The sequence below is a fragment of the Lycium barbarum genome, chromosome 7 (assembly GCF_019175385.1).
Source record: "Lycium barbarum isolate Lr01 chromosome 7, ASM1917538v2, whole genome shotgun sequence".
Lineage (NCBI taxonomy): Eukaryota > Viridiplantae > Streptophyta > Magnoliopsida > Solanales > Solanaceae > Lycium > Lycium barbarum.
Window position 1 is genome coordinate 39939089 of NC_083343.1, and position 72089 is coordinate 40011177.

Below are 72089 nucleotides of genomic sequence, written 5' to 3' on the forward strand. Positions count from 1 at the left end.
GTAACTTTGATGTGTGTGGGCAGCCGTGAGTGTGTGTGTGTGTGTTGCTAGATGGCCGTGAGCCATGAATTGTGGAGGACAAGATGAATTTGATTTCGTTTAAGTTGTTAGTTGCGTCGTTGTGGCCTTTATAACGTAAATGAATGATTAATGAATTGAATTGGTATTGGAAAATGATTTCGGAACATTATCGGAAAGTATATACCCTTGGTATATTTGTGTATATCATTGCGTATCTATGATGCCAAAGACTTGAAATATGACTTATGGTTGATGTTAATGAATTCGGAATGAAACGACGCAAGTTCGAACGTTCGTTGTAAGTTATGATGTTTTGAAAGAAATATGGAAAGTAATGAATTTTGGGAAACTTTGTATATGATTTGGAATATGTTTGGGATGTGATTGCATAATCTTGAATGAGTGAATGAATACAATAATATGGATGTAGATTTGGAATTTTGAAGTTTGAATGAAAGATTGTCAACTTGTGTAGTAAGGTAGAATTTTGAAGTTAGAATGGTTTGAATATGGTTTATATGGTTTGATGATGTTTGGGTTGTTGTTGTTGATGTATTTTGAGCCGAGCTAAGTCTCGGGGGTGTTAGATTTATAGGGGAAGTGCTGCCGAAATTTCGGTAGACAAAAATGAAGTTAATGGCATTTTTAAGCCTAAGAATCTCAATTGGTAACTTTGACCATTTGCAGATTTCAGACGAAGCGGGACTTGACTTTTGGGAGAGCATACGACGTCTGTAAGGTATGTAAAGCTTCCCACTTCTTCGTTTGGCATGTCTTAGTATGCTAGGTGAATATTGGAACTTCCGGAGCATTTCTGCTCCTCGAAACCCGATCCACAGAAAAGTTACTATTCATTCAATTCAATTGAAGCCTAAGGGCTCTATTTTGGCTAGAATGCCACCAATCGTCCGAAACCTATCGAAATGTGGTCGGGTAACTTGGAACTGATTATGTATGAACTTTTGGCCCCTAAATGTTCGTAAATTATGTTCGCCACCTCAATTCGACTCGAGGTGGGCCCGCTAACCCCGAGACGCCCTATTTGTCTTATTGGGCTGTCCTTTTGAATAAAGTTTGATATGATACTTTCGGTTTTGGAACTTCCTCCTACGAGATATGTTTTGAATATTATGATATGCTAAGTTACGTTTTGAGCCATACGTAATATTTTGGAAACGTTTTGTGAAATGAAACTTTGTATCGACTAAGTATTCGATTATTTTGTACTATGAAATGACTTATGAGACTACTAAGTTTTGAAAGGCTATTTTGAAATATGAATTGCATTTGTTTGCTCACGACTCCGCTCGTGCCTTATTATGACTTCGTTCACCGGTTCCCCGGCCGGTTATGATTCGTGCGCCTTACAATAATTCGGCCGTATGCTGTGTTACGGTTCCCGAGGCTTCGCCATAGGGCCGGGTTCCGTTTGGAGTTATGCTGTGATATGGCTCGTGATGCGATACGCTCACCTATGTTTGTGTTTGTGTTCGGAGATACGGAGATTTGAAACCTTCTGGTGTTATGCTGTGTGTGGCGCCAGCGTCGGAGTGGCGACCACGTTCCTAAGCGTTTGCATGATTTCGTTTGCATTATGTATACGTATATGATTTTGATACGGATTTTGACATCCCGATTTGTACTCCACTTTGTTATCTGATTTGCTTTCAGTTTTGATCCATATTTCTGTACTCCGTGCTTTACATACTCAGTACATATTTCATACTACAGACATTGGTGATCCTCCACTGTAGGCTTCACGTTCTGCTATTTTGGAGTACTCCTTCTGATCCGGAGTCCACTTTTGGTACAGACTTCTTTTACCATGTATATGCTCTGTATATTTGACGATTTGGGTACGGCGGGGCCCTGTCTCGCCATATGTCTTTGTTTTGAGTTCGTAGAGGCCTGTAGTCATATATGTGGGGCGAGGGTCCTATATATGTTTGTTTGATTTTGTTCTATGGTCTTAAAGCGGTCTGTTTGTTTTGATGGCCCTAAATGGCCCTTATGCTTATATTTGCACTTCTGACCGGCGATGTCTATTCCGCCGCTCCGTTTGGATTTGATATGACATTTTGATTTGTGCGACCGCTTAAGACATATTTGATAAAGATTCCGTTTGATATGACTTTTATGAATTTTTGGAATATGCTCGGATTTGGTAAATGAATGTGCGGTTTGGTCTGGGTACCCAGATAGGGTGCCAGTCGCGGCCCACGGGGCTGGGTCGTGACACTTTATATACTCAGTACATATTTCGTACTAACCCCCTTTCTTTGAGGGCTGCGTTTCATGCCACGCAGGTACACACAGATGAGTATAAGACATTGCTAGAAGATGTTCCAGCGGGATTGGCGAGCTCCATTTCCTTCCGGAGTGTTGCCGAGTCAGAGTATATATGTTATGATTCCTGATTGATGTTAGAGACTTTGCAGACAGAGTCACGTATGTGGGTCGTCAGTCTTGTAAGCGGCTCTGCAAGCCGATATACCATTTTGCATTATGTTACAAATTCCATATGATTACAGATTTTACTAGACTTGAGAACGACGAAAAGAATGTTTCTGAAAGCCTTTACTATATATTTCATTTTTATTTGATTTAAGAGCCCAAAGAGATTATGTGTGTAATAAGAGTCAGCGGGTTCGCTCGGCCCTAAATAAGGGTCGGGTGCCCATCATGCCCTATCAAGATTAGGGTGTGACATCTTTCTCCACGACTATCTTCTTAATATCCTTGAAATTCTCCTTGCTCTAGGTTCCGAATTCCTATTTATGTCTATACTATACCATTGAAAGTTGATATTCAACACCATCCATTCCCACGACTCGTCCTTTCATTGTTTTAGCTCATTTGTCCCGTAATTCTCCTTAACTACTCATTTGCATCGCAACTATGCATCATAGTCCTTCTAGTGTTCTGTCAGCTCTTGTTCTTAACATGAAATCCTCACAAAGTACACCCTTTCCTTTCTACTTTCGTCGAGTCTTCATCTTCCTCTATGATACTACAACTTGTGCACACACATATAGATATATAACTAAAAAAAAAATCGGTTTTCTTCATGATCGCATCTTTGCATCTTTCACATAACTATTGTCTTATAATTTCAATTTGTTTTCCCTTGGGCAAGCCTACTGATTCACTAACCTTCTCCTTGTTGTCGGCTGCCACATAATTCCCTTTAACCATTTCATTGACACCTTCTCCTTCCTTTAGTCCTCATAGTTTCTTTTACTTGTACAATGCCTATTTCCATTAGTCATCCTTTACTCTTAGGTTAGGAAACTTTGGAGTGTTTCGTTACGAGTGTGAATCCCTTTTAACACTGAAAATCTCTTTTTTGCCCTAACTTCTCCTTCCATTTAAGTCTATACCGTACCATCCCGTCACTATTCTATCCACTGTTAGTCCTTCCACCGGTTTAGCTCATTTACTCGCAATTCTTTCTAACTATATGTTCGTGTTGCAGCCGTACATCAAGTTTTCCTAGTGTCCTGCTACTTCTTGCTCTTAGCACGGGATTCTTACAATTTACACTCTCTCTATGCTTCATTCATCGAGCCTTTATCCGTCTTTCTGACACTACGGCTGAGTTGTCTTCCATACACGTTCCTTAAACTTCATTCTACTCTCTCTATGACCGAATCTCTCGGCCTTTACCGGAATTCTTGTCCCATGTCATTAATTTTCTAATCATTTGTGTCGTCCCATCATCCTCGTTCTTATCTCGATGATTGAACGGTTTCTTACAGCTAAATCATTAAAGCATCCTGTGTACCCCGGGGTTAAAGATTTCCAGTTACTTTACTCCTAAATGCTCTCCTCCTTTCCTCATATTATAACATTGACCCTAAAGTTCATAGAATATCCTTTTAGAGTTGCAGATCCATTTTATTTCCAAATCATCTTTTAGGAGGGCTTCCTCCCTCTCCAAGGTGATTATGTCTCTTGACCATGCCTTTAGTTCCTCGATTGCTTCTCAAGAACTAGGAATCCCTTAACATTGTTACCGACCTGCTTATTCTTCCTCACTTCCCCTTCCTCTTCGTAGTTACTTCCCCTCAGTCCTACTTACCAGTATTTGTTCTCCTAATTCTGTACATTCATTTCCTGTCCATGCTATCATACCCTATTCCTTTCACACACCTACTCCCAAATTTTATCCAAATAGTCCCTTGCTTTGCCTGTCATCTCTCTTAGAAGCTTCACTCACCCTCATTTCTCACTTCTCTCTTCTTTTCTCAAGACATTCTAATCTCTTCTCTTCCTATATATACTCACTTTCTTCCTTTCCCCGATGTTATTACATTAGGACCTTTCAACTCTAACCCGCAGTAAGAATATCATTAACTTACCTTGTAACATTCGTACCATTTTTACCACTTGAACTTCGTTACCTTATTCGATTAATGCCTTCCATAGACTGCAACATCGGTTGCTGGGATACACATACCTGTTGGTACAACCACATATGAGATATCATACCCATACGTATATATTTTCTAACGCCTTGCTCACAAGTACATCCGAATACTTTTCAAACCTATCCTAATCCTAAAACTGTGATGCGCCTTCCTTCTTTTTGCCGATCTAGTCCGCCTAATAATTCACGCTCTTTTAGAGCACCCAACCACTCCGTATACTCCAATTCCCCCTTAGGCTATTCTAATTGCCCATCTGCCTCTTATGTCTGACTTCGTAGGATTTTTAGTACACTTCCCAGGGGGTCACCCATCCTAGTATTTCTCTCACCCTAGTACTCTTAACCTTGAAACTCTAATGAAATTCGATGCGTTAATGCTGGTTTGGTCGCACGCACCTTACTGCATAACCTTCATCGCATCATCCAAGGCAAGTTGAATCTAAAACATTCTCGGAATTCATCTCCCTCCGGAATAGAAAAGACCTCTTATTCTTCTGACTACACAAATATTATTTTGCTCGATATTCACCTTTCATCTGTGTGTATGACCACCTTTCGTCCCAAATTTCTAAATTCCAATGGTGGCGAAAACACCTTGATCGTCGTTACTTATAAATACTTGGTCATCGGTCCCTTTAGGATTTCCGCTCGCCGCTATTTAGTAATAATCTACAGCAAATGCACATACATAGAAAATTCCAATAAAGTCTCATATACCTAAATGCCCTACAGCCTCCTGTTTATAAGTGTGGCCGGCTTCACACCAATAAACAGGACTCTACCGGACACGGTGTGTAGACAATCCCTAGGATGAACTGCTCTGATACCACTTTTGTCACGACCCAAACCGATGGGCCATGACTAGTGCCCGAACTGGAAACCCATATACGAACCTGCTAGATATGATCAAACCGAAACTGAAAATAATATGGCAATCTGTAAAAGCACACTGTAAACTCATCATATCATACATCAAAAGAACCTGTCTATTTAGGAGCCACAGCTAACCAAACATAACAAAATACGCAAGCCAATAAGGTTGCCACTATGCACGAGAATAGCCAACATGAACTACATATGCATCGCTGATCAAACCGTATATACGCAACCCACACATGTCTATAGACCTCTAAGAGTACAACAAATCCTATGTCAAAGGATCTGTACCAAGACAACTCGAGCTCCGGAACACTAGAGCTCTCCCAACAGCTGAGCTGAAGTCATAAACCGGAGGATCACCAAACTGAGTGTTTGTACCTGCGGGCATGAAACGCAGCCCCAGAAGAAGGGGTCAGTACGAATAGTGTACTGAATATGTAAGGCATGAAATCAACATGTACATAAAATCTTGGAAAACATTTGAAACATGTCCATGAATGGGCAAAATAAATGCATCGGTACAGCTATGTCAAAGAAACACGTATATATATATAAATGCCACAACATAGTCCACATCGTAACATAGGCCACAGCGTCACCCCCAGTCAACTGTGCCATAGATATACACATCAAAACAAAGGCCACAGCATCACCCCTTGTCAACTGTGCCATACATATACACATCACAACAAAGGCCACAGCGTCACCCCCTGTCAACTCTGCCATACATATACACATCACAACAAAGGCCACAACGTCACCCCCTGTCAACTGTGCCATACATATTCACATCACAATAAAGGCCACAACGTCACCCCCTGTCAATTGTGTCATACATATACACATCACAACAAAGGCCACAGCGTCACCCCCTGTCAACTGTGCCATATATATACATGACAAAGGTCACAGCGTCACCCCGTGTCAACTGTGCCTTATATATACATAACAAAGGTCACAGCGTCACCCCCTATCAACTCTGCCTTATATAGGTACATGAAGAATGGAAATGAGTGCAGTGCATAATAAAAATGAAATAGAACTCTGTAATGTCACAAAATAGCCATATACATATATTATACACATGGCATGATTAGGAGTTCAAATAAAAACTATCGCTCTATCCCATCTTGAAGGAACAATTTATAAGGTGAGATCAACAACAATGAAATAAATCGAGAAAATCATGAAATAGCTTAACATTTTCCCATCATCGTTGAAATCATATTTGAGACCTTTAAGCATAAAATCATCCTCAACATAATCCTCATAAAACATTCACATTTTTAACATCATAAGAAGCTTGAAGAGTCATAAACTTCTAGCTTTTGAAATCAAGGAGGTTATGGAATCATACCATAGGAATCATGCCTTTGATAGAAAGGGATGAGCCTTAACATACCTTTCGGTCGCTTTAGTCGTTCAACGTTCATCCTTCCAAGCTCGTAAATCTACATATAAACCATTCATACTATTATTAGGCTCAATGTCATATGCTCATCTTAAGCCTTCAATTTAATTCCGTTTAGAGTCTGCCGAAATTCGGGCCTGTTTATATGCCTAGCCCGAAATCACAATCCAATAACCACCACCAACAACAAAAATACCAACATCACAACAATATTATCAACACCAATAGGCTCCATAAAACATCTCACACGATGTTTTCCAAATTTCTCAACTAACAATAATAATATCCACAATACCATAATCAAAGAATTATATTCGATTGAATCTCAAATTAATTCAAAATCTCCTTTCAAATTCATTCCATAGCCATCATCTTCACTTTAATAATTTGCAACTTCTATAATATGGTTCTCTTCTTTTATAGGACTTGCTAAACCTTCAAATCAACTTAATCATGAAAAATAGGATGGAAAACATACCTTACACTAGAAGAACTTCACCCCACTCAACTTCTTCCAAGACCAAATTTATCACAACATTAAGTGGAGACAAGAACAACCTTCTCCATGACTTAGCTTGGGGCTTTGGAGTTTAATCCTCTTTTATGATAGTATAGAATATTTTGGAATGGTGGAGAGCCTTCAGGAATATTCTTGTAGTGGAGAGAGAAGTGTGGAAAATTCTAGAGAGGTGTGGAAAGGTTAGGGGAGTTCTAGAGGATTATGGAGTTAAAGAAAAATGACTAAAATGAAGAGTAGAGGCCCTTTTATAGGTGCCAAATTTGGATTGGGCCGGGTCAAAACATAAGTGGGCTTTTAAGTGGATTTTGCGGATTCCCGTCCAGGTTCGGGTTCCTTTGATTGTTCGTTTTAAAATGGCCATAACTCCCTGCTCCGATGTCGGATTGACGAACGGTTTGTTGCGTTGGAAACTAGACTCGATGAACTTCATTTTAGGATTTTGAAACACCTTAAAACTCCTCATATACTTGGTGGTTGACCCCTCCAAATTTGACCCTAAATTCTGTCCAGAATTCTGCCAACTTGTTTTCCAAATATTCGACAAACTTATTTTCTTCGCTTTGCTTGGTCCCGGAATCTTCTAAAACTCTCCATACATGAAATTTATCATTAATCATACTTGATAATGGTCATGTTCTTTGGTTTCAAGGTTGTCCTTCCCGGTTACGACTTACGAGATCATAATTCATCCTTTACTTCATTGTTACGAACTTCCCATGGCTTGTACCTTCCGAAACTTCATGGAACGTCTCCGATACTCCATTAATATGGTGAAGTACGTGGCATGCTCATGCTTTGAGAATGCGAGGTGTAACACTTCCAAAACTCCCCATACATGATATTTATCATTAATCATACTTGATAATGGTCATGTCCTTTGGTTTCAAGGTTGTCCTTTCCGGTTACGACTTACGAGATCGTAATTCATCCTTTACTTCATTGTTACGTATTTCCTATGGTTTTTTCCTTCCAAACCTTCATGGGACGTCTCTGATACTCCATTAATACGGTGAAGTATGTGGCATGCTCTCTGAAAGTGCGAGGTGTAACATCCTTCCCCCCTTAGAAATATTCGTCCTCGAATGTTGTAGCTTGCGAGCTTATGATGCTATCATTAATTTCTTGAAATGGTTCTCCTCCTTTAGTTCCTGATCTCCATGCTCTTATACTATGGGCTCATTAGTCCTTTTTCATATTCTCCCAGTTCTTTGTCGAACTCATTCATTAGTTTCATATCCTCATGTTCTTATGGATGTACCCAGTGGTCGACTGATATCTAGCTACCGTCCTGGGACCTGTTGCCATTAAGATGGTCTTAACTCATGATTGCTACGGCTCCCTGCCAATCTGTGAGCACTCTTAATTGTTGTACTCTTTTGCCTTGCTCCTTATTTCTCTACTAGTAGACAAATTATCTAGTTCAGATATGGCACCTTTCCTTGCTTGCTTCTTTGGTGCTATTTTAGATTGTCCCTTATTATACTAGTCGCCTTATATACATACCATATCATCTCCTTTTAATTCATTGGTCGAACCCCTCTTAACTCCTTACAATATCATCATATTCATATTTGAACTTTTTCTCTAATTTTCTCTCTTCAGTTTTTGCATAATTAAAAAATAAACTCATGAACATGGAACTAAGATAAAATCCTACTAAATCATAATTTCCTCCCAATACGAGTATGCTTCCCTCCTTAAGTCCTTGGCTCTCTTATACCGGTGACTAATTGAGACTTAAACTAACCTCCATTCTTCTTCGGCTCTTTATTGTCGTCCTTGCACTATTCTGTTAGCCATTTCATCATGGCGATTGTTTATATAGTTCTATGTCATACACTCTCACAATTGACATAACCAGCGGCTTGGAATTTCACGACTTAAGAGGTACTCCCTAATCTCAAGCAGTGCTGCTGTCTTGCTATCCATGGGCACACTATCTTCCTTTCCTTTGAAGATTATTGAACTTCCTATAAATAGTCCTCTTTTAAAGCTTTCATTTCTTCTAGTGCTACAAGTTCTTTTTTTTGTAATCCCGATTGTCCCTTATACTTATCCCTAGTCACATGCGGCCTTCCTCACTCCTTCTGCTACCCCATTGGAGCACTTTACTGCATATCTAAATGTACCTAAAATTTCTTCGGCGCGAGTGATTCGAGTCATAGTCCGGAATACAACGTATCGCGTTGACAAAACTTATTCTCTTTGATTCGCCAAATCCTCATCATCTTGTCATACCTCCTTTTTTACATTTGTCTCATAATATACTTGCATTTAGTCCATTCTCACTTTTCTTTAGCGCATTCTTGATATATTGGTTTATCTCGAATTTTTGGCTCCTTCAAGCCAGTACATTTCCCTCTTTTGAACTTGGGAATATTGTAGCTCAACTTAGAACTGAATTTGTTCTTCCCCCCTTTTAAAGGATGTTCTCATATACCAGTAGCCTTCGAATATTAACCGTCCTTGATAGTCATCTGGCCAACCTTAGCGATCCTTCAACTCCTCTATTCCATATAATGCCGGAGTTCTTTTCATCGCATGGTTTAACTTATTTTCCTTTTTGCTAGTTGAGTTCTTATATCAAATCAAAATGCTTATACATATCGGATACAATTCAGATGCCTTCTTTATTGTCTTTTCACTTCTACCTTTCATGACTAGTAATCCTCTAGGCTAATGAATTAATGGGGACATCGAAATTCATTAGGCCCCTTATGGAGTGTCCGACTATACCACGCTCTTTTAGCCCTAGTCTTTCTCCTTGAGATTCTCCTTGCTCTGGGTTCCCAATTCCGATTTATATCTATACTATACCATTAAAAGTTGATATTCCACACCATCCATTCCCGCGACTCATCCTTTCATTAGCTTAGCTCATTTTGTCCCGTAATTCTTCTTAGCTACTTGTTTGCATCACAGCTATGCATTATAGTCCTTCTAGTGTTCTGTTGGTTCTTGTTCTTATCATGAAATCCTCACAAGGTACACCCTTTCCTTTCTTCTTTCGTCAAGTCTTCATCTTCCTTTGTGACACTACAACTTGTACACACACTCTCACACACACACACAGATATATATATATATATATATATATAATTTTCTCGGTTTTCTTCATGATCGCATCTTTGCATCTTTCACCATTGTCTTATAATTTAAATTTGTTTTCCTTTGGGCAAGTCTACTGACTCATTAACCTTCTCCTTGTTGTCGGCGGCCACATAATTCCGTTTAACCATTTCATTACACCTCCTCCTCTGTTTTAGTCCTCATAGTTTCTTTTGTTCTCTTTTTCTCGTAAAACGCCTGTTTCCATTAATCATCCTTTACTCTTAGGTTAGGAAACTTTGGAGTGTTTTGTTACGAGTGTGAATCCCTTTTGATGCTGAAAATCTCTTCTTGAGGTACTTTCTTCCCTTAAATAGGCGTACCAATCATGGGTTCACTCCATTCTCCTAGTTAAATCTCAGGAGTTTAAAATTTCCTCATCTCTCTCATAGGACCTGTTTATTTCTTCTCAGGGATGCACATGTGTCCATTATTTACAACCTTCTTAGTGCTGGTTATAAGGATGTCTAGGTTGGTTCCAGGGTCCTCACGTTCATCCCTTGTCATGTGCAACCTTACTCTATCTCCCGTTGATTTATTTAAATTTGATCCTATCGTCTGCCTTCCTGCTTTCATCTTAACCTTTTCCTCAAATATATTACCTGATCCTCAATGGGTATACGTTTTCCTTGTCCAAGTTTCTCTCCCCTTCATAATATCATAACCCTCCTTTTTCCTAATGCTCATGCTTACATATTTGGTCGCGTTACCGCTATCCGATTTTAATTCCCAAGAAAACCCAATCCTGATTTTTTTCCCATAGCCCTTGCTACCTCAATTTTGACATACAGCACAATCAATACTTTTAACATGTCGTAACATCAATCATAAGGGTGTACATAATACTCGATGTAGCCACTCGTGACTTATCTTTTTCTCGCTTTTCAACACCTTCTCTTGCGAGATCTCCCGTTGCCATTTGATTTTGTCCTGAATCTGTGACTTTAATACATCTCCCCTCTCTTTTTACCCAGCTAGCGAGAGAATTCTAATTGTAAAGTTCATAGGATCCTAATTTCTCTCGGGCTATTCTGGTTTCTCATATTCTTTTATTTTCCCATGTCTAAATTTGTAGGTCTTCCTAGCATATCTTTCTATGTCCTGACTGTGAGCCCTGGCGATATAACTTTACTTGAAATCTTTACTCGTACTTGTACCCTGTCTCTTTGTCTAAAATAATCAACCTCGCATCCTTTACTTTCTTGTAGCAACTGAATCAATCTTTGCGTTATTTTATCTTCACTTGTACACCTACTCTCTTCTCTCGTTCCACATAACTTGACATCACACCTAATTTCTCTATCATCAATAACCTTCACAACACCCTTCCGAAAAAAAATTGAGGTAAAGCCTTCTTAGAAGTTATATAAACAATCCAGAAAACGATCATAATTATAAACCAACTGACCTAACCATTTCTCATTCTTGAGTTCAAGGTCATTATTAATACCCGAAGTAACTCGGCCATAATGATTCTCAGAATAGTATCAACTATCAAATACTCAGAATCCCCTTGAAGTCGAATGACTGGTGACTTCTAAATCCCAATGTAAACTCACTTCATATAGGAAAGTTCAATAAAACGAGTCTGAGTGTCTATCATCAACCCATCCTGATCTTATGTACATATATATATATATAAACTTCTAGAGTAAAACTTTCCCCTACTAGTTAACTTTCTTTCCCTTATCAATATCTCTTCATTATCTCTTACTCACCAATCTATAAATCATAATAGTGTATTTGAATTCTTAGTGCCAACTTTCCCTATATCTTTAATAAATCTCAATTCTCCGAAATCTCGAATGCAACTCATTCCAGTTCCTTTAAGCACTAATCATTTTTCCCCTCCAGGGTTCTTCCCTTAAATTAAAATCATTCTAAAACTTCCCTTCGAAAGCGTCTCATAATGGTTCATTCAATCATGACTTACCAAACATCCAATTGTCATATTTTCCCTCCATTCTTTCTCTCTAACATAGACATTCAAACAATTCAATTTGTAAAAATTTCGGCAGAGTTTCCTCTATACTTCTTACTGCCTCATTCCTGCACACAGCCCAAAAAACACATCCAATGCCTCACAGGGCGATCATAAATACTCGTAACATCTAGCTCGAGCTCTTATATCAAAGTCTATCAATATCAATAAGGCAGGAAACATACCTTTCGGAGTAACAACTTCAATTCTCATCAATTACCTCATAGCGGCATAATCAACTGCTTATCCATAATCAAAACATTTAGGGTTAGAATCATAGACATGACATCTTATAATTTAGCTCTACGGCACGATCTAAGATGAGAAAGAAAGGTCAATCATTCCTAAATGCCCCGCAGCCTCCTGTTTATAAGTGTGGTGCGCTTCACACCCATAAACAAGACTCTACTGGACACGGCTCGTAGACACTCCCTAGGACGAACTACTCTGATACCACTTTTGTCACGACCCAACCAGAGGGCCACGACGGGCACCCGGAGCTAACACATCGAGCACCTCCAAACATACATCTCATAAACATTCTGGGTGGACCATAAAGATAGCTCATGGATATCATAATCTGTAAGGACATATATCACAACATAACGGCACATCTCTATATAATCTTCAATAATTAGGTCCATCATCACCAGCCAACAAGGTTACTAAAATGTTATACAATGATATGAACCGGTAGGGTTATGAAACGTCTAACTGTACACACATTTCTACGAGCCTCTAAATAGAATACAATCGACCATAAGGACCAACACCAATAGACTGCAGCTCCGAAGCAAATGGAGCGCTCCTGAGATTCCGCTGATGAAGCTCCTATGGGTCAAATTCGTCTACCTGCGGGCATGAACGCATCGTCCACAAGAAAGGACGTCAGTATGAACAGTGTGCTGAGTATGTAAGGCATGAATAATATCATAATAAGCAATATGGAACATAACAGGAGATAAAGAGATAACCTGTACATTTGATTGCCTCATAAGGCGGATACCACGCATGCTTAGCTTTCTTTTAAAAAAAACACTCCTCATATATATAATAGTGTTGCGGAACGTGCAGCCCAATCCATATATCATATCATTATATATATATATATATATATAACCTGTACATTTGATTGCCTCATAAGGCAGATACCACGCATGCTTAGCTTTCTTTTAAAAAAAACACTCCTCATATATATAATAGTGCTGCGGAACGTGCAGCCTAATCCATATATCATATATATATATATATATATATATATATATATATATATATATTGCCGCGGAACGAACGGCCCCATCAATATATCCATATATCCCGCGTCCGGGCATCCTGCGTCCTGGACGATATCATAATATACCAACTGATCAGGTGGTTATGCGTATATAACGCCTCACCTTTCCCCATATCCCCAATATATATGTATATATGTATATGTATATGTATATGTATATTTATATGTATATATATATCATATAAGTAGCATGCATGAGAGCCCAAATAAAAGCTACAACTTTATCGAAGTGACATAAGATTAGTAACCTCCGATTTATATTACGGAATAGTCATTATCGCGATATCTCACCTTGAAGGAACAATTATCATAAGGTGAGATCAACAACAATGAATAAAATCATGAAATAAGCTCAATAATCTCATAATAGCATCAAGACTGAAAACTTTGGAATCTCCAGAAATGGAATCATCATCATCATCATTATCATCACAGAAAACATCTATCTTTAGTATCATAAGAACTTGAGAATTATGAAATTCTAGCTTTTGGGGAATAAGGCCGTTATGGAAAACATATGTATGTTCATAAGATAGGAATCATGCCTTTAGAAAGAAAGGGACTAACCTAACATACCTTTTTGGTCTCCTACTACTTAACGCTTATCCTGCCAAGCTCGTAAATCTACATTCAAGAGAATTCATACCACTATTAGGCTTATCGTCATATGCTTATCTTAGGTCTTCAAATTAATTCCTTTTAAAATCTGTCGAAATTCGGGCAACATCTCCCCTGTTTATACCCCTAGCCCGAAATCACAATACCAACAAAACAACAACAATAGCAATAGTAATATCAACAACATCATTATCAACACCAATATACTCCATAAAACATCTCACACGATGTTTTTCCCAATTTCTCAACCAACCATAACAATATCCACAATACCATAATCAAAGAATTATATTCAATTTAATCTCAAATTAATCCAAAATCTCCTTTCAAATTCATTCCATAGTCATCATCTTCACTTTAATACTTTGCAACTTCTCTACTATGGTTCTCTTCTTTTATAGGACTTGCTAAACCTTCAAATCAACTTAATCATGAAAGATAGGATGGAAAACATACCTTACCCTAGAAGAACTTCAGCCCACTCAACTTCTTCCAAGACCAAATTCACCACAACATTAAGTAGAGACAAGAATAATCCTTCTTCATGACTTAGCTTGTGGTTTTAGAGTTTAATCCTCTTTTGTGATGGTATAGAATGTTTTGGAATGGAGGAAAGCCTTCAAGAATACTCTTATAGTGGAGAGAGAAGTGTGGAAAATTCTAGAGACGTGTGGAGATGTTAGGAGAGTTCTAGGAGGTTATGGAGTTGAAGAAAAATGACTAAAATGAAGTGTAGAGGCCCTTTTATAGGGGCCAAATTCGGATTGGGCCGGGTCAAAACATAAGTGGGCTTTAAGTGGATTTTCCGGATTCCCGCCTAGGTTCGGGTTCCACTGACTGTCCGTTTTAAAATGGTCATAACTCCCTGCTCCGATGTCACATTGACGAACGGTTTGTTGCGTTGGAAACTAGACTCGATGAACTTCATTTTAGGCTTTTGAAACACCTTAAAACTCCTCATATACTTGGAGATATACCCCTCCAAAGTTGACCGAAAATTATATCCAGAATTCTGCCAACTTTTTTCAAAATTTTCGACAAATTTATTTTCTTTGATTTGCTTGATCCCGGAATCTTTCAAAACTCCCCATACATGATATTTATCATTTATTATACTTGACAATGGCCATGTCCTTTGGTTTCAAGGCTGTCCTTCCCGATTACGATTTACGAGATCGTAATTCATTCTTTACTTCATTGTTACGTACTTCCCATGGCTTGTTCCTTCCAAAACTTCATGGGACGTCTCCGATATTCCATTAATACGGTGAAGTACGTGGCATGCTCATGCTTTGAAAGTGCGAGGTGTAACAAATTTTGACGTGTTGTATATATAGGAGTAGTTGCCACCTTCAACTTATGAACAAATAATTAAGGCTAACAACTAATAATCTGTGTCAAGTTTAGGGAGGTTTTAAGTATTCTAACTTAATTTTTGTACCTTGTTGCATAAATTCAGTAGCGAAGAATAAATGGAAAAAGATAAAGCAAACAACACAGAAGATTTGAGCTTTACACCTTTGCAAAGAAATTCTAGCCTGATTTTTGTTTGACTTTACTGAGTACAGTGTTGCAACTCCATTATTTTGTTACACCTTTTTATTTGGCTAAAAATAATGAATATCTAGCAAAGATTTTCTTTTTAGTGATTTGGCCCGGAAAAAAATCACAATTGAAACAATAGTCGTTGCACCTAAAAAAACAATACACAATTGATACTTCATTATTGTAGCTAAAACTTTTTTAAAATTTTTGTCTAAATGATGGAGTTCCAGCCAAGTTATTTACAAAAATTGGCCCCCAAAAAAAGTAAAAATATACCGTTCTAACGAATATTTTTAGAAATACAAAGGAGATATAAAATATGCATGGCATATTAAGATGAAGCACAAAGAAATAGACAACTATAACAAATAAGCCATTGCATATGACTAGCAATTAACGGCCGAAAAATTCCCTACCTGAAAGCTGATTTTTAAATTTTCTCCGCACATTCCTAAAAACAATATATGCATACTTTTCACCGCTTCAGCGTCCAGGAGGTCAAAGCTATCAAATAAGTTAAAGGGTAATTAAGACTGCAAATAATTTAGGCTGACAACTAATAATCTGTGTCAAGTTTAGAGAGGTTTTTAAGTATTCTAACTTAATTTGTGTACCTTGTTGCATAAATTCAGTAGTGAAGAACAAATGGAAAAAGATAAAGCGAACAGCACAGAAGATTTGAGCTTTACATCTTTGCAAAGAAACTCTGGCCTGGTTTTTGTTTGACTTTACTGACACACATGGATTTCAGAAAAGAAAATATTAATAAATTTAACTTCTAATGAAAATATACTATGGAAACTGTAGTGAAAGTTACATGAGTGGGGCTGGTTATTTCTAACGAATGAAGCCTGAAATAACCTTGCCACTGCATCGAAGAGAAAGTCAAAAAAGAATAGCCTAATATTACAAAGATGCAGCAGCTTGAGACAATCTCATCCAAAAACTCTTTACAAATTATTTCAGATTTTTGTTTTCACCTGCCTATATTCCCATCCGGAGGATGAACTATAGGACATGCATTATTAGCAGCAGTAGTTGCAGGGACAACCTTTTGCAGTGGAGGTGGAACAGTATTGCCAACACCATTACTGAAAGGTTCATGTCGATTATTTGAATCAGTCATGGCTATGCCGTTGCTGCTCACATCATTTTTGCTACCTGAATCGGCACCTCGCACCATGGAGGAACATTTTGTTTCTGTATTCAGAATAGACGTGTTTAGTCACAAATAATCAGGACATCCCAAATGAGACATAGCAGTACCAATAAATGACCCAAAGCATAATTGGCATTTTCAAAGGTCCCTTCCCCCTTAAACATAATCAGAAAGAAAGAATATTGCTGATTGACAGGCTACGAAAATTTCAAGTATATTGCAAAATAGTTGTAAGAAAATGCTTAATTCAAGTTTTAAGGACAAGAAGGGAAGAGGAAAGTAAAATCTTTACATGCCTGGTCTCCGTAAATATTTAAGTACACAAACTATATCCTTTTTATTCAGATATCTTTTCTCAAAACTCAAAAGATATAAATTACATGTGCATACTTGAAGAAAATAATCCACATAGGTAATATTGAGGGAAAATACATAACCCCCCCCCCCCCCCCCAACGTATAGCCAGATTAAGTATGACGCACCCAGCCTTTGCGGGCGACCTATTACCCCCACCCCCCAGTCTTAATTTTTCTGTATTTTTGTACCATTTTTTTACTGACGTGGCAAAAAAAAAAAATTGAAGCTCAGTTGCACAGTGGAGAGTGTTGCACACTCTCCGCCACATTGGTGCCACGCTACTGCCACGTCACTGCCACTTTTCCTTTTTTTTTTCATTTGATTTTTCTTTTATTAATTATATTTACACTAATTAACCTCTAATTAACCATTAAACCATTAATTTTGTCTTCTTCATCACTAAACTCTTCTTCTTCATCACTAAACCCTTCTTCTTCTTCTTCTTCATTTCAAGAAATCCATCAACCCATTTTCTTCCTCCATTAGCACACACACATTCAACCCATTGTTTTCCTCCATTAACAACACACAGTCAACTCATTTTCTTCAACCCATTTTCTTCCTCCATTAACACACATACATTCAACCCATTTTCTTCCTCCATTAACACACACATTCAATTTAATCATCAATCATAAAGAGCTTATTTTCAAGAAACATTCAACCATTTTCTTCAACCCATTTTCTTCCTCCATTAAAACCCATTTTCTTCCTCCATTAACACACACACATTCAACCCATTTTCTTCCTCCATTAACACACACATTCATTTGAAGGCAAATCAAACACCAAAATATCTCCTCCACCGAAATGGGTCAGACCCATTTTCATATTGGTGTTGTTGCTGTTGTTGCTCCTGTTGCTGCTGCGGTGTTGCTGCTGCTGCTGCGGCGGCGGTGTGGCAGCGACGGCGGCGGTGGCGTGGTGGCGGCGGCAGTGGTTGAGGAGAAAGAAGAAAGAAAAATAAATTGCATTTAACAATTGAAATGTGGAAGAGAGGGAGGGTGGGGGTGGGTGAGAGGATAAAATATAAATAAATTTTTAATAATTAATTTTTATTAAAATATAAAAAATATTTTTAGTGCTTTCACTCGCCATAATTTTTTTTTTTTGCCACGTCAATCGAAAATGATACTAAAATAGTTCGCCCGCAAAGGTTGGGTGCGTCATAATTAATCTGGCTATATGTTGGGGGGGGTTTTATGTATTTTCCCTAATATTGACTAGCTGGAAATAAAGGCCCAAGTATTGTTTTTACAATTTAAGTCTGGTATTTGGTAAGTCTTTTGAGCCTGGTTAGAGGTTTGCAATGTCGGTGTAAGTAAATGTAAGATTTATTCTATTTTAGTGAACTCCAAGTTTGTCTTACTTAATATTGGAATGAGTTGGGACAGCATACAGCGGAATGGTAACAAGAGGATTTATTCAGCCGGTCCCTACATAACTTCAAATTGAGGCATAGTTGATTGATTGCTTTATTGAAGCTTTCTTGTAGTATCATTCTGAGGGCACATTTTCATTGGAAGGAATTTTATGGCTTTATTTTTTGACAAGGTAACAAACATTTTATAGCTTATTTTTCATTGATGCAGATGCATTTGACCAGTGCTATCAATTGATGAAGTAGAATCAAATTTTCAGACATAAGAAAATAGGAACTCGCCTTTTATTTCTCCTAAAGTGATCAGCTTATTAAGGCAATCACGAGTCTGTGCCAACACGATCCTCTCCAGTTCTGTGTAGATTTCTGTCATGCCCTGCCCATAAGGCAGTTGGAAAGATGTATTATAGCTAAGGCTTGTTAGGTCATTAGGGGAAGCAGCAGCAGCAGTAAAAATCGTATCCTGTTCATCACACATGAGAGCTAATGTTCCCGGAGACATTGGCCTTTCTTTTGATCTATCAGCACCATCAAACCTAGACTCATCCGCCGTGATATTCTCAGCCTGAATTCTAGTTGAACAATCATCAGGCATGACCTTCTCAACACCTGAGGAAGGATAAGAAGCTTCTCTGTGGCACTTGGCCTGTTTTAATGATCCATCCTTTTCATCTGAAAGCATTAACACATAATCAATTAAAACATCATGTATTGAATACTGGAAATGTTAGCTAAAATCAAGCAAATCACATGGAAAAACGTCCAGATGATAGACCAAAAACAAAAAGGATAAACAAAAAATCCTGGTGATTGTCCAAAGATGATTTAGCATGATAATTTCCTCTATCTGGCAAAAGAGAAACGATTTTCAATCTTCTCTTTATAAAACTCTTTTTCCACATCAGAAGAATTTGTAGGCGAATTTAGATTCTAAATTAGCTATCTTCTAAAAGAAGCGCCGTGCCAGCATATGCATAAATACCTACCCCAGCTTAGCCGTCCTCCATAGAGCGCCTCGAAAACTTTCTGAGTTAAATTTAGTACTTAAGGCACTATAATAAGGTTAGAATCGTCTTGTGTGCCGAAGTCGATAAAGATTAGTACAACATAACTTGATGTGTTTGACTGTCCATTCGAAGGCCACATCACATTTACTATTCTTTCCAACAACTGAAATTCGGGTTTAGATACTCCAGCCTACTATCCGGTCAAATCTCTCTTCTCAGGCACCTTTTCTGCTAATTTTCTTCAGTGTGGGGGTCGCCTCAAGTTATTGCACTCTTCCATTCTCTTGTCAGAATTTTTCGGCATCTTTTCGGCCAATTTCAGAGAATCAGAAGCTCTTTGTCCATTTTGATATTGTTCTTTGAAATATACTCTCTACGTCTTTGGTTAGCTTTTTCTAACACGCCATTTTTTGATGACCTTACGGTTAAGTGATCTTAGACTCCCAGACTCTAAGCAACATAACTCAACAGAGGAAGCTCGAGTTAAATAGTTTGAACTTCAAACTAAAGGTTCTGAAGTAATCATATAACTTGAATTTCCAAATCGTGTGTTGTTGGAACCAAACACATTAGACCTGAAAGACATGGTTAAAACGAAGGGAGTACAATCAAACAAATTAGCAACACCCTTAATGGACAGCCAGAAAAGCTAACAAGGGAGGAAAATGATAACAGTTATGCCGGAAAAGTCGTTGGGAAGCGGCTGGAAGACCGCTGGTACCCTGAAGATGGTCCCCAATGGCAAGCAGGGCTCCAATAAACCCTCAGTGTATAAAAGACTTTCAAAAAGTGTCGCTAGAAATAGAGAAAGTCTCGGGAAAGTTGGCTGGAAAGGATGGATCTCAACAACCAGCGGATTGGCTAGAAACAGGATGGGTGAGGATGACCAAGCAACCCAAGGAATAATGATCTGCGAATGGAGATGGCTGGAAAGTGCCTTACGTGCTGGGGCGTGGTCTTGATGCGGCGCCAAAGATCTTACTCTTGCTGGAGTATGAGAAGTCAGCCTCCAGAGAGGTTTGTTGAGCTTTGGCCACCGGAAGGTCCCTAACCTTGTGGTGGTGCTGGTTTTCGCATAATACTCACGAAATAGATAGTTGACACAAACAGCCTAAAAGTCGCTGGAAAACATGCGGTGACTATCTTTTCCTTTTCTGGACGACACTGGTGACTGCACGACGAGAAATTGACAAGGCTATGATTCCATGCGAGAAATAAAGACACTGGAGAAAAGATTATACAGATGCATAACTCAATTGTCTTACGCTGAGCCCTTTATCCACACTTTACATAGCACATAATCATGTTTTCTGAATGTGGGATACTAACACAAAGTATAACTGTATACCCTTCAACTATGTACATGAACTATCTAGCAATACATAAGGTATATCTCTCTAATTTGTAGATCACTTCCAGCAACATGTCCACGATACCCCAATACCCAATACTTAGTCTCCCTCCTTTTCTTTGCTCTTGTGCCCGTTATTCCTGTCTTTTCCATTTTTTTTAAAAATTGCCCTCTTCCTACTTGGTTCTGTTCAGAAAACAGATGGAAGGAAAATGAACCAGGACCAGAGAAAAATCGAGTCAAAGAAGTCTTTGACATCATGGAAACTACTCTAGTATCCTGTGTGAAGGCCGTACTAAGGTATTACCTACGTATCCCAAACTACCCATAGGCCCAGTCCAGAAAACGCTAAAAGGAGTAGACGAGAATCAGAAACAAAACTTGTAGCTTAGTAATGGATAAAAAGCGCTACACACATCAATGACTCATTTGGCTAAGATTTTCATAGTTCTGAAGTTTGACGTTTTCAGTTTGGGGCAATGTTTTCACTTGAAATACTTAGTTCAGAAGGTAAACATTAACGCCTCCATTTAAACTATTACCTAGAATCAGATTCAAAGAAAAATTAAAGGTATTGCTGCTGCTACTTAGGTCAAAGCTCCCAAGTATTAAGAAGAAAAAAGGCTTGATTGAAGTAATAAATAAATATAGACAGAAGAAAGCACTTCATATTCAGGGAAAGACTTAGAAACAATTGTTTCTATCAAAAAAAAAAAAATTAAGACACAATTGTAAGTATGTGCCATGGAAAATCAAAACGAACTTAAACGTAAGAAGCTGGAAAGTCAATTTAACAATGAAAGATATACTTAAAATATTGGTGATGCAATTAGATGTGTGAAGATTTCAAGAAAAAGAAGAAACTTCTTTGTATTTCTTGATGAATTTACATCCCATGAGAATGGGTTCTTATATAATAAGTCCTATGACTAAATAAGGAAAGAAACATTACATAAAGAACTACGATCAATAGAATATCAATCAATATCAATTACTCCTATAATTAAGCTAAGAAATCAATCAATCAACAATCCCCCTCAAGTTGGTGCAAAGATGTCACATATGCCTAACTTGCAAACTAGTGTATGGAAATTTCAATGTTGAGGCCTTTGGTAAACACATCAGCTAGTTGTTTTTCTAAAGACACATGGAACAAACTCAAGACACCACTCATAACTTTTTTTTATGAAGTGTCGATCAATTTCAACATGCTTTGTCTGGTCATGCTGAACCGGATTATGAGCTATACTGATTGCAGCCTTGTTGTCACAATACAAGGAAAGTTTCCTTTTTCTGACAATCTCAATTCCTCGAATAGCTTTTGTAACCTCAAAAGTTCACAAACTCATTGCGCCATAGCTCTATATTCTGCCTCCGCGCTTAATCTAACAACTATACTTTGCTTTTTGCTTCTCCAAGTGACCAGGTTTCCTCCTACGAGGTATAGTGACCAAATGTAGATATTTTGGCATCTCGAGATCCAGCCCAATCCGCGGCTGTAAAGGTTTCTATTTGGAGATGACTGTGTCTGGAAAAAAATAAACCTTTCCCTGGGGCAGACTTCAGATATTGCAAAATGTGAAAGACAGCTTGCATATAAGGATCTTAGGAATCATCCATGAACTGACTCATCAGGCTGACTGAATAGGTTATGTCTGATCTAGTGTGTGAGAGATAATTGAGTTTTCCAAATAGCCTCTGATATCTCTATTTATCAACTGACTCTGCAACTCCGCTTTGTAGTTTGTTATTGCTTTCAATAGACGATTCTGCTGGTTTGCAGCCTGTCATACCCGTTTCTTTCAAGATATCCAGAATATACTTTCTTTGAAAATAAAATTCCTCTTTTTGATCAGGCAGCCTCAATTCCCAAGAGGCAATGTAGTTTTCCTAGATCGTTCATCTCAAATTCCTATGCTAGCAACTTCTTCAATAGGATTATCTCCTCCTTGTTATCTCCTGTTATTACTATGTCATCAATGAGGGTGGAATCAGCATTACTTTGTTGGTAACCGAAAGAGATCATTGCTTTTCAGAATCTGTCAAACCAAGCTCTAGGAGATTGCTTCAATCCATACAAGGCTTTCTTAAGTCTGCATACCTTTCCTTGACTTTGTTCAGTACCAAAACCATGAGGAATCTCCAGATACACCTCTTCTTCTAAGTCTCCATGAAGAAAAGCATTCTTCAAATCAAACTATTGTAAGTCCCGGTCAAAATTAGCTGCACAAGACAAAAGAATTCTAATAGTGTTCATTTTTGCAACAGGAGCAAATGTCTCTTGACCATCCACTCTATTAGCTTGAGTGAATCCCTTAGCCACCAATCTTGCTTTGAATCTTTCAATGGAACCATCAGCTTTATGTTTTCCAGTGATGACCCATTTGCAACCAACCAACTTCTTGTCTGTCGGTGATGCGGCAAGTTGTCAAGTCTCATTCTTTTATAAGGCCTTCATTTCTTCAATTATAGCTTACTTCCCTTTAGAATCTACAAAAGCGTCCCTGCGATTCTGGGGAATAGACACAATAGAAATAGTCAAGGCAAATGCTCTACAGGAGGGAGAGAAAGAATTATAGGAGACAAAGTCAGAGAAAGGGTGTTTGGTGCAAGATCTGACTCCTTTTCTGTGACCAATAGGCAAATCTAACTCATTAGGAAATGTAGTTGGGCTTCGGCAGATTGCATGATGGCTTCTTCTGCTATATTTCTCCTTGAGTATGTTATCAAATCAGGCCTATCCAAATAAAGACACATTCAAGAGCTCTAGGATCAAAGTTCCTAGTGTAAACAAAGCAAACACAACCAAAGAGTCCGGAGCCTAAAGGGCATAAAAATACACGGTTTTTACCAAAAGAGAATGTCTAAAAATTATTATACCAAAACGGGTATATCGTGGGCTGATCCACGATATACCCCAATTTTATTTTATTTTACCTTGTCAGACGATTCAACCAAAAGCAAAAAAATAAATAAATTTACATATATAACGTGGACTAATCCACGTTATACAATATAAATTGTATAACGTGGATCAGTCCACGTTATACGAGCAAAAAAAATTTCTCTGAAACACTGCTTCTTTTCCACAACTGATAAGGATGAACTCTATCTTAACTTGGTTCTTGAGTATGTACCTGAAACTGTTCACCGTGTTATCAAACACTACAACAAGCTGAACCAACGGATGCCATTGATACTTGTGAAGCTTTATACATATCAGGTAGTGTACTCTTTTCTCAAGTGAGTTGTCATTTATATAGGCCCCCTTGTTAAGAACACCCAATACGAGACACGTCTGCAAATTCTGTTATACAAGAGATTGTTTTCCCTTCTTTTTCATATGCGTGAGATGTTGGACAAGAGATTGTTGCAAAAATTGTTCCAATATTTTCTAGTTCTTTTGTTTGTTTTGAGGATGGGCTAAGCTTGGAAAAGTCCATCCAACCGCGAGTTTTTATGAGAAGCTAGTTTCACTTCAGTTACGTTGTTGTTAACGCACTTGAGCTAATGATTTCTTGAGGTTGTATTTTCTAACATGTCTGAAGTACAAGATACTGTTTCTGTCCGGCAGATTTTCAGGGCATTATCTTACATACACCGCACCATTGGAGTGTGTCACAGGGACATCAAACCTCAGAATCTTTTGGTATACTCATCAATCTCATTGACTTTTCTGTTTATTTCCTTTTAGTTTTGGTAAAAAAATATTGTTTCCGGTGACTCTTTGGCTACAGTTCCGTCAAAATATATGTTAGCTTGAATATCTGCTCCAAATGTGTGGAAAAAAATGTATCAAAGATATGTTTTAAGTTTGTCAATTATTTGGTGCATGGAGAAGAATAATGCAATTTGGTTGATCGCTTCTAAGAGAATAATTTCTTTCCTCATGTGCTCATTACTCTTCTTAGAATCTTCTTGCTCTACTGATCTACTGAGAGAAACAAAAGGATGCCACATGATTGGTGTGTTGTATGTACAGTGAGATAGGAGTGAGCTTGCACCCATGAGCTCATCGTTCTGCGTTTATTTTGTCAGTGGACATTGTGTGGTGATAATATGGTTTGCTGTGCTGATATGAGCTTTCATCACTTATTGGGATGACATCTTATCTTTCGATTGGATTCTATTACGAAGATAGTTATATGAGATACTGATATCGACATATTTGGTGCACTTGTTGTGGTCTTAACCTAGACAGGAAACTTATTCTGCTTAGCTCATATATAATTCAGAAAATTTAATCAACTTTCTAACCATTGCCTTTATAATATCCTCTTTATCGGCTCTTGAAGGGACTGTAACTAAAGAATACTAGAAAGAAACAGTGACAGAGGAGAATTGAGGTGACCCTAAAATATAACAGGAGAGAAATTTTTTTTACTTGTATAACGTGGACGGATCCACGTTATACAATATAAATTGTATAACGTGGATCAGACCACGTTATACAAGTTATAATTGTATAACGTGGACTGATCCACGTTATACAATTTATATTGTATAACGTGGATCAGTCCACGTTATACATGTAATTTTTTTTTTGGCTTTGGTTGAATCGTCTGACAAGGTAAAAAAAATTTTTGGGGTATATCGTGGATCAGCCCACGATATACCCGTTTTGGTATAATAATTTTTAGACATTCCCTTTTGGTAAAAACCGTGTATTTTTATGCCCTTTAGGCTCCGGACTCCACAACCAAATACCTTTGGAGGAACAATATGTTCTGTCTTACCCTTTAAAGCTTCCAGGGACTATGAAAATCAACGATTTTAAGAGGCATTCCATTGATAAGATAGGCAATTACGAGAACAGCATCGCCCCAATATGTTTTTGGTAGGGGATTAGTCGGGGCTCAAAGAGACCCGGACACGCGATGCTTAATCAAAAAAAATATATATATATGTTTTTGGTAGATGCATGGTAAACAGAAGGAATCTTGCAACTTCTAACAAGTGTATTATTCCTTTCGGCAAACCATTTTGTGCACTAGTATAAGGATAACCGGTTTGATGGATTACCCCATAAGACTCCAAATAAGCTCCAAATTGGTATCCATGTATTCCGTGCTATGGTCAATCAAAAGATCTTTATCTTAGCTTCAAACTGAATACAAATCATTTTATGAAATGACTGAAAATAGGAGAAAACTTCACATTTTGCCTTTAACAAATACACTCATGTCATCTTAGTGCAAAAATCAATAAAAGTAACAAACCATCGACTTCCAGACAAAGAAATTTTTTGAGTAACACCCCACACATCAAAATGAATAGTCGAAAAGGGAATTGCACTTTTATTATTACTCATAGGATAAGTGTTTTTAGTTTGCTTGGCATATTCACACGCATGACAAAACAACAACCCAAACTCAGTTCTAGAAAACAAACAAGGATATAACTTTTTTAAAGCAAAAAAATGATGGGTGCCCCAACCGTCTATGCCGTTGCATTATTTCTTGGTTGACATCCTTATTTCTTCCCAAATAGGTCTGACTAGTCTCGAGTTCCATCGATCATTTATAAGTCATCATGCAATCTACCACTGCCAATCTTCACCTTGGTTTGAAGGTCCTAAAGAAACACAATGATCATGAAAGAACTCAATACTACAATTTTGTTCTTTGGTAATGGAGCTATCAGATAACAGGTTAACCAGAAGCTCAGGATCATGGATGATAATGTAATATCAAGAACACAAACGACTGTACTTGTTCCAAAGACCGGAGTTAGGGAGTCATTGGCTATTCTGACATAGTCTCCTTTGGGACTAGGAGAGTAATTTGAAAGCCTTTAGAAGAGTTTGCCATGTGTCTATTCGCACCAAAATCAATAATCCAAGAGTTAAGCTGAGCATTAAAAGCAATGTCTAATTGCAAATAATTGGAAGTGGCAACATTAGAAGAGTCAAGTTTGTTCAGAAGACGGCGAAGATGTTTAACTTCATTCGGGGACAAAGTCTCTCCAGAAGTAGTGTCTCTGGAAGTCTCCACATTTTCTGCATTATTAGCCTGCTTGATGGACCTACACGCTTTTCTCCACGACCTATAGTCAGTCTATCATGTAATTTCTAGCATGTCTCTCTTGTATGCTTTGATCGACCACAATAATCACTATGCAGGTGATCTTTATCAGAAGAAATGATTGTCTTTGGTTGCTCATGAGACACAACTAACTAGACTTCTCAGTTGGTGCAAAATAATGCATGACCCCTCGTTGGTTCTCTTCCTGTTGAATATAGGAATATGCATCCTCAAGAGAAGGAAAAAGAATCTTACCGAGTACTTGAACCCTGATCTGATCATACTCTTGGTTCAAGCCAGCCAGAAAATCATAGACTATTTTCTTTTCAACCAGTTGTTGGAAGAGAACTACATCATCAGTACACTTCGCTTGGAGATCCAGATAGTAATCAATCTCCTAGCATAACCCACTTTGCCCTGAATAATAATCAGTGATAGTCAAAATACCTTGCTTAGTGGCATGGATTTTGTTTCGAATTTCAAGATCTGGGCATTATTTTCCTTGCCAGAGTAAGTGCGCCTAGTTGAATTCAAGATCTTAAGTGCGCCTAGTTGAATTCAAGATCTTTTCAACAGTATCAAACAATAGATATTGCTTAGAGATCCGAGGGTGCATAGTGTTCAGAAGCCATATCATCACAAGGGAGTGATCAAAAATCCCATTGACTGTAGCTAGAATTTGTCATAGTAGGTGTTTTCTTTTCTCCAGTGATATACTCAATCAATTTCCTGGATTTAACATTGAGCAAGCAAGATATGTACCTGCACCATCCAATTTTACAGCACTAATTTGAGACATAGAATTATTATATGATTTTGGTATCACCAGTTTGAACAAGTAATAATCTTAGTGTCAAAGAATCGAATAGGGATATTCAGAAATAGAGAAATAACCTTCCAGAGTTAAAATCTGTCTTATCTCACCAGAAAAACTCACCGGAAAACTCGCCAGAAAAGATTATGCCTGGTTGGAATCTGCCGAAACTTGGATGGGAAGGATTGGAATAGGCCTGCGACCCGAGATCTAGAAATAAATTCTAGGAAACATCGCCGGAAAGCTAGCTGCCTCGCCAGAACCCTAATCCCGGTGATCAGAAAAAATCAAAACTGGTAGGGATGTACTCGGAACAAGCCTGCAACCCAAGATCTGGAAAACAATTCCAGAAAACTCGCTGGAAAGCTGTAGATCTCGCCGGAAAAGTAGCCACTGCATCGGAACCCTAATTCCAATGACTGGAAAAAATCAAAACCGGTAGGGATAGGCTTGGAAAGTTCTGGCGACCCCAACGAAGAAAAATATTTTCAAAAAGAATTGACTGGAAGGAATTTGTGTTGCGGATAACCACCAAGAGAGAGAACACACAACCTTTGATGAAATATAACCCTAGTGCTGCAACGGAGATAACTCACCTCAAAAAGGCAGTGATTGTTCTGATACCATGAAGATTTCAAGAAGAAGAAAAAGTTTCTTTTTATTTCTTGATGAATTTACATCTCATGAGAATGGGTTCTTATACAATAAGTCCTAAGACTAAATAAGGAAAGAAGATATTACATAATCAATTACAATCAATACAATATCAGTTACTCCTATAATTAAGCTAAGAAATCAATCAATCAACAATGTGAATTAAGTCAACTTCTCAGAAAAATCGATGTATACCTGCAAGCATCTTGGCCATTTCGCGTGCATAAACAACTAAAACAGAGCAAAGCTCCTTGATATCATGCAGCTGGATTAGGTCTGCTAACAAAGACCTACAACAATGAGGCAACAATTAGTTTGCTGAAGGAGCAGTGGGCATTAATTTCTCAAGGATAGTTAGCAATACCTGTAGGTAAGCTTTGAAGGACCTAATGCTGCAGCAGTACCAACACAAGGACCAGGAACAGAAGACAACGAAGATGGTGGAAGTGAAGATTTAATCTGGTTTTCCTGTATGAGAAGATTTGAGTTCATTAAACTATTTTTTTATTTGGCCAGAGCTAAAGCAAGTTGTTTCGCTTGCTTATTAAAAAGCATAGAAACGCTGATCAATGAGCATAAAATACAGAAAAACAATTTATTGCTGTTCATTATAAAGTTCATATCCGATCAAACAGACCCCATGCCAGAATATGCAGATAACATGCACAATTGAAAAGCAAGTCAAGTTGAATCGAAGAATGGTTGATGTTTACCTGTTGAATTTGACCAGGCCTATGAACAGGGTCTTTAATCATTGACCCAAAGAACAGCTCCTGAGGCTTTCTTTTCTTATTCACTGGAGGAGATCCATAACCAGAGGATCCAATGGCACCGGTTATAGCAGCATTTGCTGCCAGCTGGAGATATGCCATGTTGTTGGCATGATCTCCACGGAAAAGAGCCTGCCTCTCTTCACTTCCTTCAAAATTTTTGCAGTCCATGCATTTACAATTTTCAGAGCAAAGAATGTTGGCTTGGAAGCACTCACAGTACTTCTTAAGGCAACCTGATTTCTTGCAGTGGCAGCCTTTGTTATGCTTTGGCAGTACTACGCCATCCCTAGCTTCCTCCTGCATAGAATTAAATCAGTTCTAAGCTGTCATAGAGGACAGAGACATGCAAGTTTTTTCAGTACAGAAACAAATATGATTGCTATTTGTAATCCATTACAAGCAAAAACATCAAGATCCATATCTCCGCAAACTTCTTACATGAAACAGTAATTTTACATGATCCACACGATTTTAGAGAAGACAAAAATATTAGTTCAGTCACTTTGGAAAGCAACAGTATCACACAAAGAAAAAACTAAAAGAGTAGGACTAATATCAAAAAGCAAGAGGCAAAAAGTGAAACAAGAAGAAGAAGTACAAGTATAGCAGCAATGCCTGAAAGTAGGACGAAAACTTTTGTTATCAAAAGTAAATATTTTTACTTTGATGACTCAATTTCATTTGCTTACTTCAGACAAATACTCCATCCTACATGCAGTGAAGCAAGTTCACTTCAATTCTTAGATTGACCAATTTGGAAACTGATATTTAACTTAATTTCTCAAAGTCTAGAGAATAACAGCCGGCCTTTTTTGGATGATTGAGAAATCTGTCTGGAGTTCAACTTTTTGGGCCTACCGCAACCTTCGAAACTCGGGGATGGTGGGCCTGCCCCTCTACCCTTCTCCGCTTAAATATTGGACCTAGTTCGCTTGGCACAAGGCTAGAACTTGTGACCTAAGACACAAGTCCCTCAATCTTTGTCAATCGAGCTAACCCCTGGGGGTGAGACTAACATTAGGCCTTATCGAATTAAATACAAGGAGAAACAGTTCATTTATTCATTCCCCTTTTTATCCTTGACTATAAACCTTAGAGATCTCTTCTTCTTTTTTTTTTCTTTTTTTTTTTTTTCCATTCAGACTTGGATGCAGACATCTATGATTCCATATTATAAACCCGCTAAATATAGCTCAAATAGACCACTCTTTGTCTTTGAAATACTTCGCTATGATGCTTGTCTCATTTTCATCAGGCTTAGCAATTATGCAATTTCCAATAATTAGATTAGCTGTTAAATATGCCAAACAGTGAAATTGCTGAATTTGATAAGTCGTGGATTTTAGGGCTTTTTACATCCACTACTTATACTTTTTGAGTAGTCTTTTCAAGTGTTTGTTCGTGTTTTCATAGTGTTGTCGTGTGTTTTCAGATTTTGTGAGTCGAGGACAAAATAGGGTCAAAATGGAACAAAAGGAGCAAAAGAGCAATAAGTTGCGGCAAATATGCGGCACTGCAAGTTGGACTTGCGGCCGCATCTTTTGCCCGGAAAAATGACAATGAGCTGAACAGAATACCTCAACTTGCGGTGAGAATGCGGCACCGCAACTTCAGAGATGCGACCGCATTTTGGGAGCCTGAACATCCAGTGAGCCAAGCAACATGCATGAATAAGCAAAGCGTTTGCGGCACCGCAAACTCAGTTTGCGGCAGCATCTTCAGGAGGACTGGGAAGGAATGCTGAGTGACTTGCAGTCGCAAACTCATGTTGCGACCGCAAACTTAGGCTGCAAGTCGTCAATTTGTCCGAGATTTGACTTTTGTCCTCCCTTTATAAATACTTTTACCTAGTGCTCTGTGCACATTATTGAATATTCCACACTTTTACTTTCTAGTTGTCTTTAGCATTGAGAGAGCTTTGAATATCATTTATTGTCGAAGCTTTTAAGAAGATTCTTCATCTTTTTGTCATCTTCTCCATTAACATTATTGTAAGCTCATGAATATTCTCTTTCCTACTACTTTCTATTTAATGAATATGAGTAGTTAAACCATTTAGCTATGGTTGTGGGACCAAATGTGTTAGTTATGTGATTGGGTTTTGTATTCATCCTCCATTTATGTGTAAAGATGTTTTTCTAATTCACTCTTCAACCTTTAGTGTCATTTAATGGTGTACAACATTATTTGTGCCTAGTTACTTTTCCTTTGCTTGAGAAAGAAAGGGAAAGTTAGGAAAAGAGTAAATAGCAAGAATTTGAGGCTTATAAACCTCATCTAATAACTTGAGCTAGAGATAGGACAGTTACCTGAAATAAAATGAGTGTTCATATTTTTCACATTCTAAAGCTTGAGAAAGCTTAGCAATGATATTTATCAATTTGGTTGAGAAACTTTTGATAAACTCGAGTAGCCCATATTTAATTACATCTACACATATAAAGGAGTTGGATTGATACCCATCCGCATTACTTTCCATTGAAACCACAACCTTAGTCCCTTAACCAACAGTTTACATTTCATAACAAAACTCTTAGACGTTAATGATCAAACTTCCAACCAATTATTATTATATTCCCTTCTCCCCCGAAATATAGACTAATAGTCGAGCGTTACACTTAACTAGTATATTTCTTCATTGTATTCTCTGTGGGATTCGACGCCAACCTCGTTGGGTTCTATATTTGACAACGACCGCTTACTCCTATTATTGAAGGTGTAATTTGGGCGTTTCAGAATTCAGAATTAAAGTAAGGAATGAGAAATATAAAAATAAGAGCGCCATAAGGGTTTTGACAAACGGTGTCCCCCAATCCCATGTTAAATCTTTTAGAAAGGTTAAGGATAGAGTTTAAGAGTTAGAGATAGACAAAGACATACACATACGCATATAAGAGTAGATGTGTAAATTAAAGAGAAATGGACATCAAAAGTCAGGACAATTTACTTGTTTCAATATTTGAGATACGACAACGGGGTGCAATAGCTCTTGAAATCAAGTTAACTGAAAATGAAATCAATGACATAATTCATCAAAGACGTTAATTATTTTTAAATGGCAGATGAATATGGCATTTCGTTGTTCCATTTTGAAAGAAATGAATAGGACCCTAGAAATGTGTATATGTCATTACGTGAATGCCATTTTTCTACAGGTGTTAAAGATAAAGGAGCTAAGAACATCTTATAGCAGGAGATTTACAGGGCAGTCTGGATATACATTGCTGGAAAACATCTTTATTACTTTTCCATGTGATAAATATATGAATAGATGGATAACTTGAGATATATGCAGAATATGAATTACTACTATTGAGATATATTCAGACAACTTGAGATATATGCACATTGAAATGAATTAGATGAGACTTCCACTGGTCCAGCTCACAAAAATGAAACTCTTGTTGTAATTTGCAAGTTTATAATTCAACTTATAAATTTGTTAATTGCATTGACATTTTTAATATTGAAAGCTATACTTGAAAAAATTTGAGGCTTTAAGGTTTTCTTTTTCAAATTTGTGTCTTAGTCCATTATTTTAGTTACTTATTTTGTTTTTGAATTTAAATTTGAAGTAGTATTACAAAAAAAAAAAAAATCGACCTACGTTCAGCCCACACTCAACCCTGCCCAAGCCCACATCCTTGGGGGGCTAGCGTTGAGGCTCAGCAATTTCCAAAATGGTCCAGCCTACAACCCAACTCCTAAGGGAGACTCCCCAGGCCACTGGCCCTTAAGGGCCGAACTGGTGACCCAGCCCGGCCACATGCCATCCTTAGTGGGAATGCAACTAAAGCATTTACAGTTAAATCATATTATTTGAAGTCACATCAAGGAGAGACGAAATGTGGAAGAGTGTACGGGATGCCAAGGCGCCCAAAAAAGACAACATTTTCACATGGTGTGTAGTGAAGGATACAATACGGAAAGGATAACGGAGATGAAACGGATCATCTTTTGGTGCATTGCTTCAGATCACTAATCAGCTTTGGAGTCTTATATTGTCATTATTTAATATATCCGGGGTCCGGGAAAAGTTGTTTTGAGCTGGAAAATTTAGAAGATTGGCCAAAAAAAGAGGTAATTCGGAGAACCACACCATCATGCACTTGTTGGATTATTTGGAAGAAAATAAATAGGAGATTTTTCCAAATGAAAATGATGTAAAGAGTTCAAGAAAATGCTCTTTATTTCATTTACTCTTTGGTGCAAAGAACACAATTCCACATGTATAGATGACTGGGATAACTTGAAAGATTTTTGTGGTTAAACCATTTTTATGACTTGTATATAGTTTTTGACACTCGATTTACCCCCCCCCCCCCCCCCCCTCTATCTCCTCAAAATAGTGAAACAGTAATATAGACCATACGGATATCAACCAGAACCATAAATAAAATATTTTCAAATCTCAAACAGAACTAAAATAAGGATGGCTTCACCGGTGCTTCAGATTTTAATGATGCATCATCCGTGAATTTGCTTAAATTCAAAAGAATACCTTATTATCTCGAGCTCCATGTGGACTGCTGGCAATTTTAGGTCTGAATGCATTTGGATTACGCTCTAAAGTAGCTTCAACTGCTTCTCGCCTAGCAGCTTCATTTTCAACATTATTAAGACAATTGGCACAGTTGCACCCATCACAGTATATGCCAGAAGCAAAACATTCACAATACCTGAACCAAAAATTATAAATAAATATATACACACACACACATATATATATATATATATTAGAAGCAATCAAACATAATCACACTGCATATGAGGTTTGAGCAACTTAGGGGAAAATAAAAGGAAAACTGTGCTGCCAAAAGCAAAGAACAAAAAAACAGATAATCATCTAGCTAAAAAAGTAGTCGTCTAGAACTCTAGACGACAGTTAACCACACCTAAAGAAGAAAAAACCTGCAAATTCTTTTTTTATTGTTAAAAACCCTGCTTATTGTTGATATACAGAACTGGGATGTCAAAAAGAAAAAGGCTTAGAAGCAATGGCCAGGATTATATTCAGACCTCTTTTTATCAGAATCAGCAACAGATAACATCATCTTTATGTCTGCTGATAAGATGTTTGATTTTGACAAAGGATAGGTGGAGAAGGATTATACAAAAGCACCATTTGTTAAAAAGGTTTGGCTTTTGATGTTTACGTTCCTGCAGTGGTGAAAGAATATAATATATGGATATCATTAATGTGCATGAGGTATGAGAAAATGACAGAAAAGAAGTTATTCGAACGCCTGTCAGGTTCAATTTAAATCATTACTAAATAACGACCTTCCTAATCTGGTAGCTAGTTCAATGTACTTTCAAATATTAGCCAGAAATATTGGTGGGAGATTCTACATATATTGTGCATGAAAGTAGGAAGTACTTACAACTTCAAACATCGAGAATGTTTACAGTTACACTGCTTTGGCTTTTTAGGTGTCCCATCTTTTCCTTCACTGGCACTTTGCCTGGACCTTGCTTTTGGTGATTCGGGTTTCCTGTAAAGAGAAAGCGTATAGGATATACAAATCTCAGAAAGTGTTTATAGAGAACATTCCCTGCCTCCCTCTCCCCCTCTTTGCTATACATGTTTGAGGTGAGACAAGTGGGATGGCCTTAACTATGAATAATACATAACACCACGCATAGAATCCTATTCGATTAGCATTAGTGGTCAAAATTCATATTTCAATCAGTGAGATGAGCAGTGATTTGATAAGGAAAAGTGTAATAAGCAAAAAACCTCCTAGGATTTTAAGGAGGAGCAAAGCACACACTTCTTCAAAGTTAAAAAGCAAAATTTTAAGGAAAAATACAAAAAATAACCAAACAAACAGGAATTTAGTACTTATAGCATCAAAATGCAATTAACTTCATTAATTTCAATATTCAATATACACCAATGACAAAGGAATCCGAACATTTCAAATAACATCAACAAAATTTCCATAAGCCCACGAAAAGATAACTTCACTAGCAAAATTGATTTTCAGAATTCAATTAATTAGCCATCGAAAAAAATACATTTCCCAATGTTAACTTTCACTACTGTATTAAGAGTTAGCTTATGGATGCAAGTCTCCTTTTCTGTTTGTGAAGTCATAGAATGCCTAGTCAATCAATAAAACTACAGATACAAGCCGAACGAACTCTCATCAAATCATAGTAAAATTTATAATACAAGAAACAAAGCTCAGAAACATGTGTAAGTAGTAGTGAGAAATTCTGTCATAGTTCCATCAAAGTTGGAGATCCCTATGAAAGCCATATGAGAGAATGCCAAACTCTGTTATAACACATGCCCAAAGGCTGCATGGGTGAAATTCACAACAAAACAATTAGAATTTGTACTTTCAAGAACCTACCTTTAATACTCCCTCCGTTTCAATTTGTTTGTCTTACTTTCCTTTTTAGTACGTTTCAAAAAGAATGTTTGTCTCTTTCTTTATTTCCTAACTTTCCATATGTTTAAGACCGCAAGATCAAAAGATATTTTAGTACATTCTACGCATCTTTAGTGGACCCACAAGATTAAAAGACATTTTAGTACATTCTGCGCATCAAAACCAAACAAACAAATTGAAATGGAGGGTAATAAAAAGAACAGTATCTATTATTTCCCCATAGAAAAGTTCAATATTTCTAGCAAATTACAGGACTACACTTACAAAGGTCGAGTTGAAGGATGAGGAGGTAGTACAGGAGTTTGTTGCATTGGCATCAACATTATGCGTTGCTGTAATTGTGGCTGTGTCTGCAATTGTAGCTGTGTCTGTGATTGTGGCTGTGTCTGCTGTGTTGACACTGGTAACTGACTACCCGTGAAATCCAGCTGTCTCGCTAGCTTCTTTGCCGGATAATCCATTGCCACGTCAGCACCAGCCAGCTCCGATTCAGCCTTCTTTGGAGGGCCCTCACTTTTCTCCATTCAAAACCAAATAAAAAGGGGTTGTTCAGATGCTAAACACAAAACACCCTCCACTTCCAATCAGAAGGTTGTTGGTTCGCCTCCACATCCAATCGAAAGGTTGTTGGTTCGAGTCACCAAGGAAGCAGAAAGGGAAGTCCTGGATATAGAGAGGTGAAAAAAAAATCAAAGATTCTCCTGTGAAATTCTGAGGGGAAATTCAAAATCCGAGAAAAGAAGCTATGTCATTCATTCACGCAGAAAGAAAAAATCAGCCCAGTATCGGCTGGATTTTCAAATTTTTTAATCCACAAAATATCGATTCACAGGTATGTATGTGTGCGTATAAATAGAGAACGCTGTATGTATATTTAGACGAAGAATCAAAGAAGAAGAAGAAGTAAATAGCCTCTGTCTCGCTCTTCTCCCTCTCTAGCTTTCGAAATTCAATTCGCAGTTATAGGGACGGTAAGATCGTCACATCAATCTCATCCTACGGTTAATATCGCGGGCGTTAATCACACGGCTCAAATTCATAGAAGCATCCAAGGCTTCTTCTACCACCGTTGGATGAATGGCTGCGCAATATACTATCGCGGGATGGATTTTATTATCAAATCTCTTATTGCCACGTAGCTCTAGAGGGAAAGGGCTTTTTGTGTTGTGGTGGGTGTGAGAGCAGCAGATAATATGGAGCGAGCGAAATGACCTAAGATTCTTCTTCTTGCTTGCTTTGGGGTGAAAGTAAAATAAGTAAAAAGTGCAGATGGATTTTGGCGCTAAACAAGGATCCAATGAAGGGCGACGATTGCATTACCAGGTTTAGAGATGGACGGATAGGATTAACTAAGGATTCTAATGGAGTTTAAATAGGTTGTCCCTTAAACTCCTCCGCATATTCCATTTAGACACTCAAACCAAGTCATGTTCCAATTGTACACCTCAAGTCCTAATATTCCAAGTATACACTTTCGGTTCAATTTAAAAAAAAAAAAAAAAAAAAAAACTTTGTGTGCACTAGAATGGAGGTATTCCTTTATTTTGTCAAAAGCTTTCTGGCAAGCTTCATCCCATTTTCCTGCGAAATTTGGATTTGGAGATTTGTGTATCGGCTCGCAAGTGGTTATCCCAGAGAAATTCAAAGTCTAATGGGACTCGAAGAAATTCTGACCCCCGGTTGGAATGGTCTGTGGGTTCCAAACACTGTTCTCATTCGTCTACTAGCCTTTAATTATGCGCATTCAGCTCATGCTACCGCGGTGGGACGTCGGAGTCAATAATGCTAAAACCCATACATTTTCTACCAGAGGTTGATGCGTATAATTAAAAGATATGACATATTTTATGAGATTAATAACTACTTAATAAACGAATGAAAACAAATGCAAAAAAAAAAAAAAAATTGACCCGAAAGTGTCTAATTGAAACACCTTATTAGGAGTTGAGGTGTTCAATTAGAATAGGGCTTAGTGCGAGTGTCTAAATGGAATATCCTAGCATTTGAAGAAGAAATAGGGTATTATATCTGTTTACAGCTAAAACTAGTTTTTGGACAACAATTTTTATTTTAAAGAGATTAAAGACAAGTAAATCGTATTCGATCACAAACTTTTTTTCTGGTAGTTAAACCGATAAAAATATGTGAATTCTAGAAAGTGATTGACAGAAAATAAAGACAAAAGTGTTAGCCAAAAATAGTAAGAAGCTTGTGGTATTCTTTAAGAGCTCAACAATGAAGTTAGGGTACAAGTGTGCAAAATGAGATGTCTCTTCCTTCTCCTAGAAGGTATATTCATTTACACAAGGCCTAGATTTTTTTAACATTCCCATCGAACAGTGTCACAAGGCTCGAGACGGACTAGCGTTAGATGGAAGTTGTTACGACTGCGCTCCAACTATAAAAGGAACCATGCTTGGGTTAAATGACCTCGTGGCAACGACTTTATTACCTACTCGACCTTAGAGCATCCTGTCTCTATAGGGTGACACTGACCCAATATGTTCTTGGGCGATCGTACACATGCGCCCCGGGTTATGCCCTGGAACTTTTCTATTAACCTAGATCGGTTTGAATCCTTGTCTCCACGTGTTGACCTCTAACACCCGTTATAAATAGTCCCCACTTTTCGGGTACTTGATGAAGCAAGCCTGGAAAGTGGAAGAGTTTTAAGTTTTTAGCGGGAAAACATGTGAAATGTTTTCTAACGGTTGAGAAATAAGACATATGTCAGTGCTGAAGTTACTACCCTTGAATCTCATTCGGCAGCACCTATTCAATGCCCCCATTGGGACACGCGACATTTCATGGCTGGGAGCGACCCTGCGGTTGCCTGCCATTATGATTACTCCTCGCCCTATTTAAACCAGCATCACTTTAACAAGAAAATCCACCTTTATAATTGATCTCATGTATCACCTTCTTTTTGCTCATACTCCCATCATGCATTGTTGAATTCCTTCTCTTTCATAGTTGCTAACATATATAAGTTGGTGTTACTTGAAATATTGGTATTAACTTTGGAACACATTGCTTATACCACCATTTCACCACCGCCTAATGAAGTTGAACAGTGGACCAATAATCCCAGTTGCACCAGTGTAGTATTACCGTACTGATGCTGCAAACTCTCTAGCAAAAAACAAATGTTTAACTGTTTCTCCATGTTATGGATGATCACAGCATCTACATCTTGATCCAATGGCTATCTTCATTCTTTTCAGCACGTCATCAACTAGTAATTTATACTTCCATAACCTCCATAAGAAGAAGGATACTTTGAAGGCACTCCCTTCATCCACAACTTCAGAAAATGTACTGAAGTTTGATCTTTTTGCCTTAACAAATTCCATGCACTTCCTACAGTAAATCTACCTCTGCTGGTGAGCACCCACCAAGGTTTATCCTTCTCCTCTGGTTGTCCCATGATGTTCAGTTCTGACCTTATATGGTCCATTATATCTGTTGGTAAAGCTGTTTGCATTCTCTGTATGTCTCATCCATCTGATGCCATAAAATAGGACAACTCTTCAATACTGTAATCAATGTGGAAATCTGCAAGAATACTCTTAACAAGGAAACCAATATTAGTCCAATTGTCCTCTCATACATCACATGCTCCATTACTTAGTTCCCACCAAATTAGTTGATCCACGTGATCTCTAGCCTCTAACATCTTCTTCCTTATTTGCGAACCCCCCTTCCACTGTATCCTAGTAGGCTTAAGTTTCTTACAATATTTGTTACACATGAAATTTGACCATAGAGAGTTAGTTGTTCTAAACTCCACCATAGTTTGCCAAAGAGAACCTTAGACATATCATATAATGATCTTAATCCTAGAACCGCTTTAGTATTTGGAAAACATATAGTCTCTCATGATACCGAATGTCTGCTTCTACCCTAGTCTCTCATGATACTGAATACCTGCTTCTGCCCTCCTCCTTGTTGCTCCAATAGAACCCTGCAAAGATATTATATAGCTCATTTATAATATATTTTTTAGGCACTACTGCTGGCAACATATAGATTGGAATACTTTGTAATACATTATTGATAAGTACTGCCTTACCTCCATATGATAACAATTTACTTTTCCAGCTCTAAAGCTTTTTCTTCACTTTCTTGATAAGATCATTATAATACACATTTTTCTTCCTAGCAAGGAAAATTGGACACCCCAAGTATTTCAATGGGAACTATCCCCTTGTAACATTTGTTCCACCTTCTGAAACAAATTTTCTGCTACCTTTTGATACATATAGAAAGCACTTTTATCCCTGTTGATAAGTTGTCCTAATACTACCTCATACTCTTGCAGAATCTTCATCATCTTCTTCAGTGATTCCTTTTCAGTATCTGCAAATATTATGGTATCATCTGCATAAGCCACGTGGTTGATATTATGGCTCCATTTTGGCATGCCATATCCCACATAACTGCTGCTGTTATTATGGGAGAATCTTGTGTTTATATCCCCATCCAAAAAGCATTCCAGTCCAACCTTTTACCTCTAGTATTCCTCTTCAAAGTGCAAATATCTTTTTATCTCAGCCTGAGCTTTCTGTAGCACAATTATGTTCATGTTACTGGGATTTTCTTCAAACAGTCCTCTTTTATCCTGACAATCTCCTCCCTGATGATCAATTATTTGAAAATATCATCAAAAGTTTCCCTACTCCTTTTTGATAAATCACACCCCTTTCAACTTTTTCAATATGCATTTGATGTTAATGAAGAGGTCATCATTCTCCCAACTAGACCAGATTTGTCTGACTGTATCAAGAAATGATTCATGTTCAGTCTTGCATGTAAGAAACTTAAATGGCCTGAGATGATCTTGAGTTGCTTCTCCATAAGTGATTAATTGAGGAACATGGTCAGAACTAGTCCTTGCCAGATGTTCAACTTCAATATGCCCAAACCAATTCTATACTAGAGTATTCACTAGCATTCTATTCAATATTTCAAATATGCAATCATCTGCTTCTCTTCGATTCCACCATGTGAAGGCGCTTCCTTTGAGATTAACTTCTTCTAATTCACAAGAGTAAACACAAAAATTAAAATCTTCAACATCTTGTAATTGTACAGGAATGCCACCTATTTTTTCTTCCTCTTTCATAACCGCGTTAACCCTTCCACTAATCAAGGGTTCAGTCATGTTATGAGTAAGTTGATTAATACTATCCCATAATTCTAGTCTCTTAGTATCATCACATTTAGCATACACCAGTATGGTGATCAACTGCTGATCCAACTCTTGAAAAAAGAGCTTCAAGGTAACTTGCTGAGTAGTATCCATTAGAACTTCCACTTCAATGTTATCTGTCACAAAATGCCAAATCTTACCACTGCAGTTTGCATTAACTGTATGCATCCCTAGTCTCCTCCTATATTGTTGAATGTGCCTAGCCTGTTGAAAAGGCTCTATGAGAGCTATAAAAAAGAATTTGTGATGTTTATTAAGCATTTAAAGCCTATGAAAGGCCTTTTGAATCTTCACTGATCTAATGTTCCATAGAAATGACTTCATCATCATCTAAAATTGAATTTAGCTGCAATCCTCTTTAGTAACACCCTGGTGGGTTGTTGCTTATTGTTACACCTCGGAAAATCTTCCGTTGGTACGCAAGTGAATGAACTAGTGATGAGTACGAGTGTACGATGTTTCCGCGAGTAAGAAATAACATTTGACGACCCTAAGTGAGATTCCGAAGGCAATCGCAATAAGAGAGAGGTTATGCTCCATAATGAATAATTATAGGTTTTGGAAATGTGAAAAGTTGCAAGTTTGCATTCTGGCCAGTTGGTCATAAAATGAAATACGGACCGTAAAGTGGTATACGGTCCGTAAACTGCCATGTCGTATTTTGGCTTCCAAAACTTCAACTTTCTGCCAAATGAGCAAATGATTAAAAACGACCCAAAATACGGACCGTAAAGTGGTTTACGGCCCGTAAACTGCGTTCGTAAATCACCACATCTCAGTTTGAGTTTCTGGTTCTGATATGACTAAATACGACCACGAAGGATGGTCCGTAAACTGGAATACGGACCGTAAACCAAGTTTACGACCACTGTGCACTTCAAATCAGATTTTTAAGTCATTAAATAAGGGGACCAAGGCTTATTTCATTTCACTTCTACATCACACCCCTTCTCTCTAGAACATCTCTCTACATATATTCCACAAGTTTTCAAGGATTATTAAGGATCAACAACACAAATCAAGTGAATCAAGTGTGAGCAAACCCATTAAGATCATTCAAAGTCAAGAGATCCAAATGGAGATAAACTAGGGTTTTGCTCAAAGTGGAGTATTATCAACTAAAGCTTGTTCCTACAACATTTAAGGTAAGATTCATGATATTTCTATGTTGTTTAAGGTAGTTAAGAGTTGAAATACTTGGATTGTAGAAGAGTATAGAAAAATGAGTCATGAATATGGAATAGTGTCATTTTGAGAAATAGTATGAATTGAGCTATGGGTCTTGATGTATTGTGAGGTAAATACGATATAAATGATGTTGAGAACATGAGATGAACAATGTATGTAAATGGACGTCGTGTGTGTTATGGCCATGGTTATGGATGAATTAAATGTAAGTCTAGAAATATGGATAATGTGAATGAGTAATGGCTATTGTTATGGCATCGTGAATTTATTATTGACGTTTGGGAGTTGAGATAAGCTATGGAGGAGATGTTGTCCGATTTTCTCTAGCTTTAGTCATATATGCTAGCTATCGATTCTAACAATAGTATGACCTTTAATGAAGGTATAAACGCAAGCGTTGAAAGAGAACGTGCAAGTGATATATATTCAAACGAAAAGATATGTAAGGCTAACCCTTCTTTCATAAGGCATGGTTCTTTGGCCAAACGTCTAAATCTCTTATAAGACTATGATTCCTTCAAATGATTTGATCTTCCGAGCTAGTAAGCTCACGATGCTTAATATGCTACGATTGTACTAAGTTCCTCATATGCCAAGTAGGCCTATAAGATAGATGTAATGATAACGACGATGATAGTGATAATGATAGTAATGATGATGAGAATAATATGATGCTAAAGATGCCTATGAGCTATTATATGTATGTGTGCCTATGAAGGGCTATAATAAGACCCTGAGCTTATGATGCCGGGTAGAATGTATGTATATGAATATGTATAGAGTATGTAAATGATTACGTAACGCGCGAGCACTTCTGCAGAAGGTACGGATAACCCTGAAGCCTTGGTAGGGCCAGGTAGGTATAACCTTGAGCCTTGGTTGGCCAAGTATGTATGAAACACCGATCCTTCATGGTCGGGTACGCTATATAAAGGCTATATGTATATGTATATATATGACATCAATATGAGTACGAATATGTTGAGTATATGTAAATGTTGCGCAAAGGCTATGTATATGCAAGGTATACAACAACAACAACAACAACAACAACCCAGTGAAATCCCACATCGTGGGGTCTGGGGAGGGTAGAGTGTACGCAGACCTTACTCCTACCAAGGTAGGACGGCTGTTTCTGAAAGACCCTCGGCTCAATAAAAACATAAAAAGAAGTCAGATAAGGTTAAGAGTATGTATATGCAAGGTATATGAGGTGTAAACGATATGAATATGAGTATGAATATGAATGAATAAGACTATGTATACGGATACGCGATAAGAAAGAAACGTCCCTATGGAAAGCAAGTAAGTGCCATGGCGACGATGCTATTGTCTCCCCTCCTATGTTGTTTCATATGTTATCTATTACGCTTTTATATTGATGATGATCATGCTTTACATACTCAGTACACTCTTCGTACTGACGTCCTTTTGTTTGTGGACGCTGCGTCATGCCCGTAGGTGGCCAGGGAGACAGAGTTGATTCGTAGCTACATTCTCAGTGATTACATAGCGGAGCTCCATTCCATTTGGAGCCATAGCTTTGGGTACTTATTCTTTTGTGTACATATTATGGGCATAGCGGGGTCCTGTCCCGCTTATGTGTTATGTTATACTTTCCTTAAAGGCTCGTAGTCACGTGTATATGGGTAGATATGTCTGGCCTTGTCGGCCTATATTTTGTATATCATTTTGTTGGCCTCGTCGGCCCATGTACATTGATGTGGCATAAATGCCTATGATGATATAAAGAATCTTGTTGTCCAAGGGGACTAGTATGATGGATGAATAAAAATGTATGTTTTAAATATATGGCTCACCTAGATATTATGCAAAAGTCTGTCAAGGGGTGCCCGGGTGGGATAGCACCGGGTGCTCGTCGCGGCCCCTTAGTTGGGTCGTGACACTTATCAATAGGGTTATTCTTGTTACCCTTCTTTTGACCCTTGTTGTTGGATTGTCTTTGGAGACACTCTTGCCTGCTTGTACATCTTCTCCATATTCTGAACAATATTTTCTCCTTTATCCTCTTTATGCTGATATTTTCTTTTTCAGCATTCTCCTGTACACTTGTGTCAATATTATGTGAAACCAAATCATGCAGACTTCCTGCATTATTTCCTCTAACAATATTTGCATCACCAGAAATCTTAGGATCAATCATCTCAGGCTGGCTTGGATATGATTCTACTTCCTTGCTATCTTCTGTTTCTGCACTTGCATGTGAAAGTTGACTTTCTTCATTGCTAGGAGAACTATTCTCCTGTATCTCCGCAATATCAATTTGCCCTAGCAGGCCTTCAATGATGATATCTTCAATATGACCCTCCTGCAGTTTATCTATATCATGAACTGAGATCTCCTCAAGATTACAATTTCCTTCCTAGTAACCTCTTCCATTCCGTTCTTCCTCTTTTTTTGTTGAACTGTTAATTACATGTCACGACCCAACCGGAGGGCCATGACGGGCACCTCTCATCATACTTCCACAACTATAACTAGGTGAGCCACATGGCCTACTCGTAATTCCTGTGCATCAATAATACAAATCTTATCGGGCGAGGGCACTTTTATAACACATCAACAACTATGCCCATATATAAATATATACGCAAGCTGACAAGGCTATCAAAATGATATACAAAATATGAGCTGACAAGGCTAAGAGACATCTAGCTATGCACAACTGTCTACGAGCCTCTAGAAAGAGTATGTAACATTATAAAGACGGGACAGGGCCCCGCCATGCCCATATATGTACACAAAAGAATAGTTCCAACAACTGCAGCTCCTAATCAAATGGAGCTCCTCTAGAAAATCTCTGATAAGGCAGCCTATGGGTCGAGTCTGTCTCCCTGTCCATCTGCGGGCATGACGCAGCGCCCACAAACAAAAGGACGTCAGTACGAACAATGTACTAAGTATGTAAAGCAAAGGTAATAACATGATAAAAGCATGAATGATAACATGAGATAGAAGATCCATTTGTACCTCTTGAGGTGTTCATCATAGTTACTTACCCTTTTCTTTGAAGAAGACTTTCCATACATATACATATACATACACATATACTTAGCATTATCATTATGACATACCCGGCCTTAATAGGACTCGGTGTGTAACATACCCGGCCATAATAGGACTCGGTGTTATTCAGACCCAACTGCAGTGGTGTGCGCTCAATAGATTTCATACCCGGCCATATAAGACTCGGTATGAAGCATACCCGACCACAAAGGGACTCGGTGTTACAACATAGCTCTATATATACATACATCCATATAAAATTACATAAGTAAAAGCAACATCATCATCATCATTTTCACTATATCTTTCCCTTAGGAGATCAATTATCGTAGGATGGAATCAGTGATTTCAGGGGAGTACCTGGAGCTGTGAGCTTTAGTGATTCTAGGAATGAAGTCGTCATAGAAGACATTTATGGATTTCCACTTAAAGGTATACAACAATGGGATCATGCCTTAAGAAAGAAGGGTTAGCTTTACATACCTTTATGTCTTCTTAACTACTTAACGTTCACCTCCAAAGCCCGAGATATCTACATTTAAGAGGGTTCATACCATGGTTAGGCTTTAAAGACACCCTTGAGTTCAAACTAGTATAATTCATGAGCTAGCGAAAATTGGGCAGCGTTTCCCCTATTTCATCGACTTCCACCATATCACAAAACGACTTCCAAACAACCATAACAACATCCACAATATCATAATCAAGTAGTTATATTCAATTAAGTCTCAAAATTCATTCTCATAATCAATTTATATCAACAACTTCACATCAACCCTTTGTACGCTTGTATGCAACACTTCCTTGTCATCATTATGACCCTTCATAACAGATTACACTTATAACATTCTAACAATGTTAACTCAAGTTAATTTACTATTCAAAATATCATTAAATCTATATTTGAACTTAATCTTCCACTTTCTCCCCTCACTCAAGTTGTTCAATACAGCTCTAGATGGATCATAGTTGTGAATCTTTGCATTATCAATCTCTGCACTTGACAAATCATGTGACTCAGGCAGTTTTAATTAAAAAAAATGTGAATCAGGCTTGTCAGTTTGCATATCTCCATTCTCCACTGCAGTACATGAAAGTTCATGTGAAGCTGGTGTATCAACAGTCTAGTCATTTTGAATATGCGCATCATTAACCGCTGAAATTGATAACTCCTTTGAAACTTGACTATTAATAGGCCTGACTATCTAACTATCAGTATCTTCAACCACATTACTTTACTTATCTCTTTAAACATGTAAATCTTCAACCACATTGCTTTCCTTATCTTTTGAAACCTGTAAATCCACAGGCTTGTTCGTAGTACTTAAGACATTAATATCCTCTCTAGTGCTATCTGCTTTTTCCTTGCTAATTTCACCTTCTTCAACCTCCTATTCCTCCACCTTATCAGCCCAAGATTTTGTGGATGAGACAACAATCCTTTGTTCGGATTCCCCTTGATTATTTGCAAAAGTCAACTCCACCCAATTCTTAGTATTGTAATTAGATTTTTGCTCCTGTGGTTTCTCCTGTGAAGTTGGAGATTCTTCAGTCTTCTTATCATCGGACTTTTGAACAGTTTTGATTCCCCTACCAGCTTCTGCATTGTTCCCCATATTTTCATTGTTTTTCCCAGTTACAACATTGTTTTGATTTACTATGTTGCGATCATTCTCCTCAACATTGTTAAGAACATCACATTTATTTTGCACTTGCACTTGTACATCAGAATCTGACTCCTTATTGGTAACCCCTTTATCAGCATTGCTGTTAACTCTTTTATCTTTATGTTTAACAACTTTTCCACTTGATAGGACTTTAGATAAGAACTTTTGTACAGGATAATTTCTACCATGATACTATTTCTAAACCTGCTTCTTACCGTTATCCTTTACAACATTGTCTCTATTAGAGAAAGATGTATTAGGAACTTCTTCCTTTGATGACTTGAACAACTCAAGATGAAGTATACGACATTCATTACACGAATGACCCTGGAGCTTACAAGCAGTACAATATTTGGGAAGAAAATCATACTGACTTTTCACCTTAATCAACCTAATCTCCTTTGAATCCTCATCCTCTATTTCCATCATGACAAACTTTGGTAAATCAATAAGTAAATCCACCTGTACCTTAACCCTACACAACTAGGCCTCGTTTTGTTAATGGTAGCTGATGTGGTGTGATTTTACGCCACAATTGATGCTTTTTGGCTATAAGGTTTACTTGTTTTTAAGCAAGTCTATGGGATTTTACGTGTTTTTTAGTGTTTTTCAGGTAAAGGAACAGATTCGGCACAATCACAGTTGAAGTGCAGAAGGTCGTAAATTGAAGTTTACGGTCCGTATTCTACAATACGGGCCTATTCCATGGTCGTGTTAAAGGATCCTGGAGACAGAATGTCCAGCTGAGAAGATGGTGATTTACGGGCTGAGTTTACGGACCGTATTCCAGTTTACGGTCCGTATTCCATCACGTATTTAGTCATTCAAGCATCTGGCAGAAAGTTTGAGATTAGCAAAGTGAAAGACGCCCAAGCAGTTTACGGACCGTAAACCACTTTACGGTCCGTATTTTGGAAGGATAAGTTGCACACAGCTGAGAGAACGAGTTGGGCGTACGGTCCGTAAAGTGATTTACGGACCGTATTTCATCATGACGGGACTGAAGTGCAAAATCTGTAACTTATGTATTTTCAAAACTTATAAATAGTCATTGTAGGGTTTTAATAGTCAGCATTCAGTATATTTTTGTCTCTTGACTTAGAACATTAAATTCTCTCTAGTTTTTGAAGATTCAAACATCAATTCAAGTATTCTCAATTCCTTTTTCATTCCAAAGTAAGCAATTATGAATTCTTCAATTTCTTATTTTTTGTTCTTCGTCATGAGTAACTAAATTCCCTTACTAGGGTTGTGAACCCAATGATGGGTGTTTTGTGATTGGGTTTGTGATTGATATACAAATAATGGATTATTAGGGTTTAGTTATTCTTCATTCATAATTAATGGTTGCAAACATTGATTAAAGCCATAAACCCTAAATTTATTTGGAAAAATAATTAGGGTTGGTAAGAATAATTAACAAGAACTCAAAGCTTTAAACTTTGTTTAATAAATTCACTTAGGAATAAGAGGAATTTACTTGGCATGATTAATCGTTCTTCATAATTACTTTCTTATATTTGGGAAAATCATAGAAAGATATAATCTTTATTTATTGGGAAATAGTAGAGATTCACATAGAGATTAAGTGCATTCATATAATGATCCATTACAAGTATATCAAGATCAATACCCATGATCATACACTCTATCTAACGGGGACACAACCTTAGTTTCTTTTACCATAAATAGTCACCAAAGCAATAATTTAGAAACTAGTCATAGAAAAACCAACTTTTACACAAATTATCGGATTAAGACATTAGACCTAGAACTTAGCATCTACGACTTTAGTAACCTTTTCACATCATATTCCCTGTGGGATTCGACCCCAACCTCGTTGGGTTACTATATTTGATAACGTCCGCGTTTTACCATTAATAGGTGTAATTTGAGCGTATCAAATTTTGGCGCCGTTGCCGGGGAATACGGTTTTGAAATTACTAAATAGTGTTTGCTTTGATTAAAGTCTTTTGCTTATTCCATCACACCTTGTTTTCTACTTTGTGTAAACTAGGTGAACATGAATCAAAATCAGCAGAATCAGCGTGCTGGTAATCAGGTGAATCGGTTGAACAATCAAGCGACTGAATCTGATGATGAGAATATTTTTGCTGAACTTGTTCAAGAGGAGGACTATGCATCTGCTATTGTTCAACCTCGAGTTGGAGCTGCTACAGTGAAAATTGACTCATCTTTATACCAGCTGTTGAAACTTGAGGGATACTTTCGGAACTCTACCGAGAATGACCCTCAACGTCATTTGCAGAATTTTGTGGATGTGTGTGCTAATCACATCCAGAACAATGTTCCACAAGATGCTATTCGGTTGAGGTTATTCAAATATTCCTTAGCTGGGGAGGCAAGAACATGGTTCGAGAAGCTGCCCCGAAATTCGATTACTTCATGGGCAGAAATGGTAGCTGTTTTTCTTACAAAGTGGTACCCCCCTAGCAAGAAGGCTGAGATTCGCGACAAGATATATGAATTCAAGCAGCGACCGGGGGACCAACTATATGAAGCCTGAGAGAGGTTCAAAGAGTATTTGCAGAAGAGCCCGAATCATGGTTTTCCGGAAAATATATTGATGGAGAAGTTCTACATAGGGTTAGATCCAGTGACACAGTCAGTAGCTAACAATGCAGCTGATGGGTGTTTTATGAACAAGACCTTTCGACGAGTGACCACCATACTTAACAAGCTGACAACTCATAATCAGGCTTGGCACTCAAACAATGCTGAAGTGGTACCATATGGTAGTGCTATGCTCCAGAATTTAGTGAAGGAAAATCAGGAGTCCCAGCAAACATTGGCAGAGCTTGCAACAAATATTTCCTTACTGACGAAGAAGTTCGATGAATCTCAGATCAAAAAAGTAAATGTTTGTGAGGATGATGTAGTTTTTCCAAAAGGGATGTACCATGCTCATGATGGTCCATTCCTTGATGGGCCACCCATGTAGGTTGAAGATGCCAATTATGTTAATAACTCTCAAGGGGGTTATCAAAGACAGAATTACCAAGGTGGCTATCAAAATCAGAATCAATGGAGACCTCAGCAAGGTCAAGGTGCTTACAACAACTCTTGGAACTACAACAATAACTATGGTGGTGCGAACCAAGGGAGCTACAACAACAACTACAATTTTGGGAACAAGAGTTCCAATCCTTATATACCACCGAAAGGGCAGTCATCAGAGCAGGGTAGTTCGAAAGTTGAAGCAATGCTTGAGAAGATGCTGGCAAATCAATCTAAGTCTGAAAGGACTTTATCTGGGCTGACAGAAACAGTGGGTTCTCATACAACGGCTATTCAGAAGCTTGAGTCGCAGATGAGGGATATTTCTAGAGAGCAGCACCCTCCTAAAAAGGGAGGACTTCCAAGTGACACTATTCCAAATCCAAGAATGGGGGAGGCGGTATAGACCGTGAATTTGCCATCACTAGTAGAAGTGGTAAAACAATACAGGGGGATGCTGAGAAGGTGATTGATCTTGAGCCGATAGATGAAGAGAATGAGGTGCAGTCTGAAGTACCCATTATTGCTGATGAGATTCGTACTAACAAGAAGGATACTGAGATTCCAGAGATGGTGAGGGAAGCTGATAACACAAGCAAGCAGGCTGTAAAAGGGGCTCTCCGCCCTTTGACACAGCTTTTCAAATCTAAACCTCATTTTCCTCAGAGGTTGGTAAAGAAGAATGAAGATGCTAAGTTTGAGAAGTTTTATGATCAGCTGAAGCAGTTATCTCTGAATTTTCCTTTCTTGGAAGCTGTCAAGGAGATGCCCGGTTTTGCGAAATATTTGAAGGAGTTGCTGACTAAGAAGAAGACGGTTCAACATGAAACCGTGAGTTTGACTCACACTGTGAGTTCCATTATCTCAACCACAACTGTTCAGAAAAAGGGAGATCCTGGGGCGTTCACCATTCCATGTTCTATTGGGCACCATGATTTTGCTCGCGCTTTGTGTGATAATGGGGCGAGTATAAATTTGATGCCCCTTGCTATATATAAGCAATCAGGTTTGGGGATGCCAAGGTCGACTACGATGAGGTTGCAGATGGCTGATAGGTCTATCAAAAGATCTAATTGTAATGGTTTCCCTACAGTAGATGCTAACGTAAACAATGATTCTTTGATAAAAAAGTGCGTAGTAGGTTTCAGAACGATATCCAGGCCATTGCTTGCAAGGTTTCTCCATCCACTTTAAACTTAGAATCATAAATGAAAGGCCTCTTTAGATAAGAAAACCATCTTTCTATTTTAGATAATAAGCACCTTTAAAAATGATTTTAATGAAGCCCTCCATTAACGTGAATTTGATTAAAACATGTTTGTTTCTGAAATAACCTACTTGATAATCACCTTTTGTTCCATATTATGCCTGGATAATTTTTCTCAACTCTTCGAGTTCAGGCCATCCTTGTGACAACTTTCCAATTGATTGCATATTGAAGGTTCTCAATTACCTCAATTCGCTTTATTTCTACTTCTGTCTACTTCAGTATTGGAAGCCCATCCACGTATGTTATCGTCTTTATTGAAATTGGATAGTTGTTGCATGGGAGCATTGCCATTAGTGATCAGCAATGTTTGAGCAAAGTTGGTGTTAGGGTTAGGGATGGGAAAAGGTTTCGAGATTAAAGCAGCAGTGGCAGATGGATGCCTTTGAACCAACAGTGGGAATTGTGTTGTAGAGGCTAGTGGTGGATGCTGGCCAGCCTCCGTCGACAGCTAGCCAGTGGTTGGGCCAACCATGTTGCAGCTAGGTTAGGGTTTACATGGGATTTTTAGGAGATAGAAGAGAGAACTTTTTTTAGGTTCACTAAGCAAAATAAACCTCCCCATTTGGCCATCTCGGTTCCTCAGGTATAGTAATTTTCTCCTGACTTTACCCTTTCCGCATTCCCCACTTGTGGGATTACATTTGTTATGTTGTTGTTTACCCTTTCCGCATTTTGAAGGCTCATTCCTCCACTTGTTTCTGTGCAAAGTCATTCCCTTCCTATGTCCGCTATGTAGAAGTCTAAGGGCAATATGCAGCTCTTCCCAGGGAAGTAAAACATACTAGGACGGAGGTTAGCCAGCTTCTGTCTGATAATGAGATGATGGAGGCCTTCAAGACTTCATTGGCGCTAAGATGGGAGGAGACCAAGAGGATATTAGAGGAGCGAGAGGCCTCCATGCTTGTTCTCACCGAGTCTGTTGGCATAAACATGTGTAAGTTTTGATGATTGACAATGTGAATGAACAAGGCGAATGAACTAGGTCTGAACATGTTCTATCCAAGACACAGATGCAAGATGCGAGTGAACCAGGTAGTTGGACATGTTCTATCTCAGATACTGAGACGAGTAAGAGTTGAATGAACCAGGTCCTAGAATATGTTCCTCAAAGTCCTAATGCAAGTAGGATTTGCAATTTATGGTAAGGATTTGGCGGATAAGTTGCAAGATTTCTTGCCATAATTATCAAGATACTTCAGATTGCTAAAAGGATTCTAAAGCCGCGTGAAAGCAAGAATTCTAAGTCAACTCAAACCCTAACTCTCATAATGGGCCTCATCATATAGGGTTTGAGTTCAGTCGACTTGATACAAACCTAAAGCTATATTATTTCAAGTCATGCCATGAAGAAGTTTCACGCAATCATAGACAGAGAAAATAAAAAACTAAGTGAACCCTGTTATTGCAATAATTGAGAGAGTCTGAATACTGAAGTGCGACCTAATACAAGAAGAAGATTGAAGAACTTATTTCATAGAGTTTATGTGTTACAGATCTTTAGTCTATATTCATGTATTAGGATTGAATATCGAGTTGTACCTTTATCAACTTTCATATAAATAAATTGTAATAGGTATAAATACTTGTCAAATTCAACTTCAAGTTGAGGGCAACTTGAAGTGGGCTCATTAATCTAGTGAGATTAGTGAGACATGAATTATAATTTAGTTTCTAGGTTACAGAGTTTATAACTCTAATTTGCAAAGGCTCACAATTGTAGTGGGGCTTTGGCAAAATCCTACAGAGGTATAGGTCGTGGGTTTTTCACCTTTTGTGAGCAGGGTGGTTTCCACGTAAAAATGATGTGTCATTACTTTCTTATTATTTATTATTCTGCATACGCTAGCTTGGAACAACTAGAGTAACGTGTTCAATCCTATAAGCGAAAATATGGTATACATTAGGATAGATAACTGGTCATGCAAAATATCAATTGGTATCAGAACAAGTTCTCTTTAAAAGGCTAACAGCACAAGAGAAGATCATGATGAATGTTGCACCACCAATTGGACACTGTCAAGATCATCAACTCATAGACCACCAATGTTCAACGGGAAGTACTATGTGTGGGGGAAAGCTCGCATGGAGGACTGATACGGTCAAATTACACCTTTAATTAGCGTAAAATGGATGATGTCAAATATAGTAACCCAACTAGGTTGGGGTCGAATCCCACATGGAATACGGTGTGAAAAGGTTACTAAACTCGTAGAATGCTTAATTTAGGTCTAATGTCTTAATCCAATGATTTTTTTTGTAAAAGTTGGTTGTTTATGACTAATAGCTAACTAATTGCTTTGGATTGTAATTTATGGTAAAAGAAACCAAGGTTATGTTCCCGTTAGATAAAGTGTACGATCATGGGTATTGATCTTGATATACTTCTAATGGATCATTATATGAATGCACTTAACCTCTATATGAATCTCTACTATTTCCCATAAATAAAAATTATCTCTTTCTATGATTTTCCCAAATATAAGAAAGTAACAATGAAGAACGATTAATTATGCCAAGTAAATTCGTCTTATTCCTAAGTGAATCTATTAATTTTTTTTTAAAGCTTTGAGTCCTTGTTATTTATTCTTACCAACCTTAATTATTTTCCCAAATAAATCAAGGTTTATTGCTTTAATCAATGTTTGCAACCATTAATTATGAATGAAGAATGAAGACTAAATAAACCCTAATAATTCATTATGTGTATATCAATCACAAAACCCAATCACAAAACACCCATCATTGGGTTCACAACCCTAGTAAGGGAAATTAGCTACTCATGACAAAGAACAAGAAACAAGAAATTGAAGAATTCATAATAGCTTACATTTGATGAAAAGAGGAATTGATAATACTTGAATTGATGTAATGAATCTCCAAAACCAAGAGAGTATTTAATGTTCTAAGCCAAAAGCCAAAATATAATAACTTATAATGAATAAAACCCTACATTGGACTATTTATAGGTTTCAAAAACGTAAAAGTATAAAATTTGCACTTAAGTCCCAGGCGGCCCTTATACGGTCCGTATAACATTACATGGACCGTATGAAACTTATACGGCCTCTATTCCTCATGTCTGCAGAGAAAATCACGAACTGGCATTACGCAGTTCGTATAAATTTATACGGCTCGTATAACTTGCCCGTGAAACTTCTTCTTCCAACACAACTTTCTGTCTTCTTTCAGCCTTCAACACATCCAATCATACGACCCGTATAATATTATACGGTCCGTATAAGTGCTCATATTTCTGCATCTTTCAACTATGACATTTTGTTGCCTTGCTTCCTTTTGTATGACCACAGACACGATCCATATAATATTATACGGACCGTAAAACTCAATCTTCAGTGCAATTTTTTGTAACTTCCAATTCTTGAACCCGAACTTTATGATTTACCTGAAACATGACAAAAACACATCAAAACAACACATACTTGCCTAAAAACAAGTAAAATCTTCTCGTAAAAAGGTAACAAATGTGCCACGATTCCCGGAACATCAAGGACCACCTACAAGTAGAATATTGCGAGCTATGGAATAGGATTACTAATGGTCTTAAGTATCCCACTAAGAAGGGAATAGACGGAATAAAGGTGAAGAAGGAAAAAAATGAATTTGAAGAAAGTGATTACAAATCCTTAAGAAGAATGCAAAAGCTAAAAATACCTTAATCTGTGGACTTGGACCAGATGAGTACAACAGAGTTTCTGGGTGTACAACCGCCAAACAAATTAGGGATGCCCTGGTGAATGCTCATGAAGGAACCAGTCAAGTCAGGAAGTTTAGGAAAGTTATGCTTGCCATTGACTATGCGAACTTCAAAATGAAGTCAGGAGAGACTATCTCTGAGATGTTCACTCAATACATATCCCTGGTAAATGAATTAACATCTCTTGGTAAGATCATTACCACTGAAGATTCAGTTGATAAAATTTTGAGAACTTTGCCAAAGTCATTCAAAAAGAAAGTCCCTGCAATAAGGAAAGCAAAAGACATAGGAGTCATGTCTTTAGACGAACTCGTAGGAAATCTAAAGACATATGAAATGGACATAGAGAACTCTAAGGATGAGGAAACAAGTCTTGAAAGGTCAATGGATCTGAAAATTCAAGGAAAACTCAAGTTTGAAGTTGAGAAAACAGAAAATTCAGAATTGTGGGTATTCCACCGTTGGTCTGGAATGAGAAATGGGGTTCTATTTATAGAATCCCAAAATACTAGGGTCTAGACATTTGGGTCGATGTGGGACTGACTTGAAAATAAAAAATCTGTTAAGTTTCTTTTCAAATCCGAATTCAAAATTCGAATTATGTACTCATAAATGAGAAAAACTCGAAAAGTAAAGATAAAATGAAAGAGAGAATCAGATTCTTTTACCGTTTGAAAGCTGGCTAGGGAGAAGAAAACAAAAATGTATTAATTCATTGCCTCAAAAGGACCGGCCATGACTGTTGATGATGAAGGCGTGCTGAGAATTAGCCGAAAATAGCGTTTGCTAGCTATGGCTTCGCTGGATTTGGGTTAACGTGTGGTAGAGTTTAGGAAATTAGGACTGTGGGTTTGTTTGGTTGCTGTTCAAAGACAGAAATGAAGGCAAATGTTTTTGTGGAATTAAATGGGATATGGGCCGGATCGTGAACGAATTTGGGCTGGATTTCATTGATGTGGGATGATGTTGGAAACATTAAATGGCTAGGCAAGTAATTTAGGAAATAGCCACTTTGAACTCAAATTGAAATTAACTTCCTTAGAATTAAGACCAAACCTTAAAACCCGACCAAATTGAGATAAATAATCATCCAATTAACTAATTAAGCTTCTTGAGTTAACAAAGTAAAATATTATTGACGTAAATAAGCTAATTGTATCAATTAAGTCGTGAAATGACTAAAAATTGACAAATTGAAGTAAGTACTAAATTAAATACTTATTTTGAACATAATTAATATTTAAAATATAACACACACACACACACACACACACACACAAATATATATATATATAAAACACGGACCAAGGAGTCTAACATGTGTGCGAGTCAACAGGCGAGTAAACCCGTAAGGCGTAAAGAAGCTGATTGGTGGGATCCCCCTGAGGGGTGCACCGTCGGCCGACCTTGATCTTCTAAGAAGGGTTGGAGTGTGAGCATACCTGTCAGGACCCGAAAGATGGTGAACTATGCCTGAGCGGCGCGAAGCCAGAGGAAACTCTGGTGGAGGCCCGCAGCGATATTGTCATGCAAATCGTTCGTCTAACTTGTGTATAGGGGCGAAAGACTAATCGAACTGTCTAGTAGCTGGTTCCCTCCAAAGTTTCCCTCAAGATAGCTGGAGCTCGCGTGCGAGTTCTATCCGGTAAAGCAAATGATTAGAGGCCTCGGAGACATATATATATATATATATATATATGACATGAAGCCGCGCTATAGTTGTGTCACGACCCAACCCAGTAGGCCGTGACTGGTGCCCAAACTGGGCACCCGTGTACCAACCTGTTACATATAACATCAAACTGAAACTACGACAATACGAAAACTTATAAAGGAACTCCAAGTTCGTAACATCGTCATATATATATATATATATATATATATATATATATATATATATACTTCCAGATCAACGGTCTACTAAGGAGTCACAACTAATCATATCATGAAATAATACGCAAGCCGACAAGGCTGCCATCACATATCAATACCGTATGCAAGCCGACAAGGCTGCTACTAGAGACGAACATCATACCATAGCACATCGTATAGACACAGCTGAACAGAACCTATACACAACCCACACATATGTCTACAGACCTCTAAGAGTATCGATAACAAAATATGACGGGACAGGGCCCCGCCGTACCCCTGGATAAACATATAAATATACATTATAAGATCTGAACCAAAAGTCTAGACTCCGGAACAACGGAGCTCTCCAAAACAGCTGAGTAGAAGTCCTATGCTGAAGGGTCACCAAACCAACTATCTGTACCTGCGGGCATGAAACGTAGCCCCTCGAAGAAAGGGGGTCAGTACGGAATATGTACTGAGTATGTAAAGCATGAAATATAGTAAAAGGATCATAACTGAAATAGAGATTACCAGAAACAAGTATGAATTTTAAAACATCGATACACTTGCCTTATGAAATGAAAATCATGCATATCAATCATATATTATATATATAACGTGTCCCGGCCCTCTAGTGAGGGACTCGGTGAATAAAGTCATCATATGCCCTCCTAGCCGCCATAACATATCATCACATCACCATATCATATATATATATATATATATATATATATATATATATAACGTGTCCCGACCCTCTAGTGAGGGACTCGGTGAACAATGCAGTGAAACTGTGCACGAAAACGTGTCCTGGCCCGGGACTCAGTGAAAGACATATTGAGGCAGGCACGAGCAGAGTAGTGAGAAACTATATGCAATTTTAAAAAAAATTCAAGACTCAATATAATAATCAACACGAATTACCATTTGAAAATCAAGACAATAGTCGTATCAAATACCTTTTGAATGTCACTCGGAAACATATCAAACATCCCTTGAACGTCATCATAAGTATATCACAAAGCCTTAAGGATCATAGTCATATGTCACTATAGTATGAAACACCTTATAGAAGTCCAGTCACTAGGTTTCATAGAGTTCCTAAGAATAGGAACGGATATTTATCGACTATTATCCAACGTACAGAAAACTGAAGAGGGAGGCTCAATCACTTGGGAATTGTAATATCAAGAAGTGAATAAGAATCATGAATATCACTCAAAGCTTATGAATGGAATTACCCCAAAGTTCATATCAGTAATCACTTAATTCTAGGACATGCCAAAAGAAAGAAGGGACAGCTTTACATACCTGTTAGCGGCTATTCGTAACCCGTTCGTCTCGACGCTCTTTTCGCCTATTTAATATAAGAGTAACGCTATCGTTAGTAACTATATTTTCTAGTTTACAAATCTATAGCCCATTTCTTATAGAACCTATATTTCAGCTTATGTATTCTCGTTTAGGGTTTTCCATTAGTTAGGGACTTAACGAAAATCGGGCAGCATTTCCCCTATATATTCGCCTAACCCGAATTTATAATTGTCCTCCTGTCAACACAGGAATACCAAAAACAACAATATATATAATAAATTCTCCCAATTCAGCCCATAACAATTCTAACAACCCAACGACTTTCCTTAATCCATTTCAACCCACAATTTCGCATAACATCGATTTCATGCATTTTCTTAATTCCAATTTCGTCCAATCCAATTCTAATAATTCCATTACAATACTATTAACACAATTACACCATAAAACAAGAAAATCTTACCTTAATTTTCTCGGAGGAATTTCTGCCCTTAATTGCTCCAATTTCGCAATTTCTTCTTCCCCGATTCAATATCCAACGTTGCTATCACCCCCCTTGAACTTGCAATTTACTTGAATCATGATCAAAATAGCAACAAAACACACATTTTTGTTTTCAATCACCATGGCTGGCCGAGTAGCCATGGGAGTTTTATTCTTTTTTTTTTTGTCAACTTTCAATTCTTAGAATGAAATGTTTTGTTGATTCAATAATCAACCATTTATATGGTTCCCTTTAAGTTGACACGTTGCCATCTCCTTGTGACTCACCATTTGCTGTTTTGTTTTTTTTTTTGTTTTTTTTTTTAATTTAAAAATCGGGTGGGGCCCACTAGATGATATAATTAATTAACTTAATTACTTTTAATTAATAACTAATTCCCACTTAACAATCTAATCACAATTAATTAATCCCCAATCTCCAATATTTTTTTTTACACTAAATAAAATTTATAAACAATTTATGTTTTAATTAAAATTGAAAATTAAAGATTTCTATTTTGTGTCCGAAAGTGATTCCGTCTTTAACTCGAGTCGATTTGCTTGCGAATAGTTCGACGTATAAATGTACGGGGTATAACATCATTCCCCCCTTTAGAACATTCGTCCTCGAATGTTAAACTGGTCCTGAACTCCCAGTATCTTCTCAAGTGTTCTCTTATTTAAGTATGCCCTTCACATACCTCTTCTATTTGTCGATTCGTTATAATTCACTATAACGCATTCCAGATCTCTACAAAGTCATTCTTGTAATATCTCCTTGTCACGACCCAACCCCGTGGGCCGCGACTGGTACCCTAACTGGGTACCCGTACATACCTACCCGACCGACTTTCGAATCATACGGATTTTTTTTTAACAGAAGTTACAGAAGTAGGTCGATACAAATACGGCACGCGCGCAAACATACATATATATACATACATACCTGAACATACATACATTTACATATAAGCCGATAAGGCTAACATACCGACGAAACCCGTAACCCACACATCTATCTACAGGCCTCTACAGACATACAGAATCATATGACGGGACAGGGCCCCGCCGTACCCAGAATTTCCATACATACAGAACATACAGAAGAACAGAAGATATATACCAAAAGTATATGCTCCGGATCGAAGGAGCTCTTCAAACAGCAGAGTCAGAAACCTACGCTGGCGGCGTATCACCTGGTGCGTCTGTACCTGCGGGCATGTAGCGCAGCCCCCGAAGAGCGGGGGTTAGTACGAAAAATGTACCGAGTATGTAAAGCAGAAACATAGCAGATATAAACATAGTCCGAACCAGAGTCACAGAAATATAACGGACAAACCCATAAATCAGACGGACGGACAGAGTCATGATCCAGACAGACATACAGAGTCGTGGTTCATACAGATAAACAGAATCATGGTTCGGACAGACAGACGGAATCATAATACGGACAGACGAGCAGAATCAGTATCCATACAGACGTACAGAATCGGAGTCCATACGGGCGTACCGAATAAAAGTCCATACGGACATACAGAATCAGAATCCATACGGACATACAGACATAGTCGTAATTCAGACGGACAGACAGAAGTATGTCGGACAGAATTATGTATGCAGAGTAGTACAGAGTCATACAGAATCATACAGAGGCATGTGCTTAAATAAATACAGATGGCACACGCATACATTCATACAGATCCCGGCCCTGTCTGGGGGCGCGGTAACAGAACCCGGCCCTCTTAGTACGGGACGCGGTGGACAGACAGAATCAGATCAGATCATATGCCATCCTGGCCGCCATCCCCATACACAGATCATAATATCATACAGACATACAGATCCCGGCCCGCACGCCGAGGGACGCGGTGAACAATGCAGAGAAATATGCACGATAACAGAACCTGGCCCGGGACGCAGTGAAGGAATGCATTGAGACAGACACGAACCGATAAATGAGAAACTACTTACATACAGACTCAACATACAGACTCAATCAAACTGAAGGGTGCCAAACGGCGAGTCAAAATCAGAGTATCCGGATAGTATGCATAGTACGCGCCTATATCCTACTTGGGAAGGCACAACAGATTATTATCAGAATCAGATTCTCAGATGTTCGGAAATCATTTTGTAAGAATTTCATAAAAATAGTTGTATCATAATCAAAATAATAGTTCAGATGGTTTCTGAGAAAATCGGACAAAACGGAAGTATTTAAAGTATTACAGAAGATATCGGGCCTTGCGGGCCCGCCTCGGACCAACTCGAGGCAACATATGTAAATTATCGCTAATAGACCTTATGAGGTCATCCATAATCGTTTGGAAGTGTTCCGACTCCGTTTAGGGAAGTTTTGTACAAAACCTCACTTTAAAGGCAATTTGTAAGAAAATAGCTTCAATTGAATTGAAGGAATTGGAGCGGTTTTCCGTCTCGAATTCCGGGGAACGGAGTCGTACTTAAGGCTCGCGGCCGAGCCTATCACATCCAGAACATTCCTAGGAACAAAGGGAAATGCTTCACATACCTCGATAGCGCCTTACGCTCGCTTGGCGTCGACTTCAATTTCGTCCAAAATCTAGAAATGGTCAAGTTTACCATTTGTTAGTTTCAAATTTCTCAATAATTCAACTTAACACAGACTTGCCTACCGAAATTTCGGCATCATTTCCTCTGTATATAAGACATCCCCGAGACTTAGCTCGGCTCAATTCATCATCACAACAACCCAGAAATAGCATCAATAACAACAATATGCATTAAACATACGATATGGCATCACTAGCCATCCTTTCGACATAACGAAACATTTTGCGTTTCAACCTTACATTTCCAACCCAAACTTATTATTCTCATATTCATCATCCATCAAAATCATTACAACATACGTCGGAGGCATATCATACCATTTCCACACAATATACACAAGATATGCAAAACATACCAACTTTCCATTAAGCCACTACTTGTCCAATTTTTCCTAACTTTCAACATACAAGTTAATTATACATTTCCATCTTCCAAATTCATCAACAATAATAATAATTTACCTCTTGATACTTTCATTTCCATTTTTACATAAACCATAACAAAGTTAAATAATTTCCTTCAACAACTTAATAACCATTCTTCCATAACAACAAAAACCATTACTCCTTCATTCATTTCTCAATTAACACAATTAACATACTAACAAAATTTATTTCACTTCCATTTCACTCCTTGCATCTCACGGCCACATACTATTTTTTTTCCAACTTTCCCTAATTCATTCAACTTTCATTTCTAATACAAGTCCTACCATAATCACAACTAGATTTCAACATGAATTCAAGTCACCATAATTATGCAATAAATATGCATATATTCGGCCAACACACATCCAATTCCAACACACAAATTTTTTATGCTTTTCATTCATTTCCACTCACTACATCATACACACACCTCTCACAACATAACAAAAGCACAAAATTCTTACCTTTCCTTCAAGTTCTTCACTTGCCACTAAAGTTGTCCTCTTGGCAAGATAATTATACCAAGTTGTAGAGAATCTTGCACTTGGCAAGATTGCAACAAAATTAGAATTCTTGAATCAAGATTGAAGCTCCAAGGATTTTTTTCTTTTTTCTTTCTTTCTTTTTCTCTCTAGCCGAATTGGATTCTTTCTTTTCTTGTTCTTGGTTTTTCTTGTTTATTCTTGAATGTTCTATAGATTAGGATAATTATATAATGTCACATGGAATTTAATTAATCCATGGGCTTGGATAAATGGTGTGGCCGGTTGGGCCCTTAAATTTGGGCCTCACTTTCTTATTTTTTTTTTTGAGTCCAATTGGCTTTATTTTGTAATTCATGAAGCAAGTTTCCAAAATTCCAATTTTGTCCTTGGCCTCCTTCCGTAATTCCACACCAACGTATTTATAACCGACACATTCACACCAAGAAATGTCCAATTGTGGCCTTATTCATTACAAGTCAATTTATCTTGAATTTTCGAATAAGCAAAAACGTCGGATGTAACACTCCTCCTTCTGTTGCTTTCCGAGGTGATAATTCCACGTCATTGCCTTTACTCTCCGCTTACTTCGCAGTCCGTTGTCAGTTGTATTACAAGCTCTTCCATTGAAATCTTACTTCCTTCTTGTGCTTCTCCTATAGTTATCCCCTTAAGGTATCGTTTCTTTTATCTTACCTCTCGATCTTTAAATGAGCTTTTTATAATGCGTAGACGTTTCTCGTCGGTTTATTAGACTTTAATATCCCTGGAGTGCCGTATGACTCTGATAACCTGTGGACCCTTCGCAGGTTCTACGAGTAAAATGAAATTTCCCAGGGGGTAAAATTTTGTACTCTAATGTCCCTGCTTTACTCCACTGTGACAGTCCGTACTCCGGAACCCTCAGCATCATGCGTCACTTTCTGACTTTCTTTTAAAGGTCTTTAACTATCACTTGTTTTCACTTCTTGATCTTGATCTATAGGTTTGACTATCAATTAGCGCTAGGGTTCCCTCATATCACAACTTTACTGTCCTCCAGTAACCAATAACCCGCTTGTTTTCCTCTTAACGTAACTTGTAATACTTTAGGCATATTATCTCGTGTCGTGTCTTTAGTTTTTTGACTCAAATTCTTTTATTGCCTCTTTGCTCAAATTTGCTCTTAACTCTCCTTTCACGCATCCTATTGCAATCTTTACACAAGTATGTGTAGGTGCTCAAATCAGCCTAGTAAATTCCTTAGCGTTACCTCGCTTGTCTTTATGCAGACCCTATATCCTTCTCTTATATCTTTCAACTGATATCAAGGCTTAACTATGACTTTTGTCCTCAGTACTAAATATATTTCTGTAATCTTGTCTCAAACCATCTTATACCTCTCTTTGATGTATCCAAAATATTGCAACCGCATTGTTGTTACTGAATTGTTACTCTTCTTATAAAGTATTCACTTGGTCTCATTCTTAGTATACAAGTATTCGTATGTTGTATAACTATTCCTGTACGATTTGTACAAAATGCATCCAATCTTAGTCATAGTCTTTCCTTCTCCTGGCTTATTCTGCTCTACATATCTTATTGTACTATCACTCACTTGCTGTCTATTTCGCCATACTCTTTCCCCTTCCTCTATTCACCATTTAGTTTTCTCATATCCCACTATAGGAGAGATTTCCTATCCTTTCTCCTTTGCTACTTATGTGTCACAATATCATTAGCCAATAACTCCATTCTCAACATCTTAACCTCTAATCCACTACAGCCTGGCTATTCTTTATAACATCCTTTTAAGTTACTCGTCACAATTCTCTTGTCGTATTCCTCATCTTTGTAAGCCTCCACCTTCTGATGTCTTGTTATCCAAAGTCTTTACCAATAATTCTCAGCACTGTCTCAAATACCATCTTGGCTTCTATCCGCTTATTGCTGGCTTTCAAATTTTACTAACTTGTCTGAGCAAGGGATCTCACTTGAAGTCTAAGTATGCACATTAAACGTATTGCAGTATCAGTTAATTTCATCTAACACTTGCATTTTTCTCATCCGCTTCCCCCCTTTAGGGTGTACCTACATTATTATCTATTTATATTCCGCTCTATGCCTCAATTTCCAACTTCCTATGATTCTTTTCCAATACATTTGGTATACTGTCTCAAATTCCTATGATTCCTTTTCCAATACATTTGGTATACTGCACCATATCCATGTCTTCCTTTATATCATCTATAACTTAGATTACCCAGGTGTGAAACCCTAACACAATCACGAGGCGATGAGAACTCTCGATATACAGTACAAAATCTTATCTGATGGTTGGTACTCGAGTAATGCAATTAATGTAGCAATTTGTCCAAAGACACATTCCATTTATTCCGATCAGTGATTAGCTAGTGCTTATAATCGTTTCAAATTCTCCATTCGGTAGCACTTATATTCTAATGATAAGTGTCCCAACCTTTCTTATAACACTATCTTTATCCCAATGGATGTCATATGTTTCCTTTAATAAACTCACAACACATCAGTTGTTTCGCAAATCTACAATCCTTGTTCCTTTAAGGATTTCACTCTCTTCCGAGGTGAAGTCATATATACGCAATACTCCTTTATGCCTCCTGCGCTTTTACCCTTGTTGTATACCCAATGCTAACTTCTAACTTACTCAAAATCATGTCAAATTCATTTTAATAGTGGTCTTGTCTTATCACCCTCTCGTCATACTACACCTTAAGTTCGTAGCTATATATTTCCCTTTTATTCTATACTCACACTCAATTAATTACGTCTGTCTTGGGTGCTTCCTTTAGTATTCCTTTCATTTCTCCAGTCTATGTCCATCTTTTATTTTATGCCCGAGGAATTTTATGCTACTCCTGTATCCTTCGGTAACCACTAATTCTACATAACCCCTTTCTCATTTTCAAAACATATTCTATTCATCCCTATTTGTTCTTATCATACCAGTCATTTCTGGAATTCATTCTGTCTCGTTGCTCATCTTCCCTTAGTTCGGTCTTTCACAATTCTGTCACTCGTATTACTCGTTTTCCAAGCTATACACGTCATAACGCATCACTACACTGCAATCCTATTCGTTTTCTTCTTATCTTCCTCGTTCTATTAACTCCTTCTCTTCCTGTGCTCGTTTTCACTTTCGTTACCATTTGATCTCTATCCTGAACTTTCCCTATAGGACTTTGTAAGTCTTTTATATTCGTTCTACATTTGCCTTTCCGTTTCACACTAATCACATCATATTCTTTAGTTACTTCCTTGCTAGGCTTTACTCATTTCTATAGTAATCCTTATGGTATTCACATCACATCTTGTTCGTAATCCATCCTATAACGTATCACTTCTTAATCTTATTCACGATGCTTACTATATTTTAATTACACTCAGTAGGCTAGGCGTACTTTAACCCTTCACCCCTTCTGATCAATCTTATCCTTTAATATCTCACAAGCTGTCTTATCAATACCTTCATAACTTGTCATAACTCTTCCTCCTCCGTACTTTATCTCAATCATACTACTACTCCTTTTAATTGTAAACTCGTCGTGACTTATTCCTGCTTATCAGCTTAGTCGATACCTCAATATAACCTTCTCTGACCATCTTCTTTGCCTTGAGGTATGAAATAAACTTACCCCTCGGCGATGCTGTATTTCTCATCCACTCTATAATTGGCTCTCCTGGAAACTGAAATCAGACTATCTTACCTCTACAATCAACGTTAGTATAACAAGAAGCTAACCAATCCATACCCATAATAACATCAAATTCAGTCATATCTAGCTCTATCAGATCTGCCTTGGTGCAACGACTGTATATGATCACCGAACAATCTCTATATACTTGCCTTGCTATAACAGAATCTCATACTTCTCAGTTCACTCGATACTTCAATAAAATGTCTTGTTGAAATTTGCCACCTTTTTCTAAATCACCCCTTAGTATCACAAGCCCTTCCGAATTGTCCTAGCATTTCATCAACAACACGTGGAACACATGATCGATAACAGCTCACAAGTTTGAATTTTCCTTCCACAAGTTCTATCTTCAATTAGTTGATTAAAAACTAATAAACTCAAGGACATGATGAAATGTTACCTCACGAACACCAGAACACTCCCACTCCAAGATTATGTCACCATGAAACGTCCTCTGAAACCACACACGAAGAACTAGAATCCGACAAGCACCACGAGACTTCTATTGCTTAGCTCACATAGTTTACCCTCAGATTTTTTTTTTGGGTCATGAACGAACTATTTAGTTTACAAACTACCTGTTGTATGCTTTGTACTCTTCCAATAAAGTGAAACTTAATTGCTGGACATTTTCGCCCTTCAACGTGAGCCTTTTTCTAAGGCAAAATGTGGTTGGAAAGTAGTCCAGTCCGTTCAAATTAATTCCAAACTTTGCTGCTCACATATGCTTTTTCGAAATAAAATTTTCCAACTAAGAATGGTGCCCCTTACGGATGACGTGGGGGACATCTCTTAAAGCTTCAATCCAACATAATAAATGTTACACCCCGCGTTTTCAGAGCAGGAGTATGACATTTACCTCACCGTAGTAAGGAAGTGTCGGAGACGTCCCATAATGTTTTGAAAAGCACAAGCCATGGAAAGTACGTAACAACGAAGAAAGAGGGTGAATTACGATCTCGTAAGTCGTAATCGGGAAAGAGTGTTTTGAAACACGAGAACATGATCATTATTAGTATAATAAGTGATAAATATCATGTATGGAGAGTTTCGGAATATTTCGAGATCGAGCAAATTGAAGAAAATAAGTTCGATGAAAATTTGAGAAATGCTGGAAGGATTTTTAGTCAACTTTGGAGGGGTATATCTCCATGTATAGTTGGAGTTTTAAGCCGTTTCAAAAGCCTAAAATGCAGTTCGTCGAGTCTAGTTTATTATGTAACAAACCGCTCGTTGATAGGACATCGGAGGAGAGAATTATAGATGTTACAAACTGAATATGCTCCAACATTCCAGAAACTTCAGCAGAAAAAGGGGTCCAAAATCCCACTCAAAAATGAGAATTTTGAGTGAAAATTCAAGCTACGAAATACCAATTGAAGTCCGGGCAACGCGGAGACGCGATTATAGTTTAGATTGGTGTTGGATTTAGCTTGGGAATAAGTAAATGTTGAAGATTTGTCTACCTTCATAAAAATAAGGTATGAATCATTAAATCTCTTTCTTTATCAAGTTTGATTAAGGAATATTTGCAAGAAATAAAAGTTTTAGTTGTTGTGTTGATGTTTTTGATTTATAGATTGAGGGTTGAAGAGAAATTTGGATGGAAATACTTATATTTATCTTGTAGGATGTTGGGGATGTTGCTATTGATGTTCTTAGTGTTAATTTCAACTTCCTTACGAAAGTAAAGATTATTAAATAGTTGTATCACAAGTGGGTTGGTTGAGAAATTTGGAAAATAGTGTGTGGGTTGTTTTATGGCATATGTTGGTGTTGGAAATGATATTACGACTATTGGTATTGTTGTTGATGTTGTTGGTTATTGAATTGGAATTTCGGGCGAGGCATATAAACAGAGGAAATGCTGCCGAAATTTCGGTAGCCAAGTGTTTCCTTAAGATTTCAACTCTAAGTATACTAATGAGAGTTTTGGTAAAAACGACCAATTTGCAGATTTTGACGAAATTGTGACGTGAATTTGGAATAGCAAAAGGAGCGGAAAGAGGTATGTAAGGCTTCACCCTTCTTTCTATGGCATGTCTTAGGTGTAATAAGTCGGGTACGAGCCTCGGGGACAACTCTGTTCCCCGGAATCCGCACCTAAAGTTTTCTCCTTTTTGTTCAATAGAATTGAATTAGAAAGTGTGCCAATTGTGGGAAAAACCTCCTAAACCCTTAGCACTTGTATAAATGGGACCCGATTACCCTAAGATCCTCACAAGTAACGCTATGACACGTAATATATGTAAATCGTATACGCTACCTCATCCGGCCCGAGGTGGGCCCGTTACTCTCGGATTTTCCTTATAGTCTTCCTTGACTTACTTGAAGTGAATCTAAAGGGAAACTTTAATCCCGATTTCGTTACCAAATGATAAGTACTATGACTCCTCTAATGAGGATACTTCAATGACGATAATGATAACAATGATGTTAGATAAGAGGATATGCCTATGATACGTACTACCAGAACGACTCTATGACTAAGATGACTAAGCTAAGTATCTTATGTAAACATGAAAATGATAAACTAATTTTCGAATCCTATTTATATTCCCTAGCTATGACTTCACTTTCTAAAGACTTCCAAGCCTATGAACTGTCATCTATGACGCCCACGATTTCATTCTACGTTTACTTTAATACTATTCTCCGTTGACCATCTCACCTTAAAATATTCGTCCCTTCGAGGTGAGACAAGAGCGATCATGAGTATTCCATAATGTACTCGGAGGTCACCGACCTTACGTCACTCCGATGGCTACATTATTTTCCCTTGGGCTCCCTTGTGTGCTTATATGATGTATATTTATATAAAATATGTATATGTATATAAGATAAGTAAATGTATATAAGACATGTATATGTATACAAGCTATATATATGAATACAAAAATATGTGTACGTATATAAGATGTGTATATGCATACAAAGTACATATATGCAAGCTATGTATATGAACCTGGGCTGGGGGGAAGGGATACATGGGGGAATGGGAAGGGAAACATGTTTCATTGCTACCTGATCAGCTGGCTTATCATCCCGGACGCGGGGTGCCCGGACGCGGGATATATGGGTGAGCCGGTGTATATCGGCGCTATGTGGGTGAGCCGACATTGTTCGGCGCTATGATATGACCTACCATGTCATGACCAGACATGCTATGATAAGATATGCTATGGTAAGCTATACTATGACATGATATGACAAGCTATGCTATGCTATGATATGCTATGACATGCTATGCTATGGTAAGCTATACTATGACATGATATGCTATGATCTACCACGACAGGACATGACATGACAAGCTATGCTATGCTATGATACACTATGACATGCTATGCTATGGTGAGACATGCTATGACACGACACGCTATAACATGCTATGCTATGATATGATGAACTATGATATGATATACTATAGCCTGACATACTATGACACGATATACTATAACGCGATATGCTACGACAAGACAAGATAAGATATGATACGATATGATAATACATGACATGGTATAAGTTCTATTTTCTATGTCCTATGACTCCATGACATTATTAATTATACACTATGTTATTGCTTGTGTTATCTTCCATGTCTTACATACTCGGTACACTATTCGTACTGACGGCCCTTCTTGTGGACGCTGCGTTTCATGCCGCCCAGGTCAGCAGACAGGTGGACTTGATCCTTAGGAGCCTACTAGCGGTACTCTACAGCGCTCCAGTTGTTCCGGAGCCTCACTTCAGTGGTACTATTTTGTGTATGTATTCTTGGGCACGACAGTACTCGGCCCTTTCTATGTATAAGCGTACTATGTCTAGAGGCTCGTAGACAGATATGTACAGTCAGTCAGGTATAGATTGATATATGGTGTTTTAGCATGTTAATGTTGTTGTATAAAGTGATAACGAAGTTTACTAGTCTATGTTCATAATGACGCTGCTAATGTTAATGTTCAAAAAACAAATATGGCACCGTTCATACGGCTTGCAAAGAGGTAATGGCAAAACGATAGACAAGGGGTGCTCGGTACAAGTATCGGGTACTCGTCACGACCCCTAGTTGGGTCGTGACAGAAGTGGTATCAGAGCAGTTCGGTCCTAGGGGTTTGTCTACGAGCCGTGTCCAGTAGAGTCTTGTTTATGGGTGTGTAGCGCGCCACACTTATAGGCAGGAGGCTACAGGGCATTTAGGAAATATGACCTTCTTTGTGTCCTAAGATCGTGCGATAGAGCTATGCTATCAGGTTTCCATATCCCTTTCCAAATCCTATGCTATGGTTTCAGTACTGTCGATGAAGAGGTCAGCTTCAGATGATGGGGGCTCCAGTAAGGCCCCTAGAGTATCTCTATAGCCGAGTAGGGGGAGCCTCGGCTATTCAATTGAGTCAGACCCGTCAGAGGACTCAGCCACAACTCCTCCAGATTTTCTGACTCCCAGAGCGGAGGATCCCGCGGAGGACAACTATGATACGGATCCGTCGGAGGACCCAGCGACAATTCCTCCCGAGATTCTGACTCCTAGGGCAGGGGACTCCACAAACAGTGGCTATGATACAGATCCCTCAGAGGATTCGACGATGACCCCCCCAGAGCTTCTTACCTCCAGGGAGGAGGATAGTTATGGCACAGACCCGTCAGAGCACTCTTCTGGGATGACAGATGAGGAGGCTTCCGGGGGTACGCCAGTTACCCCCGTGATGGAGGACCGTGCCAGCCCGGCCACCTCGGAGAGTGCTACGGATTTCTCCTGTCCCTTGTTCCGGCCATCAGAGAACCAGGAATCACCGCTATTCTCTTCGGATTCGGACGCAAGAAATGACGAGGGTCGGGTGAGCGATGAGCAGACAGACGAGAATGAAGAACATACTTCACCTGGTAGCTCCCCGGGCCAGGCTCGAGATTGATCGGCTACAGGTATATGAGATTTTCTTTAAAACTTTCTATGTATACGTAACCTCCGCAGGAATACTAATTAATAACGGCAGGTAGAAATTCAAAAAGGGGTCAAAGATTTAGCGGATATAAGTAATGACGACTCAGATGTCCCCGCCACCAGTGTGAATTTAGAAACCCCGGTAAAAGATAGTTATATGTATGGATAGGAGTAAATAGCAAAGATTTAAGCAGAGGCAGTATGGTAGTTGTATGGTTAGGAAAGTGAAGATAGGAGCGGGACCCGCCGTGAGGACGTTTTGGGAGTTGCTAGAACCCCGACTTACCTTAAATGATGTGACAAAGGTCGTGCGGGGCAGTCGATATGATTATACCAGCATTCACGTATTAAAATGCACTAAAGTTTCAAGGTTAAGCGTGCTAGGGTGAGAGCAATATCACGATAGGTGACCCCCTGGGAAATATGCTGAAAATGTCATAAACGGGGGAACAAGAGACGAATGTGAAATTAGGTATCCTAAGGTAAATTAGAGCGTATGAAGTGGTTAAAAACCCTATAGAAGTCGGGTAAGTGGAGACGGACTAGGCTAGCAGAAGGGGAGAAAGCATGATGGGGCTTCAGGACTAAAGAATGTTTGATTGGCTTCTGGAAGTGTTGGTAAGTAAAATAGTGATGGAAATGTATATATGTACATGACATCTTATCCGTGAAAAATTGGTTACAAACAAAAGAAAGAATGAAAAGATCCGAATTCACTGCATGGCTAAGAATCGTGGTTATTCTTCGACAAACTTCTGAATTCACCCCTAATTTATTAGCCGAACTAAGGATCAGAACTTTAAGAGTAGATTGAAGGAAATGAATCATTAAAGAAGAGGTTTGAGATGTTTTTGATATAAGTACACGAATTTCCATTAGTTAGCCAAGGGCCAGAAGTCCAATTAAAGGAAAGAGAAATTAAGCGAGACGTTTCGGTGTTAAATCAGTTGAAGGATAAAGTACCGCAAAGATTAATTCAACTGCTATAGAAAGCAAAGGATGCTAAAATATGACCAGTCTCGAGGTTATTTTAAGGGAGGAAGAATAAGAATAATTCAACTCCAAGGAGACAAAGGCTTGGGACATCTACGAAACGTACGAAAGATACGTGGAGATCGAAGAGAACAAGAATTCCTGAATAAAACGAAGATGAGATAAAAAATTGGATAAAAGTATGTGGTAGGCACGGGATGAAAGGTGCATAAGAGAATGTAAACAATGAAGACTGAAGAGACAATGAAAAAGATAAAGCATGGAGAGTTAGTAGATAGACAGATAATAAGAAAAGAGATGACCTTGAGTGCAGGCATAAATTGTGGCTACAAAAGAGGAAGGATAAACTGCGTAATTCGAATAAGTTCAGTTTTAAATGATCAAGTAAGGATGCAAGTCAGTAAAGTAAATACCGACAAATATGGGTAAAAACATTGATATCTACCTCGGAGCGAACTC

At 38.0% G+C, this 72089-nt stretch overlaps 1 protein-coding gene and 1 long non-coding RNA gene across 4 annotated transcripts; one reads left to right on the top strand and one right to left on the bottom strand.

The window, feature by feature from the left end:
• Positions 1 to 16551: 16551 nt before the first annotated feature.
• Positions 16552 to 36955, bottom strand: LOC132603402 (protein tesmin/TSO1-like CXC 5). 3 transcript variants are annotated; one of them, XM_060316436.1, is made up of 8 exons: positions 35991 to 36952; positions 34710 to 34820; positions 33827 to 34004; positions 29266 to 29622; positions 28917 to 29020; positions 28748 to 28842; positions 18986 to 19375; positions 16552 to 17006 (listed from the first exon to the last, which is right to left on the bottom strand). In XM_060316436.1, the coding sequence occupies exons 1-8, from the start codon at positions 36248 to 36250 to the stop codon at positions 16783 to 16785; spliced, it is 1719 nt and encodes a 572-aa protein (XP_060172419.1). In that variant the 5' UTR covers positions 36251 to 36952; the 3' UTR covers positions 16552 to 16782. The 3 variants fall into 3 exon arrangements, with proteins under 3 accessions (XP_060172419.1, XP_060172421.1, XP_060172420.1); XM_060316438.1 differs by lacking the exon at positions 35991 to 36952 and adding an exon at positions 34345 to 34485; XM_060316437.1 differs by lacking the exon at positions 34710 to 34820 and having other exon boundaries at positions 35991 to 36955.
• Positions 23769 to 24678, top strand: LOC132603403 (uncharacterized). Its single transcript, XR_009568219.1, has 2 exons — positions 23769 to 24284; positions 24636 to 24678. It is a non-coding gene; the product is annotated as an uncharacterized LOC132603403 (long non-coding RNA).
• Positions 36956 to 72089: the final 35134 nt, after the last annotated feature.

Coding starts and splice junctions, on each gene's coding strand:
- LOC132603402 (XM_060316436.1), bottom strand. CDS start 36,250: ATGGAGAAAAGTGAGGGCCCTCCAAAGAAGGCTGAATCGGAGCTGGCT. Junction 34,005..34,709: donor CATTCTCGATGTTTGAAGTT/GTAAGTACTTCC, acceptor TTTTTGGTTCAG/GTATTGTGAATGTTTTGCTT. Junction 28,843..28,916: donor CCTTCAAAGCTTACCTACAG/GTATTGCTAACT, acceptor TCATTGTTGTAG/GTCTTTGTTAGCAGACCTAA.